Raw genomic sequence first — 72089 nt, 5'->3', positions numbered from 1 at the left:
ATGCTTGCAACTAGCTAATTCAATCATTGAGGTTTAATTAATTGTGCATTAGAGCCAACACACACACTAATAGCATATTAAAGGAGAATATTTTTTCTGATTTTGCATTAATAGAACAGACGTGAACTTTTGCCTAACTTGATTCTGGTAGTAAATATTTCTAATGCTTATAAATACAGTATTAACTCTTTTTTGTTTATTAACCACTCAATTCACTGACTTAAGTTCCCATCAATCCAGATTCTGATCTTGGAGTAGAATCTTGCAATTTCAGGGTTTATTCTGTGAGTTTCTGTAAGAGTGCTCACAAAAAAATCAGAGAAGAACATTTACTCTCATTTAATGCAAACCAATTTGCTAAGAACAAGTAAAACCCCTTTGAGAACTGGTCCGACAAAGATGACTTCCTTCATCATAACTTCCATTTGCAGAGTCCATTACCATGGTAATGAAGATGAATGTTATAGCTTGTCATTGTTGAGCTGCCAAACATCATACAGTAACAAAAATGAACCTTTAATTGGCTTCTTACATGGACAAAGAGCATTTTGTTAGTCTGTACACTTTTTTATTAGGCAGATAAAGCCAAAGTGGTACTACTTGGCAAGTTCACAATTCATTCAGCAGTTGTCCATAGAGATAAGCTCAGTGAGGTTGTATCTGTAGCCATTGGTTCAGAAAACTGTAAGGGAAAAAGTAGCAATTTATATGAAAATTAAATATAATCCTTAGAACATAGTTTACAAATCAATCACTAGGAATTTCCCTGCAGTTTCTCCTACTTCCCTGTCATAACTTTGGCAGAGGCTTGACAGAAATCTGGCAAATGCATAAATGGGCTTTTGCCAAATTGAGAGGTCCCAAATAAAATTCCAGCTACAATATTTAATGCTCTTTGAATTGATTTTATATTTTTAATAAATAACTGTATGTAGAGATTTTTTTTTGCATATAACAGTTACAAATCGCTAAGTAGCAGTGAAAATCTGAACTCCTCAATTTACCCAATGGAATTTTAGTTAAATCTCGGTACAATCTATAATAGACTGAAAATCTTATGTCTGCACTGTCTTGTCATCAAGTTCCACTATTATAAATTCCTATGTCCACATTCATAATGGAAATTGCTGATATAAACTTGTAATAACAACCTCCCACCAGTGTTGGGGCTGCAGCATCTCAGTTTTGAATTTTTCAGCATGTATTGCAGAGAAACTCTTGGGGGTTATTATTGAGGAAAGGGTGAACACAGGTGTGTATGCTATTAAAATTCACCTCTTTAACAGTCTAGATTTAGCCCACAATGGTGAGGATAATTACCATGATTTGAACATCTCCAACAAATCTCTTTTCAAATTTCTCTAAGGAGAACAACCCTAGCTTCTCCAACCTAGCCACATAACTGAAATCCCTCATCCTTGGAACCATCATTGTAAATCTTTTCTGCACCATCTCGAAAGCCCTCACATCCTTCTTAAAGAGTGGAGCCCAGAATTGGGCACAGTACTCCAGTTGAGGCCAAACCAGTGTTTTATAAAGGTTCACCATAATTTCCTTGTCTTTGTACTCTATGCCTCTATTTATAAAGCCCAGAATCCAGTATGCCTGTTTAACCATTTTCTCAACCTGCCCTGCCACCTTCAATGAATTGTGCACATATACCCCCAGATTTCTGTGCTCCTGCATCCCCTTTAGAATTGTATCATTTATTTTATATTGCCTCTCCTCAATCATCCTACCAAAATCTGTCACTTTCTACTGCTCTGCATTAAATTTCATCTGCCACGTGTCTGCCCATGTCCTCTTGAAGTCTACCACTATTCTTCACAATTCACACTACTTCATTAATATAGATTAAGAAAAGCAGTGGTCCTAATACTGACCCCTTGGGAACCCCACTATATACCCTCCTCAAGTCTGAAAAATAACCGTATGCCATTACTCGCTGTTTCCTCTAACTGAGCCAACTTTGTATCCATACTGCCACTGTCCTTTTTATTCCATGGGCTTCAGTTTTGCTGATACTTCATCAAACACCTTTTGAAGTCCATGTATACTACATCAATCACATTACCCTCATCAATCCTCTTTTACCTCATCAAAAAAAACTCATCGTTAGTTAAACACGATTTGCCTTTAACAAATCCCTCTTAGCTTTCCTTAATGCTTCCACATTTGTCCAAGTGACTGTTAATTTTAGCATTTCTAAAAGATTTTCCGCCACCAAAGTTAGACTGACTGACCGATAGTTGCTAGGCTTATCCTTACATTCTTTTTCAAACAAGGGCGTACCATTTGCAATTCCTCAGTCCTCTGGCACCACCCATCTATCTAAGGAAGATTGGAAGATTATTGACAGTGCGTCTGCAATTTCCATCCTTACTTCCTTCAGTATCCTCAGATGCATTTGATCCGGTCTCGGTGTCTTATCAAAATCTGTCATATGCACCCTTTTTCTGCTCATCCTACTCTTTATCTCTTTTGTCATTCAGAGAGCTCTGGATTTGTTTGTCCTAACTTTTCCCTTGTGGGAATCTACCTTGACTGTACTCAAACTATCAACTCTTTAAAGGCAGCCCATTGTTGCATTATGATTTTTCTTTCCAACCTTGGGTCAGATCCGTTCTTACTGCATTGAAGTTGGCTCTCCCCTAATTAATTATCTTCACACTGGATTGCTTCTTGTCTGTTTCCATAGCTAACCTAAACCTTATCATACCAGTATCACTGCCCTCTCAACGGTCCCCTACTGACACTTGACTCACCTCATTCCCCAAACCAGATCCAGTAATGCCTACTTCCTCATTGGACCGGAACACACAGCTCTTGAAAATTCTTCTGAACACACTTTAGAAACTCTTCCCCATCTCTGCCTTTTACACCATTACTATCACAGACTTTATTAGGATAATTAAAGTTCCCCATTATAATTCTTGCACATTCCTAATTTCCTTGAAAATTTGTTCCTCTACATCTTTCCCACTAGTTGGCAGCTTATAGGATACTTCTGCTTCTTAGCTCTAATCAAATAGATTCTGTCCTTGACACTACTAGGACAACCACTCTCTCTTGCACTGTAATATTCTCCTTAATATCCTTAATATACAGTCGGGAGGGAGTTGTCCTGGGAGTCCTCAGCATTGACTCTGGACCCCATGAAGGCTCATGTCATCTGGTCAAACATGGGCAAGGAAACCTCCTGTTGATTATTACTTACTGCCCTCCGTCAGCTGATGAATCAGTACTCCTCCATGTTGAACACCATTCAGAAAAGCACTGAGGGTAGCAAGGGCACATAATGTACTTTGGGTAGGGGGCTTCAATGCCCATCACCAAGAGTGGCTTGGTGGCACCACTATTGACCAAGCTGGCTGAGTCCTGAAGGACATATCTGCCAGACTAGGCCTGTGGCAGGTGGTGAGGGAATCAACATGAGGGAGAAATCTGCTTCACCTCACCCTCAATCTATCTGTCACAGATGCATCTGTCCATGGTAGTTGTGGTAGGAGTGACCACCGTACCATTCTGGAAACGAAGTCCCATCTTCACACTGAGGATACCATCCATCATGTTGTGTGGCACTTCCACAGTGCTAAACGGGATAGATTCGGAACAGATCTAGCAGCTCAAAATTTAGCATCCATGAGGTACTGTGGGCATCAGCAGCAGCAGAATTGTATTCAATAATAATCTGTACCCTCATAGCCCAGCATACGCCTCACTCTACCATTAACATCAAGCCATGGGCTCAACCCTGGTTCAATGAGGAGTGCAGGAGGGCATGCCAGGAGCAGCACCAGGCAAACCTAAAATTGAGGTGCAAGCCTGGTGATGCTACAACACAGGACTACATACATGCTAAACAGCAGAAGCAGCATGCAATAGACAGAACTAAGTGATCCCACAACCAAGGGATGAGATCAAAGCTCTTCAGATCTGCTACATCAAGTTATGAATGGTGGTGGACAATAATCAACTGACTGGAAAAGGAGGCTCCACAAACATCCTCATCCTCAACAATGGGGGGAGCCCAGCATGTCAGTGCAAAAGACAAGGCTGATGCATTTACAACAATCTTCAGCCAGAAGTGCCAATTGGATGATTCATTTTGGCCTCCTTCTGAGGTCCCCACCATCACAAATGCCAGTTTTCAGCCAATTTGATTCACTCTATGTGATATCAAGAAACAACTGAAGGCACTGGATACTGCAAAAGCTATGGACCCTGACAAAATCCTGGCAGTAGTATCATGCTCTAGAACTAGCCGTGCGCCTAACCACACTGCTCCAGTCCAGCTAGAACACTGGCATTTACCTGACAATGTGGAAAATTGCCCAGGTGTGTCCAAGCAGGACAAATTCAATCCAGCTAATTACTGCCCCATCAGTCCACCCTTGATCATCAGTGAAGTGATGGAAGGTGCTGTCAACAGTGCTATCAAGTGGCACTTGCACAGTAATAACCTGCTCATCGATGCTCAGTTTCAGTTCTGCCAGGGTCACATGGCTCCTGACCTCATTACAGCCTTGGTCCAAACATGGACAAAAGAGCTGAACTCAAGAGGTGAGGTGAGAGTGACTGCCCTTGACATCAAGGCAGCATTTGACCAAGTATGGCATCAAGGAGCCCTAGCAAAACTGGAGTCACTGGGAATCAGGGGGAAAAATTTCCACTGGTTGGAGTCAGACCGAGCACAACGGAAGATGTTTGTGGTTGTTGGAGGCCAAACAGCTACATTCCAGGGTATCACTGCAGGAGTTCCTCAGGGTAGTGTCCTCGGACCAACCATCTTCTGTGGCTTCGATCATCTTCTGTTGCTTCGATGATCTTCCCATAAGTTCAGAGGTGGGGACGTTCGCTAATTGTGCAATGTTCATTACCATTTGTGACTCCTCAGATACTTAAGCAGTCTGTGTTCACATCAAACAAGACCTGGACAACATTCAAGCTTGGGCTGGTAAGTGGCAAGTAACATTCGCGCCACACAAGTGCCAGGTAATGACCATCTCCAACAAGGGAAAATCTAACCGTTTCCTCTTGATGTTCAATGGCATGACCATCGCTGAATCCCCCAACATCAACATCCTGGGCATTATCATTGACCAGAAATGTAACTGGACCAGCCATATGAATACTGTGGCTACGAGAGAAGACATGAAAAAATATAGGCAGGTAAAATCAAGAAAAATTAAAAATGTTTTATCAGTACATTAAGAGTAAGAAGATAACTAAGGAAAGTGTAGGGTCTATCAGAGAAGTAGAAGGGTAACTTATGTGTGGATGCAGATAAGGATAAGAGTAGTCCTCGGGTGAAGGTGCTAAATTGGGGGAAGGCTAATTATAATAATATTAGGCAGGGACTGAAGAACTTAGATTGGGGGCGGTTGTTTGAGGGTAAATCAACATCTGACATGTGAGAGTCTTTCAAATGTCAGTTGATTAGAATCCAGGACCAGCATGTTCCTGTGAGGAAGAAGGATAAGTTTGGCAAGTTTCAGGAACCTTGGATAATGCGGGATATTGTGAGCCGAGTCAAAAAGAAAAAGGAAGCATTCATAAGGGCTGGAAGGCTAGGAACAGATGAAGCACTTGAGGAATATAAATACAGTAGGAAGGAATTTAAGCAAGGAGTTAGGAAGCTAAAAGGGGTCATGAAAAGTCATTGGCAAACAGGATTAAGGAAAATCCCAAGGCTTTTTATACGTATATAAAAAGCAAGAGGGTAACTAGGGAAAGGGTTGGCCCACTCAAGGACAGAGAAAGGAATCTATGTGTGGAGCCAAAGCAAATGGGCGAGGTACTAAATGAGTACTTTGCATCAGTATTCACCAAAGAGAAGGACTTGGTGGATGATGAGCCTAGGGAAGGGAGTGTAGTTAGTCTCAGTCATCTCATTATCAAAAAGGATGTGGTGTTGGGTGTCTTGCAAAGCATTAAGGTAGATAAGTCCCCAGGGCCTGATTGGATCTACCCCAGAATACTGAGGGAGGCAAGGGAAGAAATTGCTGGGGCCTTGACAGAAATCTTTGCATCCTCATTGGTGACAGGTGAGGTCCCAGAGGACTGGAGAATAGCCAATGTTGTTCCTTTGTTTAAGAAGGGTAGCAAGGATAATCCAGGAAATTATAGGCCGGTGAGCCTTACGTCAGTGGGAGGGAAATTATTAGAGAGGATTCTTCGGGACAGGATTTACTCCCATTTGGAAACAAACGAACTTATTAGCGAGAGGCAGCATGGTTTTGTGAAGGGGAGGTCGTGTCTCACTAACTTGATTGAGTCTTTTGAGGAAGTGACGAAGATGATTGATAAAGGAAGGGCAGTGGATGTTATCTATATGGACTTCAGTAAAGCCTTTGACAAGGTCCCTCATGGCAGACTGGTACAAAAGGTGAAGTCACACGGGATCAGAGGTGAGCTGGCAAGATGGATACAGAACTGGCTCAGTCATAGAAGACAGAGGGTAGCAGTGGAAGGGTGCTTTTCTGAATGGAAGGATGTGACTAGTGGTGTTCCGCAGGGATCAGTGCTGGGACCTTTACTCTTTGTAGTATATATAAATGATTTGGAGGAAAATGTAGCTGGTCTGATTAGTAAGTTTGCAGACGACACAAAGGTTGGTGGAGTTGCAGATAGTGATGAGGATTGTCAGAGGATACAGCAGGATATAGATCGGTTGGAGACTTGGGCGGAGAAATGGCAGATGGAGTTTAATCCGGACAAATGTGAGGTAATGCATTTTGGAAGGTCTAATGCAGGTGGGAAGTATACAGTAAATGGCAGAACCCTTAGGAGTATTGACAGGCAGACAGATCTGGGCGTACAGGTCCACAGGTCACTGAAAGTGGCAATGCAGGTGGATAACGTAGTCAAGAAGGCATACGGCATGCTTGCCTTCATCGGTCGGGGCATAGAGTATAAAAATTGGCAAGTCATGCTGCAGCTGTACAGAACTTTAGTTAGGCCACACTTAGAATATTGCGTGCAATTCTGGTTGCCACACAACAGAAGGACGTGGAGGCTTTGGAGAGGGTACAGAAAAGGTTTACCAGGATGTTGCCTGGTCTGGAGGGCATTAGCTATGAGGAGAGGTTGGATAAACTCGGATTGTTTTCACTGGAATGACGGAGGTGGAGGGGCGACATGATAGAGGTTTACAAAGTTATGAGCGGCATGGACAGAGTGGATAGTCAGAAGCTTTTTCCCAGGGTGGAAGAGTCAGTTACTAGGGGGCATAGGTTTAAGGTGCGAGGGGCAAAGTTTAGAGGGGATGTGCGAGGCAAGTTCTTTACACAGAGGGTGGTGAGTGCCTGGAACCTGCTGCCGGGGGAGGTGGTGGAAGCAGGTACGATAGCGACGTTTAAGAGGTATCTTGACAAATACATGAATAGGATGGGAATAGAGGGATACGGAACCCGGAAGTGCAGAAGGTTTTAGTTTAGGCAGGCATCAAGATTGGCGCAGGCTTGGAGGGCCGAATGGCCTGTTCCTGTGCTGTCCTGTTCTTTGTTCTTTGATGTGGGCAGGGTCCGTAATGAGTACTTTGTTTCTGTCTTCACAAAGGAGAGGGATGATGCAGACATTATAGTTAAAGAGGAAGAGTGTGAAATATTAGATACGATAAGCATAATGAGAGAGGAAGTACTAGAGGGTCTGATATCCTTGAAAGTGGAAAAATCACCAGAGCCGGATGGATTGTATCCCAGGTTGTTAAAGGAAGCCAGGGAGGAAATAATGGATGCTCTGAGGATCATTTCAAATCCTCACTAGATACAGGTGAGGTACCAGAGGATTGTAGGTCAGCAAACATTGCACCGTTGTTTAAAAAGGGTGCAAGGGATAGGCCAAATAAATATATGCTGGTCAGTCTCACACTGCTGGTGGACAAATTATTAGAATCAATTCTGAGAGAAAGGATAAACTGTCACTTAGAAAGACATGGATTATCAGGGATAGTCAGTATAAATTTGTTTAGGGAAGGTCGTGTCTTACTAACTTAATTGAATGTTTTGAGGAAGTAACAAGAAGGATTGATGAGGGTAGTGCAGTGGATGTTGTCTACATGGATTTTAGTAAGGCATTTAACAAGGTTCCACATGGCAGACTGGTCAGAAAAGCAAAAGCCCATTGGATTCAGGGGAATGTGACGAGTTGGATCCAAAATTGGCTCAGTGACAGGAAACAAAGGGTAATAGTTGACGGATATTTTTGCGAATGGAAGGCGGTTTCTAGTGGCATTCCACAGGGCTCAGTGTTGGGTCCCTTGCTGTTTGTGGTATATATTAATAATTTGGACTTAAATGTGGGAGGCATGATTGGTAAATTTGCAGATAACACAAAAATTGACTGTGTAGTTGATATTGAAGAGGATAGTCTTAGACTCCAGGATGATATCAATGGTTTGGTTGAGTGGGAGGAAAAGTGGCAAATGGAATTCCATCCGGAGAAGTGTGAGGTAATGCATTTGGGGAGGGTAAACAAAGCGAGGGACTACACAATAACCAGGAGGATATTGAGAGGGGTAGAGGAAGTGAGAGACCTTGGAGTGCATGTCCACAGGTCCCTGCAGTTGGCAAGATAGGTAGATAAAGTGGTGAAGAAGAAAGCATATGGAATGCTTCCTTTATTGGGCAAGGTATAGAATACAAAAGCAAGATGTAATGCTGGAACAGTATAAAATGCTGGTTAGGCCACAGCTGGAGTATTGTGTACAGTTCTGGTCATCATATTACAGGAAGGACATAATACTCTGGAGCGATTACAGAGGAGATTTACAAAAATGTTGCCAGGGCTTGAAAATTGCAGCTATGAGCTAGGGCTGTTTTCCTTAGAACAGATGAGACTGAGGTGTGACTTAATTGAGGTGTACAAAATTGAGGGGACCGAGATAGAATAGACAGGACCTGTTTCCCTTAGCAGAGGGGTTGATTACCAAGGGGCCCAGATTTAAGGTAATTGGTAGAAGGATTAGAGGGGACATGAGGAAAACCTTTTTCACCCAGAGGGTGGTGAGTGTCTGGAATTCACTGCCCCGATTGGTGGTGGAGGCAGAAACCCTCAATTCATTTAAAAGGTACCTGGACCAGCACCTGAACTGTTGTAACCTGCACAGCTACAGATCAGGTGCTGGAAGGTGGAATTAGAATGGGCAGCTAGTTTTTTCAACCAACCCAGACATGATGGACTGAATGGCCTTTTTCTGTGCCATAACTTTTCTATGGTTCTAAGAGCAGGTCAGAGGCTGGGACTTCTGTGACGAGTAACTGATAGCCTGAGTCCATCATCTACAAGGCATAAGTCAGGAGTATGATGAAATACTCTCCACTTGGCCTGGATGTGTATAGCTCCAACTACATTCACCATCCAGGACAGATGCAGCCCACTTGATCGGCACACCAACCACAACCTTAAACATTCACTCGCTCCACCACTGGTGTACAGTGTGTACCATATACAAGATGCAATGCAGCAACTCACCAAGCCTCCTTCGACAGCACCTTCCAAACCCACGACCTCTGTCACCTAGAAGGACAAGGGCGGCAGAGACATGGGAACACCACCAGCTGCAAAATCCCCTACAACCCACATATCATCCTGACTTGGAACTATATCGCCATTCCTTCACTGTGGCAGGGTCAAAATCCTGGAACTCCCTAACAGCACTGTGGGTGTACCTACACCAGGTGGACTGCAGCGGTTCAAGAAGGCAGCTCACCACCACCTTCTCTAGGACAATTAGGGACGCTCGCATCCCATGAAAGAATAAAACACACTTTCTTTCCTTCCCTATCTTTTCTGAAATCTTGGGATGATATTTCCCCATGATGACAGACATCCCACTGCCAGTACTAATAGTGAGAGGTGACCCCACTTCGGTGGGCAGCGGGACCCAGGGCTGCATTTTTCCAGCAGTGGCCAATTTAGTGGCCGCTGCTGGGGCTGCCATCCAATTAGGGATGGCGAACCACCCCCAAGACCTGTCAGCAGTGCCAACACTAGCGGTGGCCATTGCTGAAGCTGCAGCTGCAGGAAGAGTGTGCCTCAATAGCCGGGTGCTCTTGGAGATTGGCAAGTTGGGTTGGGAGTTGCTGGGGGCAAACAGGTGGGGTGGGGTTATTGCTAAGTGCCGGTGGCACTGTTGCCTTGGGGGCACAGGGAGGCACCTCTGTGGACCATGGTATGCCCCTAAAATGAGGGCTTTCCCCCCAACCCCTGGAATCTGCCAGGTTTCATCTAGTGGTTTCCCTATGCGGTGGCAGGCCCTTCTGAAGTAGGCAAAATGCCCACAAAGACAGAAAGTAGCCCTCAATTGGCTACTTAAGTGGCTCAATTGGCCTCCCAGTGGGCAGTCGATCTGCCAACTTTCGCACCATGGCAAAATGACATGACGGCAGGAAGACCTCCTGACCCCTTCACCACCACATTATACTCCCACGTGGCTATCTCTGCCTGCAGCTCATTAACCTTATTTTCCATACTCCATACGTTCACATGTATACACAGTAAACCTAATTTAGACCTTATTACATTCCCTCTTACTCTGACCTCACTTAATACCTTACTCTTTCTTACTCCAGTGCCATCTGTCTCTCCCAATTCTTTGTGCACCTTGTTTTTCCTCTCTAATGTTACCTGCTGGTTCCCATCCCTCTGCCAAATTAGCTAAAGCAGGTTTAGCACTCAGCATTGATTAGGAGCAAATTTCCTGGAATGGTATATGTAGCCTCCATGCATCCACTTTCAGTGTAAGTGTGGAAAGCTCTGGCTGATAGACAACAGCACAATGGAAAAGGTTCAAAAGTTCTTGGACATAGCACTGGAGGTCCTGATGAAGGAGGTACAGTGAAAAATTGATGTCCTCTACCCGAAGAGGTAAAGATTACTCAAAAACAACTAATATGGCAGATGTGGCAGGAGATTGCTGAGGAGTTCACAGCTAGAAGTACTGTTCCCAGGACATGGCTCCAGTGCTGCAAAAAATGTAATTGTTTGTCAGGAGTGGTCAAAGTAAGCCTGCACGACTACCAGCATCACAACCAGGACACACTTCATCCACCATCTAACTAGACATTGACATTCACACACCTGACACTATTGCATTCTTCACAGACACTACTCATACCTCAGGCACACACGCTGCAGCACCCTAACCCTTCTAGCTTCATCATTCGCAAAATCCAACTTGTCCTTCAGAGAAACAGGAAGTGGAAAAGGAAGTGGAAGAGGAAATGGACACTGCATCAATCACAACCACTGTGGTTGGCATCCTGCATTGTTTAGGGGCTAGGCTGGAACAGGTATTCTAAGTGGCACACACCAAGTACCAATGGGCAACAACCACGCCAGTTAATTAGGGACACCACAGTTGCTACCTTGCCAGAGGACAAGATCACATACTAGTTCTGCTGTAGAGGAATCAGATGAGGACCTCACAGGGTCAAGCTTCCTAAAAAGGCTGATTTGGTTAGAAAAACAAATGCTTGGCACAATGGATAGCCTGCCTAAAAGCTTCTGGGTCATTACTGGAGGGATGGAAGAGTCAGCCTCCAGCTTGGTTTGACGTAGAACCTAGAACTCAACTTCTCCAGTGTAGAGAGGCTGGCTAATTCCATCGAGCAACCTGTGGAGCCCAACATCTTGCAGCATCTGATGACTGAGATGGCAGCTTCTACTACAGTCCAAGCAGCTTCTGTGGAAAGGCACCCACAGCAATGTGGTTGACTCTTAACTGCTCTCTGAAATGACCTAGCAAGCCACTCAGGTCAAGGGCAATTAGGGATAGGCAACAAATGCTGGCCTTGACAGCGATGCCCACATCCAAAGAAAGAATTTAAAAAAACATATACCAGTAGAGGGAGTCTGGAAGAGAATAAAGGAATCCATGTTTAAACAGGACATGCAGCAGTTCTGTTTCCTACTGAAATAAAAGCAAAACACTACAGATGCTGGAAATCTGAAATAAAAACAGCAAGTGCTATAAATACACAGCAAGTCTAGTAGCATCTGTGGAGGGAGAAATAGAGTTGTTGTTTCAGGTCTCTGACCTTTCCTCAGATGAAACGTCACAGACCTGAAACATTGGCCGGAATTTTACAGTGGATAGATGGGAGCCAGACTCCGACATGAAAGTCGGTGGCGAACCCACTTCCGCCTAGCCCGGGGAGCCGATCCGTATTTTACGGGTCCCTGGGCTTTAATTGTCCCAAGGCGGGACTTCCAACAGCTTGAGGAAGGAGGTCCCGCCTCAGTGAGCTGCCGGCCCAATCAGCAGGCCGGCAGCTCTTAGTCCCAGCAGCGCCACCGGGAGCGGTGGCCACTTCTGGTACTACAGCCCAGCTGACGCCATGGATCCAGGAGTGAAGGTAAGTAGGGGCATGCATCACCAGGGGGATCGGTCCTTTCTTGGTGAGGCTGGAGTGGACGTTTGGGGGGAGGGGTGTGTCTTGGGTCCCGGGGGTGGGTTGGGAGGCAGGGGCGGCCCTCAATCGGGCACCCTGTGCCCGACTGCCATGCACACGCCCCACCCCAGGGCGTGGCAAGGCCGTCAGCTACTGCTGGACGGCCTTTAACATCCCCAGCACACCTGCTTGCCATGGGTAAAATACCCGTGGAGGTGGGTGAGGGCCCTTAAGTGGCCGTTAAGTGGCCACTTAAGGGTCTTGATTGGCCTTGGGCGGGTGGGCCGTTTCCCACCCCCTACCTGACTGGCGTAAACTTGTCCAGAGGTGGAAGCGGGGTGGGTAGGCCTCACGGAGCCTGCCGCTCAATTTTACGTCGCCCCCACGCCGCCATCTGACCCACTGGGGCGGGGTAAAATTCCGGCCATTAACTCTGTTTCTCTCTCCGCAGATGCTGCCTGACCTGCTGAGTATTTCCAGTACTTTCTGTTTCTTACTGACTCTGGCTGAATCTTACTGTTTCTTCCCAAGCACTTCAAATAGAGTTTTATAAAATACCAGGGCTTTTACATTGCTGGAGCCATGGCATTACCATGTTGTAGAATTCAACTGGCAAAGTTGCATGTCGTGTAGGTTGTGAGGTTAAATAATCCGGAAATTAACTTGATCGAAATTTCTTCCTGCTGTTCAAAGACAGAGAAATTTACCTCAGGTTAATAAATAAATTAGGCAGAAGCCTTGAGAAGGTAAATTTACATTATCTGAATGGACTGAATAACCTTTTGTTATGCGTTGCTTCCTTATGGCCTGATGTAGGAACCATGATGGATATGATGAATCACAGAAGGGTTGCAAACACTTGAATAAAGTGAACCAAATATTTGGGTGAAATTAATTTGGGAAGACTAGCTGGTTTGGTCAGGACACTTGGACCTGGTCCCCTGGACTCAAAACTGGTCACTAGGAGCACCCCACTTTGTAGGAAGGAGCTACAGCCAAAAGGCTGAGATGTATCTTGGGTGCTGTAGCCAAAAAAAAACTTGGCTGCATTCTGTCATACTGCCAATAATGAGAAATGATGCATACTTTTTGGTAAGGCATCATTAGAACTGCTGAATTGTTACAAACAATAGAGACCTTCCCCAAAATGCACCAGAGGGCAATATTTTATGCAGAAAAAGGAAATGCAACTGAGAATTGCCTGTCCTTTTGTTCTGATCTTTTGGAGTAGATAGACTCAAAAGAAACTGGCAGTCACCAGGAAAGCAAAGCATGTGTGTGTGTGCGCGTGCGTGCGTGCGTGCGTGCGCGTGCGTGCGTAAAGCTAAATGCTGATTCCAGGGTATATTTATGGATAGTTATAGTGAGTAAATACAATTGTAGTGCAGGCAGTTAATTGTGGATGTTACAGGAACCACAGATAGTTGGTGATTGTGGTGTTGGAAACAGATAAACTGTCTGTGTTCTTATTGCTGCTTCCAATAATGTCACTTAAAATGCTCCATAACATGATACTGCTCTGGAAACTACACTATCTGGAAGGCCACCAAGCCGCATATACAGGGCTGGATTTTACGGGCCACCCCAAAGCAGGATTGGAGGCGGTGGGGTACGGAGTATCTTAACGGGTGACGGGGTGGGGGGTTCAGTGTGGCAGAGGGCCTGTCGCCTCCTGTCGCCTCGTGATCTTTCCAGGGACAGGATAGGCCAACGACGGTCTTCTCACCCAGAGGCCAATTGAGGCCTGTAAGAGGCCTATTAATGGCTAATTAGGGGCCTCTGCCCACCAGTGTTGGGATCTTATCAGCGATTGGGGGAGGGGGGGCCCTCGCCGCCGCATGTGGAGGGCACCTTGTAAAACAAGGCTTGCGGGCTTGGAGGGTCCCTCTCCCGTGGGCAATTTTTGGCCCACAGAGAACCCCGACTGGGAACCAATTCACCCACCGGGAACCCCTCTCCCTGCACTGTATGACCGCGGCCCCCCACCCCTCACTGGGGTATTCTGGACTGGCCCCAGTGACCCTACCTCACCCACCTCTTATCTAGGGTTCCAGCGCTGGGCCTGGGTCTGAGGTATGAGGTCAATGGAAATCAGGGGCAAAACCCTCCGCTGGTTGGAGTCATACCTAGCACAAAAGAAGATGGTTGTGGTTGTTGGAGGTCAATCATCTCAGCTCCAGGACATCACTGCAGGAGTTCCTCAGGGTAGTGTCCTAGGCCCAACCATCTCCAGTTGCTTCATCAATGACATTCCTTCAATCATAAGGTCAGAAGTGGGGATGTTCGCTGATGATTGCACAATGTTCAGCACCATTCGTGACTCCTCGGATACTGAAGCAGTCCATGTAGAAATGCAGCAGGACCTGGATAATATCCAGGCTTGGGCTGATAAGTGACAAGTAACATTTGCGCCACACAAGTGCCAGGCAATGACCATCTCCAATAAGAGAGAATCTAACTATCTCCCCTTGACATTCAATGGCATTATCATCGCTGAATCCCCCACTATCAACATCCTAGGAGCTACCATTGACCAGAAACTGAACTGCAATAGCCATATAAATACCATGGCTACAAGAGCAGGTCAGAGGCTAGGAATCCTGCAGTGAGTAACTCACCTCCTGACTCCCCAAAGCCTGTCCACCATCTGCAAGGCACAAGACAAGAGTGTGATGGAATACTCTCCACTTGCCTGGATGGGTGCAGCTCCAACAACACTCAAGAAGCTCGACAGCATCCAGGACAAAGCAGCCCACTTGATTGGCACCCCATCTACAAACATTCACTCCCTCCACCACTGATGCACAGTGGCAGCAGTGTGTACCATCTACAAGATGCATTGCAGCAACGTACCAAGGCTCCTTAGACAGCACCTTCCAAACCCGCGACCTCTACCAACTAGAAGGACAAGGGCACCACCTGCAAGTTCCCCTCCAAGCCACACACCACCCTGACTTGGAACTATATTGCCGTTCCTTCACTATCGCTGGGTCAAAATCCTGGAACTCCCTTCCTAACAGCACTGTGGGTGTACCTAACCCACATGGACTGCAGCGGTTCAAGAAGGCAGCTCACCACCACCTTCCCAAGGGCAATTAGGGATGGGCAATCAATGCTGGCCTGGCTAGCGACGCCCACATCCCATGAATGAATAAAAAAAAGGCCGCTGCAGTTCTGGCAGTGGCCCCCACTCCCTCTGATTGGCCGGCAGCTCATGGGTGTGGGATTTCCGTCTTTAAAAGGACGAGGATCCTGCCTCCTGAAACTTACATTTAAAAACACTGGAAAATTGCTTCAGGCGGCCTGTGAAAATGTAGAGGCGGGGTTCCCCCAGCATTTTTTGCCCGGCGTCAAGCGCCCCATCTGCTACACAAAATCCAGCCCATACTTTCAGTCTAATGCTCATCTTCTATTCTTTAACTTTTCTACATATCCTAGAGGTTTCAGAGTTAAAATCAACACATTCGGCTTAAGCTCCTATTAACTAAGCTTTTACAAATTTATAAACATGCAGTTTTCCCACACATATTCAGCAATTTACTAAGTTTTGATAAATGCAAATTAAATGGCAAACTCCATAACTAAACAAATAAAAGCAAAATACTGCGGATGCTGGAAATCTGAAACAAAAACAAGAAATGCTGGATTCACTCAGCAGGTCTGGCAGCATCTGTGGAAACTAAACAATTCTCCAGGATAAGGAAGTGCAATGGTCCAAACCTTGAGTTTTTAAATTGTAAAATTGAGTCAGTGGCAAGCGAGTGGCGTTTGTGGCAATAGCCAAAAATGGTTTTGGTTCTTTTGTTTTTGACCTGGATGAAGTAAAAAGGCTTGCATTTATATAGCCCCTTTCATGACCACCGGAGTCTCAAAGTGCTTTACAGACAATGAAGCACTTATTTGAAATGTAGACACTGTTGTCACATAAGAAATGAAGCAGCCAATTCGCACAGCATGCTCCCACAAATAAAGTGATAATGACCGGGTAATCTGGTTTTTTCTGTGTGATGTTGATTGGCGGATAAAAGTTGGCCAAGACACCAGGGATAACTCCCTTGCTGTTCTTCAAAAATAGTGCCATGGGATCTTTTACATCCACCTGAGGAGGAAGATGGGGCCTTAAGTTTAATATCAAATCTTAAAAGACGACACCTCAGACAGTGCAGCACCCCCTTCGTACTGCACTGGAGTGTCAGCGTTGATTTTTGGTGTAGGACTTGAGTCCACAACCTTCTAACTCAGAGTGAGAGTGCTATCAAAAGAATCACGGCTGACACTCATGACGTCCTCACACCTGCATTGAGTTGTACCTCTGTTTTTCCAGCAGCAGATTATCACTTCTTAAAGTTCCTAGACACCCATGTTAAATTACACTGATGATCATGCTTCTATTACTGTAGTTAACCAAGCAGAGCAGGTAACAGATCAAGATGACTTGCGGAAATAGCATAATTTCTATATGTCCATGCATTATACTTATGCCTGAAATTTCCTCACAAAAGTAGCTCCTATATTGGGGAATAGCATGCCATAAATATACAGCTGAATCAAGTCACTCTTCTAAACTTCAGTCGATGAAATGGAGTGCAGGACCTGTTGTTCTCTTTGATCTCTCACAGCTGGTAATCTAACAGCTTTTCAAGCTGAAATAAAAACAAGAAATGCTGGAAATACTCAGTAGGTCTGGCAGCATCTGTGGAGAGAGAAGCAGAGTTAACGTTTCAGGTCAGTGACCCTTCTTCAGAACTGGCAAATATTAGAAATGTAAAAGGTTATAAGCAAAGTAAAGCAGGGGTGGGGCAAAAGAGAACAAAGGAGAAGGTGTAAATTGGACAAGGTCACAGAATAGCTGACCAGAAGGTTGTGGAGCAAAGGCAAACGATATGTTAATGGTGTGTTGAAAGACAAAGCATTAGTACAGATAGGGTGTTAACGGACTGAAAAATTGAACAGCTGCAAGTACAAACATGAATAAAAACAGTGGGTAAGCAAACTGAACAAACTAAGATAAAATAAAATAAAATAAACACAAAAAAATATATAAAAAAAAGGAAAAAGAAAAAAATAACTAAAAATAAAAGTAAAATGGGGGGCACCGTCAGGCTCTGAAATTATTGAACTCAATGTTCAGTCCGGCAGGCTGCAGTGTGCCTAATCGGTAAATGAGATGCTGACCCGCTTCTTCCTTGAACAGAGGCCCAACCAGTCCCCATCCACCACCACCCTCCTCCGCCTGGCTGAACTTGTTCTCACATTGAACAACTTCTTCTTCAACTCCACTCACTTCCTTCAAGTAAAAGGTGTTGCTATGGGTACCCGCATGGGTCCTAGTTATGCCTGTCTTTTTGTGGGATATGTTGAACATTCCTTGTTCCAGTCCTACTCAGGCCCCCTGCCCCAACTCTTTTTCCGGTAGATTGATGACTGTATCGGTGCCATTTTCTGCACCCGCCCAGAACTGGAAAACTTTATCAACTTTGCTTCCAATTTCCACCCTTCTCTCACCTTTACATGGAACATCTCCAACACTTCCCTTCCCTTCGTTGTCTTCTCTATCTCCATCTCTGGTGATAGGCTGTCTGCTAATATCCATTATAAGCCCACTGACTCCCACAGCTACCTCGACTACACTTCTTCACACCGTACCTCCTGTAAGGTCTCCATTCCATTCTCCCAGTTTCTCCTTCTCAGCTCTGATGATGCTACCTTCCATGACAGCGCTTCTGATAGGTCTTCCTTTTTCCACAACCGAGGATTCCCCCCCACTGTGGTTGACAGGGTCGTCAACCGTGTCCGGCCCATTTCCCGCACCTCTACCCTCACCCCTTCCCCTCCCTCCCAGAACCGTGACAGGGTCCCCCTTGTCCTCACTTTCCACCCCATCAGCCTCCATATCCAAAGGATCATCCTCCGCCATTTCCACCACCTCCAGCGTGATGCCACTACCAAACGCATCTACCCCTCCCTTCCCCTGTCAGCATTCCGAAGGGATCGTTCCCTCTGTGACACCCTGGTCCACTCCTCCATTACTTCCACCACCTCGTCCCCTTCCCACGGCACCTTCCCCTGCAATCACAGGAGGTGTAATACCTGCCCATTTACCTCCTCTCTCCTCACTATCCCAGGCCCCAAATATTCCTTTCAGGTGAAGCAGCGATTTACTTGTACTTCTTTCAGTGTAGTATACTGTATTCGCTGCTCACAATGTGGTCTCCTCTACATTGGAGAGACCAAACGCAGACTGGGTGACCGCTTTGCGGAACACCTCCGCTCAGTCCGCAAGCAGGACTCCGAGCCTCCGGTTGCTTGCCATTTCAACACTCCCCCCTGCTCTCATGCTCACATCTCTGTCCTGGGCTTGCTGCAGTGTTCCAGTGAACATCAACGCAAGCTCGAGGAACAGCATCTCATTTACCGATTAGGCACACTACAGCCTGCTGGACTGAACATTGAGTTCAATAATTTCAGAGCCTGATGGGCCCCCCATTTTACTTTTATTTTTAGTTATTTTTTTCTTTTTCCTTTTTTTATATATTTTTTGTGTTTATGTTATTTTATTTCATCTTAGTTTGTTCAGTTTGCTTACCCACTGTTTTTATTCATGTTTGTACTTGTGGCTGTTCAATTTTTCAGTCCGTTAACACCCTATCTGTACTAATGCTTTGTCTTTCAACACACCATTAAAATATTGTTTGCCTTTGCTCCACGACCTTCTGGTCAGCTATTCTGTGACCGTGTCCTATTTACGCCTTCTCCTTTGTTATCTCTTGCCCCACCCCCGCTTTACTTGCTTATAACCTTTTGCATTTCTAATATTTGCCAGTTCTGAAAAAGGGTCACTGACCTGAAATGTTAACTCTGCTCTCTCCACATAAGCTGCCAGACCTGCTGAGTATTTCCAGCATTTCTTCTTTTTATGTCAGATTTCCAGCATCCGCAGTATTTTGCTTTTAGTCTTTCAAGCTGATATGCCCAGGTGAAGTATCTTTTCCTCTTTGCACCTCTTCAGATCATTCTTCCATTTCGTGTACCTTTTAATGGACCTCTGTGCTTGGGAGACATTGATGATTTTGGTAGCTCTCCTACTAAGCTTTTTTTTAAAACACTCTGCAAAAGTGTTAAGTGAGCATACTCACAAGGCTGCTTCTAGCAACCTGCTAAGTTAGAACTGAAGACCTCCGTCTGCTGATTGAAAGATAAGTTATTCTTTCTGATGCACTCAACAACAGCAGGAGTCATTTACAGGTTTCAGTGATGGAAGTGTACCATATGGTTCAATCTCCCAAGAGAATCAGCTTGTAACTGTGCCCTTTAATATTCACTTTCTATGTGGTTACAGTAAAAGCAAGGTGAAACAAGACAATGTAAATTATTTAACAGTCTTACTTGTGCTGAACAAATACTGTTACTTTTTACTTCTAGAATACACTTTTGCACTTTGCTCAAAGTTTTTTTAAGAGTAAACATTCGACAATTTAAAACATTTATCATAGGCAGCCACAAAAAACAATTTTTATCTCTTATTTTCAAGCCTTTTGTCTCTTACAGAACCTGCTAATCTAACTTACCTGGAGACAAAACAGTTTCCCCAAGGCTACCAGTTATGCTCATTATGGAAAAAAATATACTTAATAATTTCTGATATTTAGACAAATGCCATTAAAACTTGATTAATATAAACTGTAATTAACTTGTAAGGACCTGTAAAATCCAAAGATAAATTATATTAATGAGCAGTGCTTCTAAACAGGGTATATACGAATATATAATCAAGTTCCTACCTGTCCGCTACCCTACTCAATTAAGTCCTTAATCTAAATCATGTTCATCCATATTTATTGTTTATTAAGTGATGTTGGACAATGGTTGAGCAATATTAGTGTATTAAAATGAAGACATAAGTAATTAAGGTTATTTTATGTCTGCATCAAAATGATATATCTCCATGTTCTGTTTCGTCTGGGATATCCTAAACAATGAGAAATGACACGGCACACTAGAAGGTCTGGCATGTTTTACCTGCTGTCATGATATCTTTCGGACATGAGTGAATCACATGCTGTAACCTATGCAAAATTTCAAATCTGTCTTTTTCTGGGACAGGTAACTACAATGTTCTAAGGTATGTTTAGATCTTCAAAAGCTCACAGCTCCAGAAGATGAAATAATTTATGGCAAAAACCTTACATTCTGACATTTCATTCTATATAGATCCTTATTATTTCTGTGAAAGTAGATTTTGATAAATTAGCCTTCAGTCAGCTTAAACTTTAACAACATATTTACCTGACCATAAAAAGAAAAAAATGGTTTTAATGATTAATTGTTGCAGAGGGTTAAATAATATTGTAGATATGGAAAAACAAATTAAACAAGATTGCCAATGGCTCAGCTAGTTTATCCAGTGAGTAGCTCAGTCTTGCAGGCCAAGACAACTTCTGATTAGATCGCTAGTCTATGCTGAGTTAAGGGATCTCTGTCAGATCAGTAGAATGGATGTTACAAATAGCATCAGTTAGAATCAGGAAAACTAGATTGGGTTCCTGCTCCTCATTGTTACCTTGTTGAAACTGTGCTTGTGTGAATGCTAGGTCAGGACATGAAATAGGCTCAGGTCTGAGACCCCGAGAGAATGAATAGTTTGCCAACAGTTGCTGTCACAATACAGAATGGTGATTGGTTTTCACGGACCTGTATCCCAACAAGAGGTGGGTGGGAAAAGGAGAAAATAGCCTGCAAAACAAAACATCTATATAATAAAGAAACAAAATACTAAAGATGCTGAAAATATGAAGCAAACAGAAAATGCTGGATACACTCAGTATATGATACACTCAATATTGAATACGGCCAGGATTTTGTGTGGTGACCTCAGGCAGCGTCGGAGGCTGGAGGGCACAGGGTATCATGACGGCGGGTGGTGGGGCGGAGGGCACATCGCCAATTGATCTTCCAGCAGGCAGGATAGGCTGACAATGCCCTTCCCGCCCAGAGGCCAATTGAGGTCCTTGAGTGGCCAATTAATGGTCAATTAAGGGCCTCTTCCCGCCACTGCTGGGATCTTACCAGTGGCAGGTGGTGCCTCTGCTGCGAGGTGAGGTCACCTTGCAACACGGGCTGCCCTCCATGTGGGCTTTGGGGGGGGTGGGGTGGGGGGGGGGGGCACTCCTCCATGGGCAATTTGTGGCCCACGGAGGACCCCTACCGGGAACAAATCTACCTCCCCGGGATCTCATTCCCCATGGACTGAACGAGCACCCCTCCACCCAACTTGTTGGGGCCTTCCAAACTGGCCCCGGTGACCCTGCCTCACCTACCTCTGGTCCTGGGTTCCAACACTGGACCTGGGTCCAAGGCCTCTGCAGTACCGGCAGTGGCCACCACTCCCAGTGGGCAACCAATACTGCTGAGCTGCCAGGCCTCTGATTGACCAGCAGCTCTTGGAGGTGGGACCTCCCTTCTTTAAAGGGATCGGGCTCCTTGTTCCTGAAATTTAGACTTAAAAAGACTGGAGGATCGCTCCGAACGGCACGAAAAGGCAGAGGTCCATCCTCCTTTTCGGCCTGACGCCGAGAACCCAGCCTCCAGCACAAAATCAAGCCCCTTATGTCAACACTTAACATATTATTCTCTTCAAAGATGCTGACTGACCTGCTATGTGTTTCCAGCATTTCCGGTTTTAGTTATTTATATAAGTAATATTTTTAAGGAATGTGTCATGGTGTTGATTCCATGGTGCTGTACATGGAGAATGACTCTAGTCAGAAACACCTTTGGCCCACGGAATCAGGTGGCTACACCTCAGCACACTCACTGTGCTCCCAGTTCCCTGGTAGCAAAAGATTGAAAAAAAAATTGAGATAGCACAGTATGACTTTACTGAAATGTCTGCATCAATTAACATAGAATCTCTTTATAGCCTTGGTTCAATCAGGGACAAAAGAGCTGAAGTCAAGAGTTGAGGTGAGAATGACTGCCCTTGACATCAAGGCAGCATTTGACATGGCATCAAGGAGCCCTAGCAAAACTGGAGTCAATGGGAATCCGGGGGAAAACTCTCTGCTGGTTGGAGTCATACCTAGTGCAAAGGAAGATGATTGTGGTTGTTGGAGGTCAATCATCTCAGCTCCAGAACATCACTGCAGGAGTTCCTCAGGATCGTGTCCTAGGCCCAACCATCTTCAGCTGCTTCATCAATGACTTTCCTTCTATCATAAGGTCAGAAGTGGGGATGTTTGTTGATGATTGCACAATGCTCAGCACCATTCGCGACTCTTCACATAGTCAAGCAGTCTGTGTAGAAATGCAGCAAGACCTGGACAATATCCAGGCTTAGGCTGATAAGTGACAAGTAACATTTGCGCCACACAAGTGCCAGGCAATGACCATCTCCAACAAGAGAGAATCTAACCATCTCCCCTTGACGTTGTATGGCATTACGATCACTGAATCCCCCACTATCAACATCCTGTTACCATTGACCAGAAACTGAACTGCAGTAGCCATATAAATACCATGGCTACAAAAGCAGGTCAGAGGCTAGGAATCCTGCGTCGAGTAACTCACCTCCTGACTCCCCAAAGCCTGTCCACCATCTACAAGGCACAAGTCAGGAGTGTGATGCAATACTCTCCACTTGCCTGGATGGGTACAGTCCCAACAATACTCAAGAAGCTTGACACCATCCAGGACAAAGCAGCCCTCTTGATTGGCACCCTATCCACAAACATTCACTCCCTCCACCACTGATGCACAGTGGCTGCAGTGTGTACCATCTACAAGATACACTGCAGCAATGCACCAAGACTCCTTCAACAGCACCTTCCAAACTTGTGACCTCTACCACCTAGAAGGATAAGGACAGCTGATGCATGGGAACACCACCACCTGCAAGTTCCCCTCCAAGCTACACATCATCTTGACTTGGAACTAAATCGCTGTTCCTTCACTATCGCTGGGTCAAAATCCTGGAACTCCCTTCCTAACAACACTGTTGGCGTATCTATCCCACATGGACTGCAGTGGTTCAAGAAGGCAGCTCACCACCACCTTCTCTAGGGCAATTAGGGATGGGCAATAAATGCTGGTCTAGCCTGTGACGTCCTCATCCCATGAACGAAAAAAATAATAATTAGAGGACCAAAGTTGCCCTGCTTGCGAATTCACCTGCTACTTTGCAACATAGCCTTTAATTTGTTAAGCACCTGAATAATACAGATGCTGAGATGTTTACAAACTGTTCCTTGAAAACCTTCACCACTTCAAGCTTGGTGGGCATCCATTTGAGACTTGAATTCTGACTGATGTTTTTGACTTGAATAAATCGACGATGCATTATTGCGAGATATTCTTTTGCAATTGCTTGCTACTGTTTTCTTTCAATTTAAGAAAAAGCAAGCCTTCAATGTAAAAACAAACCCAAAAGACACACCTGGATTGATTTGGATTGCCCGAGGGGGGCCTGGGAGGAATTTTGAGGAGTTGCTTTTCCTCAATTGACCCTAGTTTATTTTATGAACATACGTACATACGAAAAGGAACAGGGATTGGGGTTAGGATTCTCCAGGCATCACAAGTATAGGGCAGGCTTGACGGATCAGTTTTTTTTTAAAGAGATACAGCACTGAAACAGGCCCTTCGGCCCACTGAGTCTGTGCCGACCATCAACCACCCATTTATACTAATCCTACACTAATCCCACATTCCTACCACATCCCCACCTGTCCCTATATTTCCCTACCAGCTACCTATACTAGGGGCAATTTATAATGGCCAATTTACCTACCAACCTGCAAGTCTTTTGGCTGCGGGAGGAAACCAGAGCACCCGGAGAAAACCCACACAGACACAGGGAGAACTTGCAAACTCCACACAGGCAGTACCCAGAATTGAACCCAGGTCGCTGGAGCTGTGAGGCTGCGGTGCTAACCACTGCGCCGCTGTTCTTTTCCTACCTATGAATGTTGTTTGTTTGTAAGCTGCTTGGAAAGGGCACCACAAGCCAGGAAGAGTGATCAAATAATTATATCTGAGAAGGCTTTTGAAGGAGGAGAGAGGGAGGTGGAGAAATGGAAGGGTTTGGGGATATAACTCTAGATAGTAGGACTCAGGTCGCTGAGGCTTGGCTACCAATGGTTGGCCAAAGAGAGAGCTGGAGTCAGAGGAATGGAGAGTTCATTGGGAATAGAGAATTGGAGATGAATGTAAAGATATAGCAAGGCAAGGAGATGGTAGAAGTTAAAGATAAAGACAAAGATTTAAATGTGAAGATAAGAATTCAGCTCCCCTTTTGGTGCAAAACTCCCTTATCAGCATTCATGCTGCCCCCGGTTTATCCCTTGTTGGTCATTGACAGTTCATTGTGCTTTTCTATGGATTTGGAGGAGGAGAAGGAAGAAGAATTGATGGATGATGAAAAGACAAGGCTTGTGTCTGGCACCCACCCATAGGTGATTCAGGAATTATGACATATGATCCAAGCATTATTACTTGAACATAGCAGAAGAGATCTAGAACAGTTCAGTAAGGATACAATTATCAAGTTGTGCTGGATGTGACCTTTAGATGATATCTAGCATGGGAACAGCCCTGACTGTTGCAATAAAAGTTTCAATACGATCATGATGTAATGTTGACTGCTCATTTCAAGCTACTACTGGTGAGATTGACAGATTTATCGTCCCATGTGTCAATACATCAAAAGTCACTGTTACCTTACTTCCCAGGGGCAATACAAATGCTACTTTCCTAATGGAAAAGAAGCAACTGGAGGTGGTCTTACATTTCTGTCAGGTACCTGTATTCCCAGGATTGCAAGGCCTCGTTGATGGCTATTGGGTCCATTCACCTTCTCGTAGATGGGCTATTATCTCTTGGTAGATGGTACTTTTCTTTGGCGGGAGGTGGGATGGGGGTTGGTGGTTGGAGTCCATACCAAGGCTCAAGCCTCGACCCAACTGATCCCCACTTACACTGCTGGCAGAGACAAATATGCCCTATTCCTCCCAGAACTCGGAATTTTTGAGCCTGGGAATTCCTCCACTGACCGCACCCCATCTGAAGTCAGGTTATGTTTGAATGGATAAGCCATCCCTCCCCGCGTATTGAAATTTCCAGTGGAGACCAGCCAGGACTCAATGTATCGAGCTCCCAGTCTAATAACCAAACTTTTTATTGCATTTCAGGTGGTCTTCTGCTGTGTAAGTAATGGAGTGGTGGGTTAGGCATGCCACTGTACTGATAGAAAAATGTTAACAGGAAGGTAGCAAATGGGGTAAGAGAAGTGGGAATATTAGGCTTACACACATTACATTGTACATGCCATTCTGACAAAGAAAGCATGCTGCAGGTAATAGTTATCATGGGCCAAATCACTTTGTCGATCCAGATGACTAGCATCTTGTTTAAAAGCAAAGTTCAACCATTTTCATGCAACATATGATTATGGGAAACCTCATCTAAAAAAAAAAGAGACAACACAAATGCTTTTCAGTGGTTGGATGGAAGATAGGGTACATCCCATTGATCACTTACACTCTACCTTGTGTTAAGGATGACTACATATTAGGTAAGTAGTTCGAGGAAATAAGTGGACTTAGTACCAAGACATGCAATAGTTACTTGAGGCAATGGAAGCCTTGCACTTTGTCAAGTTGTTAAATCTTTTACACACCCCAAATTGCTGTGTTCCCGCTCTATTGGTGGAAGTGCAGCAGGTTGGGATTTCTGGCTGTCTCTTGGAAAGGCTTTTACCCCTGCCCTAAAGCCTTAGGATGGGATCATTGTGATATTTGGAGCACACAAGCTATGCTTGTCGAGACATGGCAATGGTGCTCACTGTGACAGGGTGCTGGAAGATCCCCTTTCATTAATTTTGCATTTGGTAATGTCTGCTCCCCATTCCACCATTGCAGGAAGAGTACTGATGCACGCTGTCATCCTGTGATCATTTTGCCCAAGATAGTTTTACAGTTCATTGTCAAGTGCTGAAATAATTAATAATCATACATTCGATTCTGAGCTCACAGACATGAGCAGAAGAAAATGGGTCAGCTTTGAGATGGATGGACCTGATGTGAATAATTCCAGCACTGTCAGCCTTCCATGCCGAAAAAAGTAGTTTTCCTGAGGGTTGCCCAAGTCTTACCTGAGCTGCATTATGATCCAGTATTTTGTAACTGCTTTAGCAGAGCATTTACTAAAATTATATCTTGATCCTCATCTCAGTTAGTTACATTTAATGACTTCTGACACAATAGATTTTATGGATTACTGCTCAGCCAAATAAATTGATATATTAATTTATGGATCATATTCCTATTCCTGTTGACAGCAGGTCATGATTAACATCAAATTTACAGCAACAGAAAATAACACAACCAAGGAATAATATCTTTGTATTTATTAACTATATTAGTTCTGGTTAGCTGGTTTATAGCCAACAGAATACTGAAGGAAAACCGACTGTTCATGAATATACAAAGATCACTATTATAAATGTGAAGATTTCAAGTAGAATGTATATAAATAATGTTTCTACTTCCAAAAATAAGCTAGACTGTATCACAGTATCGTTCATTGCCATTGTTCAGAAAAGGTTCACTAGGCTGATTCCTGGGACGAAGGGGCTGTCTTATCAAGAACGGCTGAACAGGTTAGGCCTTTATTCATTGAGTTTAGAAGAATGAGAGGTGATCTTATAGAAACATATATGATTTTAAGGGGGCTTGACAGGGTAGATGTTGAGAAGATGTTTCCACTAGTGCGGGAATCTCGAACTAGGAGACATAGTTACAGAATAAGGGGTCACACATTTAAAACTGAGGTGCGAAGGAATTTCTTCTCTCAGAGGGTGGTGAATCTCTGGAATTCTCTGCCTCAGAGAGTTCTGGAGGCTAGGTCACTAAATGTATTTAAGGAGGAGGTAGATAGATTTTTGAAATCTCAGAGTCGAGGGTTAGGCGGAGCAGGCCTGAAAGAAGAGTTGAGGCCTGGGACAGATCATATTGAATGGCGGGGCAGGCTTGAGGGGCTGCATGGCCTACTCCTGCTCCTATTTCTTATGTTCTTATTGCCATGTTCCTTAATTTAGCACTCTCACTCAAAGGCTTCAGGATGGGTGATGAGGAAAATGGGAAAATGTCACACGAGTACAATAGGAGTGCCAAGGTTACGCCTAAAATTTGCTTAATCTCCATTCAATTACACTGTATCTGACCAGAGACCCTGCCGCTGACATTCAAAGTCAGAAATGGAAATTATACATTCTCCAGCATCGATAGTCCTCACTTTAGCCACAAATTTCACAAAACACTACAAAGCATTTTTCTATTTTTGAACAGTTATGAAAAAGTAGGCATACATAGAGAATCACAGCATAAACATATTCAATGCGGTTAGCAGAAAATTAAACATTTTTCATTTTAAAGCCTTGGCATGCAACTCATACAAATCCATTGGGGCAGAGAGGGACAATAAATAAAACTGAACCCTAAACATCAGCTCAAAACACATGTTAGCTGAACAAAGGGCAAGATTTGAAAGGATCACTAAAGGTTAACTTGCAATATGGCAGGAGGAGGAGCAGGGGAGAATAAAGATCAAAGAAGCAATAGGAGGAGCATAACTCAGGGTAAACTTCTGCAGGTAGCAGGAGTATGGCACCAGAGTTAGATACCTGTACACAATGGAGCTTCTGTGCATCATGAGGCTCAGATGCAGCAGAGAGACAGTGCCTGGTTCAGGGATCTTCAAGGGCAGTCAACCATTTGAACTGTATTACCAATGGTCATGTCAGTCACAACCACACTTACTTTTTATGCCAAGAGTGTTTCCAGGTTCTCACAAAGACATCACAAGAGTGATTCAGAAGAGCAATGACTGTATTGGTGCCATTTTCTGCTCTCACCTGGAACTGGAAAATTTCATTGACTTTGCTTTGAATTTCTGCCCTTCTCTTGCCTTCACGTGGTCTATCGCCAACACTTCCCTTTCCTTTCTTGACTTCGCTGTCTCCATTTCTATGGATAGGCAATCAGCTAACATGACCACACTTCCTCACAATCCACGTCCTGTAAGGATTCAATTCCATTCCCTTAGTTTCGCCAACTTCATTGCATCTGTTCTGAGTGAGGAGGTAATTAAGGTTTTGTTTTGCAATGCACGAACATAAATACTAAATACTAACCTCAATGCAGCCCAGTCTCTGCCTGTCATGGGTGAGCTGGGCAAACAGACAACAAAATCAGAACTCAGTGATGCCATTGATTCTCTAGTCAGTGGAAAAGCGCCTGGAAAGGACGGCATTACCCCTGAAATAATCAAGAGTGCCAAGCCTGCTATACTCTCAGGACTCCATGAACTGCTTTACCTGTGCTGGGATGAGGGAGCAGTACCATAGGACATGCGTGATGCCAATATCATCACCCACTATAAGAACAAGGGTGACCACGGTGACTGCAACAACGACTGTGGAATCTCCCTGCTCAGCATAGTGGGGAAAGTCTTCGCTCGAGTTGTTTTAAAGTGACTCCAGAAGCTGTCTGAGCGTGTCTACCCTGAGGCACAGTGCAGCTTTTGAGCAGAGAGATCCACCAGAGACATGCTGTTCTCCCTTCTCCAGCTACAGGAGAAATACCCCTCTACGTTGCTTTCATAGATTTCACCAAAGCCTTTGACCTCATCAGCAAACGTGGTCTCTTCAGACTACTAGAAAAGATCAGATGTCCACCAAAGCTACTAAGTATCATCACCTCATTCCATGACAATATGAAAGGCACAATTCAGCATTGCGGTGCCTCATCAGACCCCTTTCCTATCCTGAGTGGCGTGAAACAGGGCTGTGTTCCCGCACCTACGCTGTTTGGGATCTTCGCACTGCTGCTCTCACATGCGTTTAAGTCTTCAGAAGAAGGAATTTTCCTCCACACAAGATCAGATGGCAGGTTGTTCAACCTTGCCCATCTTAGAGCAAAGACCAAAGTATGAAAGGTCCTCATCAGGGAACTCCTCTTTGCTGATGATGCTGCATTAACATCCCACATAGAAGAGTGTCTGCAGGGACTCATCGACAGAATTGCGGCTGCCTGCAATGAATTTGGCCTAACCATCAGCCTCAAGAAAACGAACATCATGGGACAGGACGTCAGAAATGCTCCATCCATCAATATCGGTGACCATGCTCTGGAAGTGGTTCAAGAGTTCACCTACCTAGGCTCAACAATCACCAGTAACCTGTCTCTAGATGCAGAAATCAACAAGCGCATGGGAAAGGCGTCCGCTGCTATGTCCAGACTGGCCAAGAGGGTGCGGGAAAATGGCGCACTGACACGGAACACAAAAGTCCGAGTATTTCAAGCCTGTGTTCTCAGTACCTTGCTCTATGGCAGCGAGGCCTAGACAACGTATGTCAGCCAAGAGCGACGCCTCAATTCATTCCATCTTCACTGCCTCCGGAGATTCCTTGGCATCAGGTGACAGGACCATATCGCCAACGTAGAAGTCTTCGAGTCAGCCAACATGTCCAGCATATACACCCTACTGAGCCAGCTGCGCTTGAGATGGCTTGGCCATGTGAGCCGCATGGAAGATAGCAGGATCCCCAAGGACGCATTGTACAGTGAGCTCGTCACTGGTATCAGACCCACCGGCTATCCATGTCTCTGCTTTAAAGACATCTGTAAACGTGACATGAAGTCCTGTGACATTGACCACAAGTCGTGGGAGTCAGTTGCCAGTGATTGCCAGAGCTGGTGGACAGCCATAAAGGCGGGGCTAAAGAGTGGCGAGTCGAAGAGACTGAGCAGTTGGCAGGAAAAAAGACAGAAGTGCAAGGAGAGAACCAACTGTGTAACAGCCCCAACAACCAATTTTATCTGCAGCATCTGTGGGAGAGTCTGTCACTCTAGAATTGGCCTTTATAGCCACTCCAGGCGCTGCTCCACAAACCACTGGCCTCCTCTAGGCATTTACCCATTGTCTCTTGAGACAAGGAGGCCAAGAATATCAGAGGCAGCTAAAACTCTCTAAAATGGTGGTACCTCCAAAGTACAGGACATCATTGGCATTACATATGTAACCATTTTCACACCTTTCAACAACCTTATGCCATGACTATATTGGAAAGGATATTACTTCAGCATGCAAATCCACCAGAAAATAATGGATGCATTGTTCCTGGGAAGTACACATGAGAATTTCATTTGAGGTTGTTAAGTGAGTGTTTCTGTTGTTCTTTGTAAAAAGTGCTTGAAGAGCAATATTTGAATTGTGGACTAAGTGAAGTGTGCACAGACTGCAAGGCACCTGTTTTCAAGCAGCTCAACCAGGAAATGACAGGAGGATTTATGACTGTCACATGACTTGATTGTGGGTTTTAGTTTCACTTTGCATTGTGAAAGAAGTGTGGGCTGGACCAGCAGCACACAGCAAGCTGGCTGGGACTGTTTGCAGACCAGAGGAAATGACCTACTCTCTGTAAAGGAAGACTTGCCTCTCTTGGGAAAAGAAATTCTACATTTGAGGTGATGGCTGTTGTTTGCCTGGTGAGAGGAAAAGACCCCTAGAGAGTGAAAAGAACCAGGAAAAGAGGAATTGCTACTCTTTGGAGGAAAATTGCTTTGCAGAGAGAAGGCCCCTGCATTTTGAAAGGTAACAAATTCCTATTACCTCCAGTCTCTGGAACATCTCTGCCTCAAGACTGATTCCTAATGCCATTGTTGTTTTGGGAAATCCTGAAATCTCAAAAAGCTTCTATTGCTAGACTGCTACTTCAAAACCCAAGTAGACCTGTTGCTACACCCTTTTGCTGAAATATCTGTGAGACGTCTACTGCAGCGGAATTGGCTTGAATGCTTACCCACAACAGACTGTTCTACAACCTCACCTGAAGAGACTTTGAGTGGCATATGACTGTTCGACTCTGGGCCACCTCACTGACCTGGAAGTATCCTACCAGACTATTTCAACCCAATTATTCCTCAGAAACAGTTGTAAACCGAAAAAACCTTTTTTCCCGGTTAACCTTTTTTTTATATGTGTGTGTGTGCATGACAGTTAGGAATAATAAGAAGTTTTAAAAGAATCTTTTTCACATATAGAGTTATCTCATTATTGTTTAAGACATAGTTTATGAATAAATAGCTACTCTTGTTGTTGCTTAAAGATACCTGGTTTGGTGTGCTTTATTTTGGGCGACAAATTCACCTTCCAAACCCACGACCTCCACCAACTAGAAGGACAAGGGCAGCAAATACATGGGAACACCATCACCTGCAAGTTCCCCTCCAAGTCACACACCATCCTGACTTGGAACTATATCGCCATTCCTTCACTGTCGCTGGGTCAAAATCCTGGAACTCCCTTCCAAACGGCACTGTGGGTGGACCTACCCCACATGGACTGCAGCGGTTCAAGAAGGCAGCTCACCACCACTTGCTCAAGGGCAATTAGGGATGGGCAATAAATGCTGGCCAAGCCAGTGACGCCCACATCCCATGAATGAATAAAAATAATAAAGTGTTTAATTTGGCTACTTTCCGTTAGGTGGGGAACTTTACTAATATGCCATGACCTGCAGAGTAGGGAGACTGAATTAACAGTGCATTACTCCTGTCTTTGTCATAACAAGGTACAAAAATTAACACAGCTCTTTGAAGGAAACGAAGATAATAGAATTGGCTGTATTGACATATGGGCTTCGTAATGCAACCATGGAAAATGTCACCACTATGCAATCCACATAACTGAGCAGAGAACAGATAAAGGAAACCTGGGCAAACCAGAAACCTTATAAATTGATACTGGAGAATATCAAACCAATGTCTTGGATGCCTGAAGTATGTTGGCTTACAATGTATCACATTGGTGGCCTTCAAAATTGTAGATGTAAGGCAAGGTATTAACACAACAGAACCCATAGCACAAGCTTTTCGAATTTTTAGAATTAGAACATTACAGCGCAGTACAGGCCCTTCGGCCCTCGATGTTGCGCCGACCTGTGAAACCATCTGACCTACACTATTCCATTTTCATCCATATGACTATCCAATGACCACTTAAATGCCCTTAAAGTTGGTGAGTCTACTACTGTTGCAGGCAGGGCGTTCCACGCCCCTACTACTCTCTGAGTAAAGAAACTACCTCTGACATCTGTCCTATATCTATCACCCCTCAACTTAAAGCTATGTCCCCTCGTGTTTGCCATCACCATCCGAGGAAAAAGACTCTCACTATCCACCCTATCTAACCCTCTGATTATCTTATATGTCTCTATTAAGTCACCTCTCCTCCTCCTTCTCTCCAACGAAAACAACCTCAAGTCCCTCAACCTTTCCTCGTAAGACCTTCCCTCCATACCAGGCAACATCCTAGTAAATCTCCTCTGCACCCTTTCCATAGCTTCCACATCCTTCCTATAATGCGGTGACCAGAACTGCACGCAATACTCCAGGTGCGGTCTCACCAGAGTTTTGTACAGCTGCCGCATGACCTCGTGGCTCCGAAACTCGATCCCCCTACTAATAAAAGCTAACACACCATATGCCTTCTTAACAGCCCTATTAACCTGGGTAGCAACCTTCAGGGATTTATGCACCTGGACACCAAGATCTCTCTGTTCATCTACACTACCAAGAATCTTCCCATTAGCCCAGTACTCTGCATTCCTGTTACTCCTTCCAAAGTGAATCACCTCGCACTTTTCCGCATTAAACTCCATTTGCCATCTCTCAGCCCAGCTCTGCAGCCTATCTATGTCCCTCTGTACCCTACAACATCCTTCGGCACTATCCACAACTCCACCGACCTTAGTGTCATCCGCAAATTTACTAACCCACCCTTCTACACCCTCTTCCAGGTCATTTATAAAAATGACAAACAGCAGTGGCCCCAAACCAGATCCTTGCGGTACACCACTAGTAACTAAACTCCAGGATGAACATTTGCCATCAACCACCACCCTCTGTCTTCTTTCACCTAGCCAATTTCTGATCCAAAGCTCTAAATCACCTTCAACCCCATACTTCCGTATTTTCTGCAATAGCCTACCGTGGGGAACCTTATCAAACGCCTTACTGAAATCCATATACACCATATCCACTGCTTTACCCTCATCCACCTGTTTGGTCACCTTCTCGAAAAACTCAATAAGGTTTGTGAGGCACGACCTACCCGTCACAAAACCGTGCTGACTATCACTAATGAACTTATTCTTTTCAAGATGATTATAAATCCTGTCTCTTATAACCTTTTCCAACATGTTACCCACAACCGAAGTAAGGCTCACAGGTCTATAATTACCAGGGCTGTCTCTACTCCCCTTCTTGAACAAGGGGACAACATTTGCTATCGTCCAGTCTTCCGGCACTATTCCTGTCGACAATGACGACATAAAGATCAAGGACAAAGGCTCTGCAATCTCCTCCCTGGCTTCCCAGAGAATTCTGGGATAAATCCCATCTGGCCCAGGGGACTTATCTATTTTCACACTTTCCAAAATTGCTAACACCTCCTCCTTGTGAACCTCAATCCCATCTAGCCTAATCGTCTGTATCTCAGTATTCTCCTCGACAACATTTTCTTTCTCTACTGTAAATACTGACGCAAAATATTCATTTAACACTTCCTCTATCTCCTCTGATTCCACACACAACTTCCCACTACTATCTTTGATTGGCCCTAATCTAACTCTAGTCATTCTTTTATTCCTGATATACCTATAGAAAGCCTTAGGGTTTTCCCTGATCCTATCCGCCAATGACTTCTCGTGTCCTCTCCTTGCTCTTCTTAGCTCTCCCTTTAGATCCTTCCTGGCTAGCTTGTAGCTCTCAAGCGCCCTAACTGAGCCTTTACGTCTCATCCTAACATAAGCCTTCTTCTTCCTCTTGACAAGCGCTTCAACTTCTTTAGTAAACCACGGCTCCCTCGCTCGACAACTTCCTCCCTGCCTCACAGGTACATACTAATTGGCTAATGAACAATAGCTGTGAACGAGCAGAAGAACAATTTTGCACTGCAGGTTCCAGCAGCAGGCCAGATGTTGCCAGCAGGGCATCACGAATTATAAAATTTGTGCCATTTAATTTTAAGAATAAAACATACCTGCAGTGGCTACTTACAGATTCATTAAGAAAATTGATTTTGTTCTGGATTTCAAAAACTATAGTGGTCAATTTGAACCCGTTCACACAACAAAGGGAATTGATGGTCTCACCCTTAGTTAACATATTGATTTACTTTGTTAGTAATGAATTGCCTTCAGTAATGTGAAATGATGCATCCTGATCCAGCTAACAGATGCATCTGAGCAAAGGTCCCAATGTTCCTCCAATGGTTACAGTGGGAACATGTACAATGATATTTTTCAGCATTGAAACAAAAGCAAAATACTGTGGATGCTGGAAATCTGAAACAAAAACAAAAAGTGCTGGAAATACTCAGAAGGTCAAGCAGCATCTGTGGAGAGAAAAGCAGAGTTAATGTTTCAGGTTTGTGTTCTGATGAAAGGTTGTTTTTTTCCAGTATTGATCCTGCCAGAGTTTGTGCGGCGGTGGGAACGTACGTCATTAGCATAGAGCAGGCAGGTATAAGCACTGCCCTGGATGCACCCTTGGTGCCTGCCTGCCCCATACTAACAAACTTAAGCTTTCCCTCACTCCTCAATGGAGGTTTGTGGTGGGGAGAGGTGCTCAATCCTCCAGTCATTGATACAATTATGATTCTTTTTTGTTTTAAAATCTTGATACATCTTCAGGGGTACAGGCCACTTTTCTGGCCTGGATCCCACTGGTAGGACCTACATGAACCCATGTGATGGCCTGTATTCAAGATACTAGCTATCACATCATGTCCATACCGTTGAGCAAACCTTCCAGCTTTGGGTGCCCTCACCCCTGGCCCCACCCTTCATCAGAACATGAAATATTTTATAGTTTTCAGTCTGGTGAATGCTCTTATGTTTCTGCTGGTTTGCTGGATATTTTATATATGTATATATATATGATTTATCTCAGAGCAATGTAGAGATGACAGTAGTTCTAAGTCAACAACAGGTTTATTTACAATAATTTAAAATATCTCAGCACTTACAAGATTTCAGCACATTGTCTCTACTAGAACTCAGGTTGTTTATCCAAAACATTCTTAATGGTTTCAGTTCCTTATCTCTTAAGCTCCACCCACATGCTTAAGCAATTCAGCACAGTGAACATCGATCTGTGAACAGGCGACTATCATTGAATTTTTCGAGGAGGTGACTAGATGTGTAGATGAGGGTAAAGCAGTTGATGTAGTCTACATGGACTTCATTAAGGCTTTTGATAAGGTCCCGCATGGGAAATTGGTTAAGAAGGTAAGAGCCCAGGGCAATTTGGCAAATTGTTTCCAAAATTGTCTTAGCGGCAGGAAACAGAGGGTAATGGTCAAGAGTTGTTTCTGCGAGTGGAAGCCTGTGACCAGTGGTGTACCACAGGGATCAGTGCTGGGACGCTTGCTGTTTGTCGTGTACATTAATGATTTAGACGTGAATATAGGAGGTATGATAAGTAAGTTTGCAGATGACACGACAATTGGTGGTGTCGTAAATAGTGAGGAGGAAAACCTTAGATTACAGGATGATATAGATGGGCTGGTAAGATGCGCAAAGCAGTGGAAAATGGAATTTAATCCTGAGAAGTGTGAGGTGATGCATTTTGGGAGGACTAACAAGGCAAGGGAATATACAATGGATGGTAGGACCCTGGGAAGTACAGAAGGTCAGAGGAACCTTGGTGTACTTGTCCATAGATCACTGAAGGCAGCAGCACAAGTAGATAAGGTGGTTAGGAAGACATATGGGATACTTGCCTTTATTAGCCAAGGAATAGAATATCGGAGTAGGGAGGTTATGATGAAGCTGTATAAAATGCTAGTCAGGCCACAGATGGAATACTGTGTACAGTTCTGGTCGTCACACTACAGGAAGAATGTGATTGCATTGGAAAGGATGCAGAGGAGATTCACCAGGATGTTGCCTGGGCTGGAGCATTTCAGCTATGAAGAGAGACTGGATAGGCTAGGGTTGTTTTCCTTAGAGCAGAGAAGGCTGAGGGGGGACATGATTGCAGTATACAAAATTATGAGGGGCTTTGATAGGTTAGATAGGAAGAAACTTTTTCCCTTAGCGGAGGGGTCAATAACCAGGGGGCATAGATTTAAGGTAAGGGGAAGGAGGTTTAGAGGGGATTTGAGGAAAAAAAATTTCACCCAGGCGGAATCTGGAACACACTGCCTGAAGGGTTGGTAGAGGCAGGAACCCTCACAACATTTAAGAAGTATTTAGATGAGCACTTGAAACGTCATAGCATACATGGCTACAGGCCAACTGCTGGAAAATGGGATTAGAATAGTTAGGTGCTTGATGGCCAGCACAGACACGATGGGCCGAAGGGTCTGTTTCTGTGCTGTTTAACTCTATGACTCAATGACTCTATCAAACACAGATCAATCAAGCCATTGAACACTACATCTTTTCCCCCTTTTGACTAAAGACATTATTTTGGATTAAAGCATTCTAAACAGCAAACATATATACATCAAGTCATTTCTGAGAGTTCAAATTGTCTGTTTTCTCTAAGTACAGAAATAGTCTTTGAGATGCGAAGGTCTTTCAGCTCTGCGATTAGATTTATGAATTTGAGGTTATGATCCTGTGTGATCAGCTTGATGAGGCGGATGATCAATATCACTCGTAGGAAAAGGAAATGTATTCTCAAAACCACTATCCTCAAAATATCCTGGCCTGCTCCCCATCAAACGTCTCGCATTCCACTTGGAGTTGTCATCCAACAGATAAGCATTGGTACCGAGCAACCACTTGATCTGCTTTGGACCTGATACTGATGAAGCAAGTTTGCGGCCGTAATTTGGCTGTTTGATTCGAACCCCATCTCCAACTTTAAATCGTGGTTCCCTTGTGCCTGTACGTTTGTCAAAGCGTGCTTCGCTATCATTAACACTGTCTACGTAGATTACGGCAAAGCACATCAGCTACTCAGTGAATCTGCAAGATACTCAACCCCAAAGTCATACTGATGAAGATGATTGACCCCTATGCATCTACAGATGGTTCAATGTCCTGATCCTGACATAGCTAACAATGTCATCAATGCATGGTGATCAGTGCGGAGAGTAAACTTTCTACCAAAAAGGTATATGTACCAATATTCATTGGATAGATGCAAGCTAGTGTTTCCTGCTCTCCAGTAGAGTATTTATGTTCAGTTTCCAATAATAGGCGTGACGCAATTGATCGTTCGCTTCCTTCAATGGACTGTGAGAGTACAGCTCCAATTGCGGTTCCTGATGCATCTGTTGTGACATACGTTTCCACATATAGGTTGGAAGCACGAGGACTGGCAGAGATGCTATCTTTGCCTGAAATGTATCAAACACTGTTTGCTATGCGATGTCCATTTCCATTGAGCATCGTTACGTAGATCCTCCACGATGTCTGCGTACTTAGGAATGAAGTTATGGTAAACGTTGGTAGTACCGAGGAACAATGCCAACTCTTTCATGTTAGACAGCGTTGGAAGCGCATGAAGGGCTTTGATGTTGTTGTGTGTAGCCTTTACTCCAGCGGCTGTCACTATGTAACCTAGAAAGTCAATCTCAGATGCTGCAAATGTACATTTGTCCTTGTCTGGCATCAAATTGTGTTATGAGTCGAGTGAGCACTGCTGATAATCGTTGATCATGTTCAGCTTTGTTCCTTCCATGGATAACGATGTCATCAAGTAGGTTGAGCGTCACCCCGACATCTGACAAGACTGAAGAAACGATCTACTGGAATGCACTAGGTGTGGAACTTAGTACATAGGGCATTCTGCGATACTAAAACACACCTTCATGAGTAACAAAAGCTGTAAGATATCGGCTTTGTTCTGCTAGAGGTATCTGACGATAACTCCGTCACATATCAAGCTTTGTGAACACTGTGGAGTCATGAAATAATGCTGACAGTTGTTGGATTGTAGGAAGTGGATACTTCTCTGGTACGATAGCTTTGTTGATTACCTTTAGGTCAACGCATAGTCTAAGTTTGCCATTTTTTTGTTGTGCAATGACTAGATTTGATATCCACAGTGATGAGTCAATTCGCTCAATGATACTGTCTGCTTCTAGTTGTTTGAGTTCCTGTGAAACTTTGGCACAGATTGCAAATGGCAACTGTCTCAAATTTTGTGAAACTGGTTAAATTGGCGTATCAATGTGAGGAGCATGACAGTACTCTTTGATTTCCCCAAATTCAGCATTTATAATCAGCATCATCAATCAAGTACTCCGATGGGGTCTTCAAGTTTGAATCCAAGCCTATCGAAAAGGTTTACCTCCACAAGGCTTCGACCTTTAGCTACATAGAAAGTGAACCTGACTAGGGTGACGTTTTTGTAGTATACTGGAACTGTGATCATTCCTGAAACTGGAATAATAGAGTTGTCATAAACTTGAAGAGTGTCTGTCGCAGGAGTGAGAGGGAATTGTGAAAAATAAAGTTGGTAGAGTTCGTCACTCAAAATACATACTTTCACACCAACATCAATTAACTGCCTGGCACCAGGGACCCCGTCCCTTTAAAGATGGCGATCCCACCTCATAGAGCTGTCGGCTGGAGCCCTGGACCCAAGGTAAGTAAGGTGGGGTTGCCTCGGCCTGTCCAGCAGGCCCTACAAGTTTGGGGTGGGGAGTGGGGGAGAATTTGGTCTTGGGGGGCTGGGGGGTGCGGTGGTGATGCAGTGTTGTAGTGTTTTGAAATTGCAATTGTATTGTGCATTCTGTACCCTTGGGGCAGCTGTAGAACACACATGTGAGCAAAGGGAAAGTGAAAGTAAAAACAGAATAAAGAAGAAGCTTTTATATTCAGCAGCTTGCAGTCTTTGTTTCTCTGTCTTTGCCTTATATCCTACACTAAACTCAGCTAAACCTCACTCCAGTCCGGAGGACATCACAATGGCGAACAGGTAAAAAGAAACCAGGTGGTAAAGAAACAGGAAACATTGCTTTCAGGTATGAAACTCTTGAAAGGTTTTGTCTACTTTTACGGACAGCATTTTAAGTTGGAGACTGTTAGGCAGACACAGGAAGCTTTTACAGTGTATACTCACACACTGATCTCTCTAAAATGACCAATCAAAAAAAATCTCAGATCATTGCACAGAAGTTTCCTCTGAAAGGAATGTGAAACTGGATCCTTTATCACTGTGTTGCTGATCAATATGGCGTTGTCTATGCCCAATCTACCACCTTTTGATGTGCATTCAGAACCATGATCCGTAACCCCATGTTGAGAAAAGTGGCTGTGACATTTCATAGAAACATAGAAATTAGGTGCAGGAGTAGGCCATTCGGCCCTTCGAGCCTGCTCCACCATTCTTATGATCATGGCTGATCATCCAGCTCAGTAGCCTGTTCCCGCTTTCGCCCCATACCCTTTGATCCCTAGGTTACACAGGTGCAATGGCAGGTTTTTCAATCACGGATCACACAAGGAAAAAGGCCTTACTTCTACAGTATGGAGGTGAAGAACTAGAAGATATTTTTGAGACACTTACGCCTGAGAAAAATGACTGACTCAGCAGAAAATGCACTGATAACCTACTTTACGCCTCCAAAAAATACTATATACGAAACCAGTTTTCCGACATACTAAGCAAGAAGCAAATGAGACAATTGACCAATATTGAATGCAATTGAGGCAACTCTGCCCTTGCCTCATATTCTATAATAAACTCAGCTAAACATCACTCCAGGACCGAGGACATCACGGTGGCTGGTGGGGTGGGGTGGGGGGGCAGGTTAGCGAAGTGGCAGACTTTGCCACTGCGGCCCTCCATGGGCTACAGATTTCTCATGGAGGTTGCCTTGCTTTACTGGGCAACATCCACACGTGACAGAGGCCACCCGCCGCTGGTTTAATTCCAGTGGTGGTGTGAAGAGCTCCTTAGGTTACTAAAAAGTTACTAACGAGAATGCTAATTGTCATTTGGTAGTACAGAACTTGAGTATGGCTGACAATAGAGACATGTTGTCAAAGCTTTTCGTCTTGCACTCATCAGGACAATTTGCAAGAATACCGATGTAAGGGAAAGCAACAGATTTATACTGTCTGAGAAGAGAGTGCTGATTGGTTGGCAAGTGGACTCTGATTGGTAGACACATTGCCATGGATAATGCACCAGTTTATGGTGACTGACAGTTAACTGCTAAACTTGTTTGAAATTTAAACCAGGCAGCTTGATTCTGATTGGTCAGGTATTGCCCTGAGCAATGAACCAGTGAATGGCTGTCACTTATTTTGTTCAGCTGAAACAGGTGCAATGCGTGTACATGTTCTTTCTGTCTGCAAAGAACAGGGCCCTGTGTATTAATATATGTAGCTTCCAGTACGTGCAAATGTGCCACACCGCAAGCCGGACTGACAATCTTAAATTGGTTGTCAGCCTATTTCTTAGCACTGTCGCACATTTGCCCCCCACCTTCCGTCGTGATTCTATGGGTCCCCTTGCCTCCTAGCCAGTCTCCCGAGCGCCCATTAGATTCCGCTCATCATGAATTTTTACAACTCATCCAATTACTGAAAGCCCCACACTTTCCAAGCTTTGCCTTTCAAAAGTATTCAACAATTGCTTCCTTATGTGAAGTAAGATTTCCATGTAAAAGGCTTCAGCATCTCTTCCTTGCAATGAGCATGAATAACTATGAATGTTCAGCTGTTAACACAAGATCTATGAGGATTGAAGCAGGGTGTCTTGGCCCATCCAAATTTCTTCCTTCAGTATATTCTTTTCTGTCCTTGTAACTCATGAAATGTAATTTGCATAAACCTGATAATACAGTTTCTATTACTTTCTTTGTTACAATTTGTCAGTATAGTTTTGTTGCACCTATCTTTAACAACTGCATCTTGACCATATAGATTTTGACCACATAGCCACTTCATTATTGAGAAGGCCTACTTCCACTTCTATAACATTGCCCAACTCCACCCCTTCCTCAACTCATCTGCTGAAACCCTCATCCACACCTTTTCTTTAAAATTCATTCATGGGGATGTGGGCGTCACTGGCCAGGCCAGCATTTATTGCCCATCTCTAATTGCCCTTGAGAAGGTGGTGGTGAGCTGCCTTCTTGAACCGATGCAGTCCATTTGGGTGTAGGTATACCCACAGTGCTGTTAGGAAGGGAGTTCCAGGATTTTGACCCAGCGACAGTGAAGGAACGGCAATATAGTTCCAAGTCAGGATGGTGTGAGACTTGGAGGGGAACTTGCAGATGGTGGTGTTCCCATGTATTTGCTGCCCTTGTCCTTCTTGTTGGTAGAGATCGCAGGTTTGGAAGGTGCTGTCGAAGAAGCCTTGATGACTTGAAGTGCATCTTGTAGATGGTACATGCTGCCACCACTGTGCGTTGGTGGTGAAGGGAGTGAAAGTTGAAGGTGGTGGACAAGGTGCCAATTAAGCGGGCTGCTTTGTCCTGGATGGGTCGAGTTTCTTGAGTGTTGTTGGAGCTGCACCCATCCAGGCAACTGAAAAGTATTCCAGCACATTCCTGACTTGTGCCTTGTAGATGGTGGACAGGTATTGGGGAGACAGGAGGTGAGTTTCTTGCTGCAGAATTCCTTGCCTCTGACCTGCTCTTGTAGCCACAGTATTTATGTGGCTTGTCCAGTTCAGTTCTAGTCAAATGGTAACCACCTACATGTTAATAATGGGAGATTCAGCAATGGTAATACCATTGAACATGAAGGGGAGATGGTGAGATAAACAATGCACCAACACACACTAGCGGTTTACACAAACACAAATAGGTTACAGAGTGGGGAACGGTAGATCGGTTGAGTTAGAGTCCATAAGCAAAAGATATACGGTTGGTGGAGTTTGTTGATTCAGCTTGCTTCAAGCTAAATTCATTGGTCCTGAGGCATTTAGTTTGAAGAGGTAGATGACTGGTTTGGTGAGTGTCTTGGAGATAGCGATACAGATGATTTCCTCCAATGGGATTTCTGATGATAGCCAGAGTATGCCAAGGTGGTCAGCCATTAATTTCGATGGCATCAGACAGGAACTCTCAAAAGTTGAATGGGAGAGGCTGTTTACAGGTAAAAGGACAATCTGGCAAGTGGGAAGCTTTTAAAAGTGAGATAGGAAGAGTTCAGGCCGGCAAGTTCCTGTTAGATGGAAGAGCAAGGATGGCAAGTTTAGGGAACTTAGGTTGACGAGGGATATTGAGGGTCTGGTCAGGACAAAGAAGGAGGCATATGTCAAGTATAGGCAGCTGAGATCAAGCCTCGAGTCCCTCGAGGAGTATAGGGGATGTAGGACTACACTTAAGAAGGAAATTAGGAGGGCGAAAAGGGGCCATGAGATTTCCCTGGCAGATAAGATAAAGGAGAATCCTAAAACATTCTATAAGTATATTAAGAGTAAAAGGGTAGCTCGGGAGAGAGTAGGTCCCCTTAAGGATCAGTGTGGTAATCTATGTGTGGAGCCACGGGAAATGGACGAGGTCTTAAATGAATACTTCTCGTCTTGTATTTTCTGTGGAGAAGGTCATGGAAGCTAGTGAGTTCAAAGGAGGGAACAGCGATATCCTGGAGCATATCAACATTACAAAGGAGGAGGTGTTGGAGGTTTTGAAGTGCATTAAGGTAGATAAATCCCCAGGGCCTGACCAGGTGTATCCTAGGATGCTATGGGAAGCAAGGGAGGAGATTGCTGGGGCCCTGGCAGAGATTTTTGTATCATCGTTAGCCACGGGTGAGGTACCAGAAGACTGGAGGATAGCTAATGCTGTGCCTTTATTTAAGAAAGGCAGCAGGGATAAGCCAGCGAACTACATGCAGGTGAACCTTACATCAGTGGTAGGAAAGTTATTGGAAGGGATTCTGAGAGACAGGATTTATATGCATTTGGAAAGGCATGGTCTGATTAGGGATAGTTAGCATGGCTTTGTGCGTGGGAAATCATGTCTCACAAATTTGAGTTTTTCGAGGAGGTGACCAAGAGGATTGACGAGGGCATGGCAATGGACGTTGTCTACATGGACATTAGCAAGGCCTTCGACAAGGTCCCGCATGGTAGGCTGGTCCAGAATGTTCGAACACATGGGATCCAGGGTGAGCCAGCCAATTGGATACAAAATTGGCTTGGTGATAGGAGGCAGAGGGTGGTAGTGGAGGGTTGTTTTTCAGATTGGAGGCCAGTGACAAGTGGTGTGCCGCAGGGATCGGTGCTGGGCCCTCTGTTGTTTGTCATATCTATCAATGACTTGGATGTGAATGTAGGGGGCATGATTAGTAAGCTTGCAGATGACACCAAAATTGGTGGTATAGTGGACAGTGAAGAAGGTTGTCTAAGGTTACAACTGGATATAGATAAACTGGGAAAGTGGGCAAGGGATTGGCAAATGGAATTTAACGCAGACAAGTGCGAAGTGATGCATTTTAGGAAGTTAAACCAGGGCAGGACATATACAGTGAATGGCAGGGCCCTGGGGAGTGTTCTTGAGCAGAGAGACCTTGGGGTGCAAGTACATAGCTCCCTGAAAGTAGCAACACAGGTAGACAGGGTGGTGAAGGCGGCATACGGCATGCTTGCCTTCATCGGCCAAGGCACTGAGTACAAGAGTTGGGACGTCATGTTACAGTTGTACATAACGTTGGTTAGGCCGCATTTGGAGTACTGTGTGCAGTTCTGGTCGCCGCACTCCAGGAAAGATGTGATTATGCTAGAGAGGGTGCAGAAAAGATTCACAAGGATGTTGCCTGGTTTGGAGGGCTTGAGTTATAAAGAGAGATTGGATAGGCTGAGTCTGTTTTCCCTGGAGCGAAGGAGCCTGAGAGGGGACATGATAGAGGCATATAAAATTATGAGAGGCATAGCTAGGGTAGATAGCCAGAGTCTGTTTCCTATGGTAGGGGTGACGAAAGATAGAGGGCATAGATTTATGGTAATAGGGAGGAGGTTTAAAGGGGATCCAAGGGGTAAATTTTTCACACAAAGAATAGTGGGTATCTGGAATGAGCTGCCTGAGGAGGTGGTAGAGGCAGGAACAGTAGCAACATTTAAGAGACATCTGGACAGGTACTTGAATGAGCAAGGCACAGAGGGATATGGAATTAATGCAGACAGGTGGGATTAGTATAGATAGGCATTATGGTTGGCATGGACGCAGTGGGCCAAAGGGCCTGTTTCTATGCTGTACTACTCCATGACTCTAACAAGCAACATTTGAAAGCTTTCAAGCTGTTATAGAGAGAGGGAGGGGTGGTGGTATTGTCACTGGACTAGTAACCCAGAGACCCAGGTTATTGCTCTGGGACATGGGTTCGAATCCCACCATGGCAGAAGGTGGAATTTGAATTCAATTAATAAATCTGAAATTATTAGCTAGTCTAATGGTGGCCATGAAAACATTGTTGATTGTTGCAAAAACCCATCTGGTTCACTAATGTCCTTTAGGGAAGGAAATCTACTGTCCTTATCTGGTCTGGCCTACATGAGACTCCAGGCTCATAGCAATGTAGTTGACTCTTAAATGTCTTCTGAAATGGCCTAGCAAGCCACTCAGTCGTATTTAACCACTACATAGTTGATAGGGAATAATACCGGTTGGACCACCCGGCATCGACCTAGGCACTGGAAATGCTAACGGCAAACCCAATCCTGTCGATCCTGCAAAATCCTCCTTACTAACATTTGGGGACTTATGTCAAAGTTGGGAGAGCTGTCCCACAGATTAGTCAAACAACAGCCTGACATAGTCATACTCACAGAATCATACCTTACAGCCATCACCATGTCCTGTCCCACCGGCAGGACAGACCCAGCAGTGGTGGCAGCACAGCGGTATACTGTCGGCAGGGAGTTGCCCTGGCAGTCCTCAACATTGACTCCAGACCTCATGAAGTCTCATGGCATCAGGTTAAACATGGTCAGGCAAAAAGCAGGATTTGAAATCTTTCAAGCTGGAATGGAGCAAAAAGAGCGAGAGATGGACCCCCACTTAGGGTGTGCTCATGTCAGAGTCCAAAAGCTTCTCCTCTGCTGCAGAGAAAACACCAGCTTAAAACCATGGTTGGGGAGGGACTTGTCACATGACAGTCATTCAGTGATTCAAAACATAGTAGTTAGCAATATTTCTCTCTTGTTAAAAAGGGATAAGTACAAATAGTTCCCTTAAACTCCTGGGTCTTGGTTCTTGCTGCAAAATGCAGCCATTTCATCTCCCTCCTCACAGTCCTTGCAGTGCAGGATCCAGTGTTGCAAATTAAGTGATCATCTTAAGCTGCCAGCAAAATCATTCTTTTAGCTGGTCTTTTAAACATGTATTTTAAAGATATATACATTCAAATCTACAGTCAGTGGATTAAAGAAAATTACCATTCAACAAAGCACAGTGTCAATAACACCTGGCACTTGTGTGGCATGAATGTTACTTGCCACTTATCAGCCCAAGCCTGGATGTTGTCCAGTTCTTGTTGCATCTGGGCACGGGCTGCTTCAGTATCTGAGGAATGGCGAATGGTGCTGAACATTGTGCAATCATCAGCGAACATCCCCACTTCTGACCTTGTGATGGAGGGAAGGTTATTAATGAAGCAGCTGAAGATGGTTGAGCCTAGAACACTACCCTGAGGAACTCCTGCAGTGATGTCCAGGGACTGAGATGATTGACCTCCAACAACCACAACCATCGTCCTGTGTTCTAGGTATGATGACTCCAACCAGCAGACAGTTTTACCCCGATTCCCATTGACACCAGTTTTGCTTGGGCTCCTTGATGCCCTACTCGGTCAAGTGCTGCCTTGATGTCAAGGCCAATCACTCTCATCTCATCTCTTCAGTTCAGCTCTTTTGTTCAAGTTTGGACCAAGGCTGTGATGAGGTCAGGAGCTGAGTGACCTTGGTGGAACCCAAACTGAGTGTCAGTGATCAAGTTATTTCTGAGCAAGTGCCACTGGATAGCACTGTTGATGACCCCTTCCATCACTTTGCTGATGATGGAGCCTAGACTGTTAGGGCAGTAATTGGCTGGGTTGGATTTGTCCCGCTTTGTGTGGTCAGGACATACCTAGGAAACTTTCCACATTGCCAGGTAGATGCCAGTGTTGTAGCTGTACTGGAACAGCTTGGCTAGGGGCTCTGCTAGTTCTGGAGCACACATCTTCAGCACTATTGATGGAGTGTTGTCAGGGCCCATAGCCTTTGCAGTATCCAGTGCCTTCAGCCATTTCCTGATATGACATAGAGCGAATCGGATTGCCTGAAGAATGGCATCTGTTATTCTGGGGACCTCAAGAGGAGGCCGAGATGATCATCCACTTCTGGCTGAAGATGGATGCAAATTTTTCAGCCTTGTTTTTTGCACTGATATGCTTGGCTCCCTCATCATTGAGGATGGGGATATTTGTGGAACCTCTCCTCATGTTGTTGTTTAATTGTTCACCTCCATTCACAACTGGATGTGGCAGGACTGCAGAGATTAGATCTGATCCATTGGTTGTGGGATTGCTTAGCCCTGTCTAGAAATCCAATTATCAGCACAGCAGTCGAACCAGGCTAAGAAGCAGCTGAATTATTCCAGCATATTAACTGAAATGAAATAAATTGATCATTACACTTATTTTGACCATATAATACATTATTCTTTGATTGTTACCATCAGGCATGCATTTGCACTCAATCACTATGTCTAAAGAAGTCATACAGTGAAATCATCATCATCTTTATTTGTCAACCTATGAATGCATGAAGTAAATGGTTAGAAGTAAATTCACCAAACAGTATGTAACCTTTTTTTTGCCAGGCCATGCATGCAGTGTAATGAAACTGTATTGATTTTTAAAATGTGCAGCAAAGTCAGAGAAGACAATCTATAACCTCAATTAATAAGACAAACAAAAATAGCTTTCAACAACTTCATAAACAAGCAACTTTATTTTCAGTGAAGCTTCATTAAAGGACTCATTGTGATGGTTAATGTATATGGCTATAGGGGTAATTTCTCTCCTTGATAGGGGTGGGGGGGCAAGTCAGTTGATGTCACCCAGGATATTACTAGGTGTTCTACAATTTGTCTTGATACATGAATTAAGCCAGGTACAAAAGATTAGCCAGGGTTGCCGCTCCTGATCAGTAATCTGTACAGAAACTGTGGACATTGAATTTGGACATATTGGAGTGATGTGATTCTTCCTGTAGTAGAATATTCTGGGAATACTCACTGTTGAGCGCAGACATCAGTGATAGCTCCTTAACACGATAGCATAGGATGCCCGATGCCCATAGCTTCGTACTCCAGCAACAAATTCCTTCAGGAGCGGAGACAATTATGAAAATTGATGTGGGAAAACAGCTAAGTTAACATTTAAAAAGAGAAGTTGCCTCTTTTCATCAGTCAATGGAGTTATAATCACAAGAGCCCTTGCATCAGAGACATCAATGACAGTCAGTTGATAGAGATTAAAATGCATGTTAAAACCTTGTTACGACCAGGTGAGGAGGAGTCTAGGTGTTCCCTCTCAGCCTTTGCATGGTTTAACTGTAACAGGGTTTAATTTTAGAAACACTGTGTTTTTAGCTCCACCTTCAATGAATCCTTGTTCACTGCTCCAATTGTAAGGCAAAGAAATCAAACAGGTTTCATTAGATTTAAACAAGAAAGGTAGAAGTTTATTCATCTTAACCGCTAATCCAGTTAATGACTATGAATATGCAACATGACCATGCTAGCATGTGTACGCAATAACACACCCGCAGATAGAGACAGAAAAAGTAGAAAGAATAAAGGGGAAAAGTTTAAGGCAATATCTGTTAGTTATTTACTGTTCTTTGAGTTCAATGTGGAGTCTTTGGTTGCCAGTAAGTCCTGCTATTCGTTGGGGCCCAGTTCATGCTTCAACTCGTTTCGATGTTGGAGTCTTTTTTCTCTTGAGGTTTACGTGTCTTCCGTGGGTCCGGTGGGTTGGGAGAAAGAGAGAGAGAGACAGAGACAACCAGTGGAGAGGATTGCTTGTTCCAGCTTCAGTTGCAAAACTGCCTTCTGTTCCTTTCTGTGTGGCACAATTCAAAACCCCACGTTGCCCAGCAGGTTAGTCATGTGACTAGCTCCTTATCTGGAACAGTCTCTCCTGCAAGGTTTGTGGATTATATTATCTTAGCAGGTCCTGGAATTACACCTTCAATGTCTGGTGATCAAAATCCATTTGGGTTAATTGGATCAGGGAATAGTCCTTTATCTCCACAAGCAGCATCTCTTTGTATGCAAAAATCCTTCCAGTCCAGTGTCTGGTGATCTTCAAACTGTTCATTTCTTCACTCCAGCAACAGTTTAAAATCAATGTTCATATGACAAAATTAATATGCCTCATTCTTGGCAGGTGGGGGTCTGCATGACAACGTGCTCCCATTATACGAAGCTCTTCACTAGGACACTAAACTGGAAAAAATATCTGTTTCTCAGCATTCATTTCAAACGCTTCAAATATATTCAAAATGATTAATTGCTAGGCTGGGGATTTGAAGATTCAAAATAGAAATTGAAATGGAGACAGAACTATTAAAGGTAAAAACGTACTTGCCTGGAAAAAAGGCAATTTTTTTAAAAAAGAGACACAAACAGGGTGCAAGCCAAGATAAATTACAAAGAAAAAATGGAAAACTGGCAGACAAAACTATGTGCAGGCAAGAGGAAATACTTAAAGAGGAGATAATTATAGTTCAGAGTTGACATATTCTCACAAAATAAATGGTGGCACAGCAAAAATGGGAATTTAAGAGTAATAAACAAATTAAAAGATGATTTAAAAACACATGACCAATTTTGGGCTAATAATACAAAAGATAACAAAACTGAATATAAAAAATATAGAGGAGAAGCAAGAATGTTTAGAAAGGCTTAGGGACTAATCTTAAAAAATGTCTGCCAGTGATGTCAGCTGAGAGATTAGTGACCTCCATCTCCTCCTCTGGAAGGTACCCAAGATATGCCCATCGTGCCACAGGCACCCACCATTGATATTAAAATTATGTGACCCTTCCCCCGACTCCAGATACTCCAGCAATGCCCGCTCTGCTACACTTCTACCGCCAGAGCAGGACTGATATTGACCTAGGGTTCTAAAGATAACTAAGGATTGTATACTTTTCTAGCTGTGTTAAATAAGAGTTCAACAAAGCAGGAGAATCAGATTACATGATTTATGCCAAGCATGGCATTTATTGCCAGAAATTAGTAACATTCTGGTGGTCTGAAAGGGTTTTAGATATTCTCTACCAATGCAAAATGCAACATAACCACCTTTACCAACTAAACTTTCTCATTCTCTTCTTAATTGAAACATTAGAATTCAATTTTATTCCAACCTTCACACTGAGTTAAGCATAAATTATATAACTTGTATACATATTGATAGCAAGATATGTGAGCCTAGAAATTGTTATTGGTGCACAATTTGGGCATTCACTGTGGGCCATTAATTCTGGTTGAATTAAAACCTTGCTTTTAACTCCCTATATTGTTACCTACAGCAGACTAACCCCACAGTGGTCTGACCAACATTGCAGAAGTAATAATGTGATATAAGAAACCTTAAATGGCACATTTGAAATAGCATAAAGGAGCTACTTGGCTCACCAAAATAGATGTCCAGTCCTTTTAGGATGTCAGGGAGTGGACAGAAATAGAAGTGCTGTCTGCTGGAGAAGATTACATACCTAGAAGAACAGGCTTGTGACTATTTCCTACTGGGCTGTAATTCGGTAGTCAGCTACATTTCAGATTATTCTTCAGCCTCTGTGAAGTTCCAGTTCTGACACATGCTCAGTGACTGATGCTGTGCTGGGAATGTAGAAGTAGAAGATTTAGCCCATCAAGTGCACCACAGGTAAGCATGTCACAAAGTATAACTGCATAACATTTTGTGCTCAGCTACAGCAGTCATTAATAGAAGGTGTACCTGTGCAGTACTGTCATAAGAGACGCACTGGATGCTTACTATTCATGGCAATACTGCAGTGAAGGATAAGTAAATTGAACAATTGTCTATATCAAACTACAGGCATCAAAATGTCTTTCAAAATTTTATTCACGCAGAAACTCTTTATCACCCAACCTAGCTGCATAATACATGCTAATTTAGCGATGGATTTTCTAGTCACAGTACTTGGGCGGCAGCCTGTGATCCACAGGGCCAGTGCAGTCAATGCCTCAGGATTAGCCTAATTTGATACATTGTTTAATCTTCCAGCCTGAAATGTGTTGATCACTGGGAACATGCACAGTAGAGGGTGGGCATAACATCCTGTGCTACTGGAGATACCTAAACGGGAGGTCGTCAATTAAATGTAAATGATCAAATGTGGAGAATACAAAATTTGTGGCTGGCAAAACAAAAGGAATGAAAGTAAGAGAAGGAGTCTCTGGGCAAGTACTAGAGCAGTACAAATCCAATATTCTCATCTGTTTTGTGGTTAAATTGAATTTTTGCTACATGAGGTGAGTAGATGCACTATTCTCCATTGTGGGCTGCCTCCTGAGTGGAAAGCTATGCAGTGTGCTTGGCATGAAGTGATGGCCAAAATCAACATTGTGTAAGTTATTTGTCACACTTGAGAACTGCAGCTTACAGTGGCAAGGGATAGGTACTGACTCCCCTGATTATGTTATTAAAATTCTAGAAGCTTGGATTAGTAATCCAGAGAACATAAATTCAAATCCCACCTCTGCAGTTTTAGATTTGAATTCAGTTTAAGAAAAAAAAAGTCTGGTGCTATTAACAGCTCCCTTCTGCATAAAACTTACCTTTGTAAATTACTGGAACTAACATTGAAGTTTAAAGCACAGAAGGAAGCCATCAAATCTGTCTCAACTCTTTGCTAGAGAAGTTCAAAGGTAATTCCATTTCGTTGCTCTCTCTTTAGTCCCCTATCATCCTTTGCTTCAAAAAAAAGGATCTACTTTTCCCATTGATGCAATGGTCTCTACTCCAACAACTCCCCTGGCAATGCATTCGATTCCACAACAACACTCTAAACAAAGACATTTCTACTAACCACTTGATAAAAACAATAAAATTGATGACTCTTTAACCAGAGGAAATAACCTTTCCCTACTCAATCTATCAATTTTTTTCACAATTTAAACATATGTATTAAATAGATAGAATGCAAAACAGATTCTACAGAATGCTGCCTGATATAAAGAAATACAAATATGAAAAAATACTTGAAAAATTGAGGGTGCTTTCATTAGAACAGGAGACTCCAATGCAATTTGATCAAGGAGTATAAAATTATGAAGGGATGCAACAGTACATCTAAACTGACGGTTTCCAGTGATTGAAGGATTTACATCAAGGGGACATAGATATAAAATTAAGCGTGAGAAATTTAGAACAACGAGGAGAATTTTCTTTTTGTAAAAAAAAACAGGGTTGTGAGGCCGTAGAATGAGCTATCAGAGTTAATGAGACCATGTGAACACTTAAGAGTAAGTTAGATAGGTGGTTGAAGGAAAGGGGAATAAAGGCTTATAGGAACAGAGCATGCACATGGGATTAGATTTTTCTTCTGTCCAGGATAAAATCAAACATGGACTGGTTGACCAAATGCCCGATTTCGGTGTTGTATTTTCTTTGTAATTCTTTGGAAATTTCCTTTCTGTCTCTACTCCCATGGAAATACTCCTAATATCTTGGGGCAAATGTTAACACAATCCACCCAGCAGTGTTCAGCCTGACCACCCCATTCCCACTGGAATCCTGCTGGCCACCAATTTGACTGCAGTTCAATGATTGACACGGACCCCACTTGAAATATAACTCAGGTCTGAACTGGTGGCACAGTGACGCAGTGGTTAGCACCGCAGCCTCACAGCTCCAGCGACCTGGGTTCGCTGTGCGGAGTTTGCAAGTTCTCCCTGTGATCGCGTGGGTTTTCGCCGGGTGCTCCGGTTTCCTCCCACAGCCAAAGACTTGCAGGTTGATAGGTAAATTGGCCATTATAAATTGCCCCTAGTATAGATCGGTGGTGTGGGGATGTGGTAGGAATATGGGATTAATGTAGAATTAGTATAAATGGGTGGTTGATGGTCGGCACAGACTCGGTGGGCCGAAGGGCCTGTTTCAGTGCTGTATCTCTAAATAAAAAATTTTTTAAAACTGGGAAGCCACATCAGCATTCCTGCCAGGCTGGCGCTCCTTTGTGGAGCACAAGGAAAGTCACGGCCTCCCTGTCACAGACTCCTCCTACCCAAGTAATCTTACCAAAACCCTTTATCTGTGATTTACCGGTTTGCCAAAAAATCTTCCTCCAATGCTAGCCACCACTTGAACTACTGCTCCCGTCCACCAGTCAATTATTGCTTCCCGCTGGCTTTGGGCAGACAGTTAACCTGACATATGCAGAGGATGTCCAGTAGTTAAAATCAACCTTCTATTCCCTCCTTATTTATTTTCTGTTATCAACCTCAATATTTCAGGAGACTTATGAAATGAAACTATTTTGCTTTGAGTAACAGTATACGAAATGAAAAATATCTGTTATGTCAAAAGCACGTATTCTGCACTTTTACTTAAACAATTTGCTTCATACAGTAACTTTTCACAAACTTGCTGAACATACAACAAATATTGTTTGCACAGCGATCAGTGATATCGAAGGTTTCTCTAATTCATCACAAAGCCTAAAAGTCAAATACTGCAGAAAGTCTTTGATTAATATTTGGTGCTCATGTACCACTGCACAACTGATAGGTTAAAATTATCCTTTTTGCATCTCCTTCAATAGAAAGTAAAATTGGGCTGGGTATAAAACAGATGACTGATCTGATTGCCATTGGGTAGATTAGTTTGAACTTACGCCTGTAGAATAGAATTAGAAATAGAAAAGAAAACTGCAAATTATAGAAACCTTAAAATCAGAAAATGTGAAAATATTGTCAATAAAATAGGCTATGCTGAATGAGGACTTTTTAATTCATCAGTTGGAAACTTGCATTAAAATGAATGTCTGTCAGATTGGCATATAAAACAATCTTTGGGGGAGAGGGGGGGATTGGGAAAGGGCCTCCTGCTTTTGATTTTTAGCTAAAACATTTAAAAGGTGTGGCAAGTTGAGTTAACAGAAACAGGTCATTTGGCCCAACTGGTCTAAATTAACATTTATGCTGTATAGGCGCCTCCTTCCATCCCTCTTCATCTAACTCTGTCTGCATAAACTTCTGTTACTTTCCCCCTCATGTGCTTATCTGGCCTCCCCTTAAATGCATCTACTTCTTGTGATAGTAGGTTATATATTCCATCCACTCTATAGACTGAATTTTATTCAGCTCCTGGCGTGGGCTCCGTGGTGAGGGTGGGGGCGCGGAAGACTGGAGCAGCAGTGGCCCAACGCAGAGCCTGACGCTAGGATTGCCAGGCCCGATCTTCCCGGCGGTGGCGAGACTCCGTGGCGGTCCCCCAGCTGCTTGGTGACGGGACCTGACTTTAAATATTTAAATAAAGGTCATGAATATATTTAAATACAATTCCCCATGATCTGACCTGCAGTTCAGGATCTTCCATCCAATGCATGGCACTCAAGCGTCTTCACTTTCCGGTCCAGGAAAAGCTGGTGCCACCGAGATGGGGAAGGGGGAAACTTAAGATTTTTAGCGTAGTTTGAGGAGGTGGGGCAGTCAACTCTGCATTTGTAATGTGGCGGAGGGGGACGGGGTGACCTCTGCACTTTATGCAGTTGTTTGAGGGAGAGGGCAGTTCTGCAATTTAAGTGTTTTGGTGGGGTTGGGGGGTGGGGGGGGGTGGGGGGCGAGAATTTACTTGTGGTGTAGTGGAGTCGGGGGGTTATAGGGCTCAACTGTGCAGGTCTGGCAGCCTTATAAAAATGGTGCCAGCACCTGCACAGAGGCAGCTGACGCTGTTCACAGCATCGCTGAAGCCGCCCCCACCACATGATTGGGGGGGTGGGGGGGGTGCGTGGTCTGCCCTGCAAATTTAAATGAGCCACCGCACGCAAGATCGCAGTGGCATGTGACCCATGCATGCAGGCCACCATTTTTTCATCTGCTGCCACTCCTGCAGCGGGAAAATAAAATTCCACCCTATGGATAAAAAGTTTCTCTAACTTCCCTATTGGATTTATTAATGATTATCTTACATTTAAAACTTCTTGTTTTGGCCTCCCTCACAAGTGGAAACATTTTTTTTCCTATTTTTTTACCCCATCATTATCTTTCATTATCTTAAAGACTTGTACCAGGCCAGGCTTCTCTTTTATATAAAAAAGTGCCCTAGCCCGTTCAGCCTTCTGAAAAAGAAAACCCCCTCAGTTCTGCTATCATCTTTGTGAATCTGTTTTTTGCATCCTGTCCAGTGCTCCTATATCATTTTGTAACATGGAGGCCAGAATTATTAGCAGTACTCCAAGAAATAAATCCCAGTGCTTAGTTACCTGTTTTTAAAATAGTCTTATTAACCTGTGTCATAACTTTGAATGATTTGTGAATATATACCCCTAGATCACTTTGCTCCTCCAGCCCATTTAGACACATTCGGCTGAATTTAATAAGTCAGAAGACAAAAACAATGGCAGCCTCTCCCGCACCCCAGGAAAATCGTTTGGTGACGAGGCGGCAATTGGCCCTCCAACCCCTGCCTCCCATCGTGATTCTATGGGCCCCACCTGCCTCTGATCTCGTTTCAGGGGGTTGGGGCATAAGATCCATCCCTATGTTTGTGCGGTGGCATGCCCATTGGAGTTTTTTGCTATGGTTGACCAATTCCATCAGCTCATCCACTCCTCCACTCCTCCTCTCACGGAAACGATCTCTGCAGCGAGGGTTACCACAAACCAAAGCTCATGTTGGCTACAAAATCTCAAACGTTTATCACTGGGATTTCAACATAGCCTGACAATACATATGTTAAAGTTTATTCACTTGAATTGTGAAAGCCAGTAGTACATTATGGATTTTGTCCTTCCAAACTTGAGTTAAATCTGGATAAACTGTGCCGAAGGATGGGGTGGTTATAGGCCCCACACTGTTTAAATTATTTCCACCACTTATATAAAGTGTTGAAATACTCAAACACAGTATTGAAGCATTTTGGGTTCCATGCACTATAGACAAGATTGCATTGATCCCAGTATGTTAAATTGATGGGGTGATAATACACCCCTGATATCAATTATATCGCTGTCTGCATAATGGAATACTATTTAGTATCTCATGCCACACCCTTTCTTCCGCTGTTTTTATTGCTGCCACCACCAACTGTTGGCAGCCCTACGTGTGTCATGCGCTCCAGTCCTCCACGCACCCCATATGCATCCACGTGCACCACTCTCCGCCCACCAAATCAACCCACTGACCAATTAAAACAGTCCGGACAGACAAAAAATGAGTATTATTGCTTGTGCTTACCTTGTGACCCTATCCCTATCCTGACTTTTGTCTTATCTATATTCCTTGATAATTTAATTTCATAGCTTCTTTTTGCATTGAGGGGCTGGTAAAATCCAGCCCAGTGTTTCATTATTGGCTAGTTTGTTTGTTTAAAAGGAATATATTTCTTCTGAACTCTTATCACCGTTTCAAATATTTCCCACTGCTATTCCATCTGTCATTTTATTTCCAGTTTACCTTCTCTCGTTCCATTCTCATCCTCTCCAAATCAGCTCTTTCCAATCTACTACTTTGATCTTTGTCTTGCTAATGTCTTTTTCAATCATTATTTTAAATACTATTATATTGTGATTGTTATTGCATAGATGTTCCTCTTTTTTCCTTACTTCTCTTATCTAGTAAAGGGAAATGAACCAGAGCAAATCCAATACTGTGGTTGGACTTTTTACATGCAGGGTAAGAAAGAAGTCCAGAACAACCTCTAAAATCTCCAGTTCCTTTTCTCACCTTTCCTTGCTGTTTATTTGGAGGTGGTTGAAATGTCTCAATTCCTCATTTCATAGATTTGCACACATATTTCTTCCTCTACTTCTCTGTATTAGGTGTCTGTAGAATACCCCTGCTAACATGATTGATTCTTTCTTATCCTTTGCTTAAATCCATATGAATTCTGTTTTTATTTTAATATTAGTTATGTTTCTTTTTTCTGCTGATGGTATGTTATCATTAATTAGTAGAGCTACCCACCCTCTCCTTCCTTCACCAGCTTTTCTAAATATGTAATGTCCTGCAATATTTAACTGCCATTCCTGTTCTTTATCTCACCATGCTTTAGTTATCCCTACTACATCTGTCTCCTCACTATGAATCATTGCTTCCAGTTTCCCAGTTTTGTTTTGGATACTCTGCACATTGTTATACAGGCAATTTCATTTCTTTTTATTAATTGTGCTAGAAGCATTATTGATTCCTGAATTATATTGGGCTGAATCTTCACCACGGAGGCAGGAAACAAGAGCCCGGGCTGTTTTGGAGTCAGAAACCTGCCTCTGCTGGGAAACTGATTCAAGTGCAGATTTTCACGGGAGTTAGCCCTTAATTTATATGGAGACGGGTTTTCTATTCACTTAGAGCCAGTGGAGCTGGAAATGGAGTGGACCAGATGAAGTGCGGCACTCAGACACCCCACTGCAGCCATCACTAGGAAACACAATGTCACAGGGGAGCCAGAGGCCTGGCAATCAAGGGCAGGGCAGACATTCGCTTCATTGATGCTAACCTGAACCTAATGCTGGAGGCTGTGAGGGAGAGGAGAGAGGTCTTCTTCCTGGAGGATGGCAGGAGGAGGTCAGCACGTCATGCAACACGGGCACCTCTCTGCTCAGATTCATCTCCCTCCACCTCCAATTCCTCCTCCTCTATTACCTTCTGTTCCTCCCCTGATGATCTGTCTCCTTCCAGACACTCACTGTCCTCAAGGTTCACACATCTCTGGAAGGCCACATCATGGAGAGCGCAGCAGACTACCTTAATGACCGAGACCCTTGCAGGAGGGTATTGGAGGGCGCCACCCGATCGGACAAGGCACCAGAATCACATCTTCAGAAGCCCGATGTTCTGCTTAATGGTTGTCCTGCTGGGCAGGTGGTATTGGTTATATCACCTCTGTATAGAGCTCCCATAGATTAGATTAGATTTTAGATTAGAGATACAGCACTGAAACAGGCCCTTCGGCCCACCGAGTCTGTGCCGAACATCAACCACCCATTTATACTAATCCTACACTAATCCCATATTCCTACCAAACATCCCCACCTGTCCCTATATTTCCCGACCACCTACCTATACTAGTGACAATTTATAATGGCCAATTTACCTACCAACCTGCAAGTCTTTTGGCTTGTGGGAGGAAACCGGAGCACCCGGAGAAAACCCACGCAGACACAGGGAGAACTTGCAAACTCCACACAGGCAGTACCCGGAATCGAACCCGGGTCCCTGGAGCTGTGAGGCTGCGGTGCTAACCACTGCGCCACTGTGCCGCCCTATAGAGGGATCAGTAGCCATCTCTTCAAGGGATTTCCCTTGTCCCCTAGGATCCATCCCCTAGGAGGTTGGAGTGAAGATCTGAGGGAGCCTAGACTGGAAGAGGCAGCTGCCAGGAATACGATTGGACATATGGAGGAAGCTCTCGTTGTGGTCACAGACCAGTTAGGCGTTGAGGGAGTGGAAGCCCCTTCTGTTGATGGATTTCACTGGCCAGTCACTGAGTGCCTTGATGGCTACATGGGTGCAATCAATAATGCCCTGCATCGGGGAAATCCAGCGACAGAGGAAAAACCTAATGCCCTCTGTGCCTGCAAGGCCATGTCTGTCGATAAGTGAACGTGCGGTCCAGCTCTGGCAAAGAGGGCAAGTTGCAGTGGTCTGCAGCCATTTGAGATGCCACTAAGATCTGCAGCTGATGCTTGGAATGAACCAGAAGCAAAGAAGTTCAAGGCCAAGGTGACTTTGACGGCACCGACAGGGTATGGTGACCAGAGCTGTGAGGTCTTCAGCAATGAGAGCAGCGATGTCTGTCCTTCTCTCCTGCAGAAGCTGATGCTGCTCTGCCTGGCCTCATGTCCTCCTCCCATTCCTCCTGCACACCAAGGGGCATCCCTAGAGAGATGCCCATGATCCAGCACTCCCTTTCTCCTGGTGACTCCTATAATGTCTCGATTAAGGTAAAGTAGCACAGGATGCTTTTTAAGTGAAGACCTCAGAGAATTTCCTGAATAAATATTGATAGAGTGTTGGTGAAGTCTTAGTAAACCATTCCAGAAAGTCTCCTATTTCAAAAGCTCTCTTCAAACCTCCAACGGCAAGTGAATAGTTAAAGGTGATATACATTTAAGTAGCACTCAAAATCCTCAGCAATGACGGACTGAAGCGCCCTTTGAACTCGGCGGGGTATCCGTGTTCAGCGGCCGCCGAGCCCCCATGATAGTTTGCTCATTTAAATAGTGGGGGTGGAGCGCCTGCCCCCGATGATGTGTAGGGCGGACTCTGCATCACCGGCAACGGCATCCGGTACCACCACGCAGGCGCCGGCACCATATTTAAAGGGCTTTAAGCCCTTAGAATTAATTTAAAATTTTAAACGAAAAACATTACTAATTTTTGTTAAATATAAAATTAAGTGAAGGAGTCTCTTCCCCAACCCCCCCAATGGTCATTTCATGCCCGAAATGACCATCAATTTCAAATACCTGAAGTTTCCCCCTCAACCTTCAATCTTTTGCCCTTCAACCCCTACCAACCATCCCTACATCCAATAAAAATTGATTTCTTCGCTCCTCCACCCCTCTCGCCCTGAAATTTCTGTTAGACCCCTGCCCCACCAGGTTTTTGCCTTGAAACTCCGTGTGGAGTTCTGAAGGTGCGTGAAGGCTGAACAGACCCGTAAAACCGGCGTGGGATAGCAGGTAAGTCAATTTGAATAGATGTAATATCAATCTACATATGGAGATGAAGGGCCCGCCACCAGGCAGCGCGGGGGCCGCACCCAGGTCCCCCAGCTATTGGTAATACGCAGCGGGCCCTCTCGATGTCGCAGGGTGAGGTGGGCCTCTCCACGTAGAATTTTACCGACCCCCGCGCTGCAACCTGTGGCGTCGAGGGGCTGGCAAAATTCAGCCTGACGTGTTTACTCCCAATCAGTTGGTTGCAGTAGAAGAGGGTGCTAGGTCAAGCGATGTAACCCAAAATGTCACACAAACTTCCTCAATGAGGCAATTTAACAGGTAATCAACTTCCTAACAGTCCTCTAGGTGGCTGTGCTTCAACTCCTTTACCAAGCTAGCATCTTGCGTTAAATACGGGCTAAAACGGCTTTTGAGCTCAGGACCCCTTCTTGGCCACCTTGGAGGCTCATTACTGCCTAAAGGAGCCTCAAAAATCGCCCCTATTATTTTCCCAATGTAAAACACCCAGAAAAGTCCACAATGTTATTGCACTATTGCTGAACGAGCTTTTTATCTGTTTCCTTGGCTTTTTCTCTAACAGAGGCATTAAGTGAATCACTTTGAAGATTTTTTTTTATTTAACCAAGCATTAAAGTATTTGAATGACAACCATAAGAGTAATTTTAGTGTCTCTTAACAATCAAAATGCTACAATGCAGTGTGGAATAGTTTTTAAAAAAGGAACCTGACAATATTCAGACAGACAACCATAAACAGATTACTGGTCACAATTTATTTCCATTGGTCTCTCACTCCAAACTTTAACATTCAAATGCATCTGCTGAGTCATGACTTATTTTACTGTCTCCAAAAAAACACCATTATTGAGGAAAGATTCTGTACTTTGCAAACCTGCCTTAGGAAAAAGGCTTCATCAATTCCAGTGTTCTTATTTGGTTATTCTAATTGCAAATTAAGTAAATAAATTAGGCAGCAACATTAAACCAACTGCTATTTCACTAAGTTTAAACTAATAGAAACCAACATTAAAATATCCACAAATTATCAACATCAATGGCAGTTCTCAAACCATGATATTCCTCGAATTTAATTGGCTATGGTAATGCAGTAGCTATGTTACTGGATTAGTGATCCAGAGGACTAGACCAACAATCTGGTAGAAGGAGAGTTCAAATCCCATCATGGCAGTTTAGGAATGTTAACCCAGTTTCAAAAATCTGCAAATAAAATGCTGGTGCCAGTGAAAGTGACAATGAAGTTGTCAGATTATTGTAAAAATGCAACTGGTCCACTCAAAGAACAAAGAACAGTACAGCACAGGAACAGGCCATTCGGCCCTCCAAGCCTGCGCCGATCTTGATGCCTGCCTAAACTAAAACCTTCTGCACTTCCGGGGACTGTATCCCTCTATTCCCATCCTATTCACGTATTTGTCAAGATGCCTCTTAAATGTCATTATCGTACCTGCTTCCACCACCTCCCCCGGCAGCAAGTTCCAGGCACTCACCACCCTCTGTGTAAAGAACTTGCATCGCACATCCCCTCTAAACTTTGCTCCTCTCACCTTAAACCTATGCCCCCTAGTAACTGACTCTTCCACCCTGGGGAAAAGCTTCTGACTATCCACTCTGTCCATGCCACTCATAACTTTGTAAACCTCTATCATGTCGCCCCTCCACCTCCGTCATTCCAGTGAAAACAATCCGAGTTTATCCAACCTCTCCTCATAGCCAATGCCCTCCAGACCAGGCAACATCCTGATAAACCTCTTCTGTACCCTCTCCAAAGCCTCCACGTCCTTCTGGTAGTGTGGTGACCAGAATTGCACGCAATATTCTAAGTGTGGCCTAATTAAAGTTCTGTACAGCTGCAGCATGACTTGCCAATTTTTATACTCCATGCCCCGACCGATGAAGGCAAGCATGTCGTTTGCCTTCTTGACTACCTTATCCACCTGCGTTGCCATTCTCCACTCATGTCCTTTGGGGAAGGAAACCTGTTGTCCAAGCCTGATCTGGCTTATATGTGACTGCAGTCCCACACCAACCTGCTTGACTGTTAAAATCCTTCTAAAAGGTGACTTAACAAGCCACTTAGTTACATCAAACGTACACTACTTTCTCAGGGCAACTAGTGATGGACAATCGCAGTTTTAGACTTAGTTTTAGGAAATAAATAAGGGCAGGTTGAAGGAGTGGCAGTAGGAGAGCATTTTGGTGGTAGTGATCATAATTCAGTCAGTTTTAACATAATTATGGAAAAGGAAAGAGATAGAACAGGAATTAGAGTTCGCAATTGGAGCAAGGCTAATTTTACTAAACTGAGGAGTGATATAGCGAAAGTGGACTGGTAACAGCTACTTGAAGGTAAATCAGTGTCAGAACAGTGGGAGACATTCAAAGGGAAGATTCAAGGGGTTCAGGGTAAACATGTTCCCACAAAGAAAAAGGGTGAGGCGGCCAAATCTAGAGCCCCATGCATGTCAAGGAGCCTATAGGGTAAGATAAGGCAGAAAAGGAAAGCTTACGTCCGACACCGAGAACTCAATACTACAGAAAACTAACAAGAGTATAGAAACAGGAGGGGTGAAATCAAAAAGGAAATTAGGAAAGCAAAGAGAGGGCATGAAAGAATATTGGCAAGCAAAATCAAGGTGAACCCAAAGAAGTTTTATCAATACATTAAGGGTAAGAGGATAACTAAGGAGAGAGTAGGGCCCATAAAAGCCCAAAAAGGTAACTTATGTGTAGGGGCGGAAGATGTTGGTATGGTTCTTAATGAATAATTTGCATCTGTCTTCACAAAAGAGGGTGACGATGCAGATATTGTAGTTATGGAGGAGGTGTGTGAAGTATTGGATGTGATAAACATAGGGAGAGAGGAAGTATTAATGGGATTAGCATGCTTGAAAGTTGATAAATCACCAGTACCGGATAAAATGTATCCTAGGCTGTTAAAAGAAGCAAGAGAGGAAATAGCAAAGGGTCTGACCATTGTTTTCCAGTCCTCACTGGATACAGTTGTGGTGACGGAGGATTGGAGAATTGCTAACATTGTACATCAAGGTGGTTTAATTTGTTCTGAGTGTTTGAGCTAATTATGTGCTTAGGTGCAGAAATATTGCTAGTATTAATAGAATGGGAAAAACGTTTGGCCCATTCTCCTAAACCTGTTCTGGAAATAAAATGAGTCTAACACACATCAGGGCACGGATCTACTGTTATTGGCTTTTTTCTTGATACAAACCATTTAATAGGAAATTTGCAAATTTACGCAGGATCAGTACTGGGGTCAGTATTAGAATCATTGCTCTTTTGATGTATATTCATGACCTGGACTAGGGTACAAAGTGCATCATTTCAAAGGGCTGGATTTTAAGAAGCCCTCAATGTTGTGATCCATGGTGGGATGGCCTGAAGATGGCTCTGGATGAGGACTTCAACACCGGCAGGACCTGGCCTGATCCTCCCGGCAGCTGCAAGGCTCCGTGGTGCCCTCACCCACAACCCACCCCACCACCCCCACCCCAGCCACTGGGCGACGGGGCCACAATTAACATATTCAAATCAATAAAAGTAATACATTTACCTGAGATCTTAAGGGCCCACTGCGATCTTCGGCATGGCAACCAGTGTTCCTACACATTCAGATCCCCGTCCGGGGAAATGAGGCGTGACTCTGGGGGGAAAAGGGGCAAATATTTGTTGTAATTGTTATGGGGGGATGGGAAAGGGGCATAAGAAATTTATTTATTTAATTTTTGGGGGGCTATTTCTTTAAAATTTTAAATATGCCGGTAGGGTTTTAAAAATGGCGCCAACACCTGTGCACAGGCAGCTGTGCCATTGAGGGGACAGACATCTTGCTCCCTCCACCAGATTGTGGGGGGGATCCGGGGCTGGCTGCCCCAGCTATTTAAATGAGCCGCCGTGCTTGAGGTTGCAGCGGTTCTTTGTTATGTGCACTGCCATTTTTTGAGTTTTCCACTGAGATCAGCGGTGGGCTCTTAAAATCCAGTCGAAAGTGTGCAGATAACACAAAATTTGGAAGTGCAACAAACAATGAGGACAGTAACAGACTTCAGGAGGACATAGACTGATGAAATGGGCAGACACATGGCAGATTACACAAATTAGGCCTGTTTTCGCTAGAATTTAGAAGGTTAAGGGGTGATCTGATTGAAGTCTTCAGGATATTAACAGGAAAAGACAGGCTAGATAACGATAAACTATTTCCACTGGTTGGAGATTCTAAAACTAGGGGGCATAGTCTAAAAATTAGGACCAGACCATTCAGGAGAGATGTTAGGAAGGACTTCTTCACGCAAAGGGTGGTAGAGGTTTGGAACTCTCTCCCGCAAACAGCAGTTGAAGCTGGAACAGTTGTTAATTTTAAATCTGAAATAGATTTTTGCTAAGCAAAGATATTAAAGGATATGGGCCAGAGGCAGGTATATGGAGTTAGGCCACGGATCAGCCATGATCTCATTGAATGGCAGGACAGGCTCGAGGGGCTGAATGGCCTACTCCTGTTCCTATCTTCCTATGTTCCTAGATGAAATTTAATGCAGAAGTGTGAAGGGATGCATTTTGGTAGGAAGAATGGGGAAGGCAATATAAACTAAATGGTACAATTTTAAAGGGAGTGCAGGAACAGAGAGATCTAGGGTGTACGTACACAAATCTTTGAAGGTGGCAGGACAAGTTGAGAAAGCTGTTAAAAAGGCACAAGGGATCCTTGTTTTATTAATAGAGGCACAAAGTACAAAAGCAAGGAAATTATGCTAAAATGTTATAAAACACTGGTTATTCCCCAGCTGGGGTATTGCTTTCAACTCTGGACACCGTACTTTAGGAAGGAAGTCAATGCCTTCGAGAGGGTGCGGAAGAGATTTACTCGAATGGTACCAGGGATACGGGGCTTCAGTTATGTGAAAAGACTGGAGAAGCAGAGATTGTTCTCCTTAGAGCAGAGAAGGCTCAGAGGAAATTTGAAGGGGGCATTCAAAAATCATAAAACTGGAATTTTATCTCCAGTAATTAAGGAGAAACTGTTTCCAGTGGCAAAACGATCAGTAACCACTGGACACAGATTTAAGGTGATTGGCAAGAAAACAGAGATGAAAGAAAGAAAAAAATTATGCAGAAAGTTTGTGATATGGAATGCAATGCTTGAAAGGGTGGTGGAAGCGGACTCAGTAGTAACTTTCAAAAGAGAATTGGATAACTACTTGGAGGAGGAAAATGCAATGGAGTGGAACTAATTGGAAATCTCTACCAAAGAGCCAGCACAGGCATGATGGGCCAAATTGCTTCTTTCTGTGTTATATCATTCTATGATTTACATACTGGACCTGATTTTAACCCAGCCACTTGCATAAGCAAGTGACGTTGGTGTTAAAAAGAAGACAAAATAAGCGAAGTCTGAGAAATGAATGCAGCAGGAGATAGTTCATGGAAGTGGTCAGAGTATTTTTAGTGAACTCTGTAGCATAGTTATTGCATTTAACAACTCAATCCAAGATGCATAAAAAGATGCAGGATGTGCAACTTGTAAATACATTTTAACTAAATTTCCTGGCTGTTTTTTGGCACATGAAAAAGCCTTGTTATTATGCATTTAAGTGTATGTATAAATTTTCTTTTGCTATATTAAGAGGCACAGATGTCTCCACAAATTTCAGCATTCTTCAAGGCCCTGTACAGGGCTCCTAACCTATGAAGTCCAGATGTTCTTCTCATAGTGGGTATCACATTTCAGGATTTGCAATCATTTTTCACATAAAGTATTGAGAATGAACTATGTTTAAGTATTGTTTTGAACCAAAATAAATCTGCACAGGTTTGAAAGAAATTATGCATTAAAGCTAAATGAGTAAAGCTGTGGAGTTATCAAGTTTATGATTTATACCTGGTCTCATCTTACTAGAGTATTTCAATTTACCTTTAGAGAGATTGGAGAAATGCACATGAGAACAATATACAGTTTAGAGTACAGGGAAGCCCTTTTGTATGTTCCCAGGTTACATTATTATATAATTAGATATTGGGAAGTATGGGCACACTCCTTAATTTAAGACTCGGGCAACACCAAAGACAGAATTTGTATCCCCTCCCCTCCCGATTTTGCTGACTTTAAAGCTAAATTGATGCACTGACAATTATTTATAGTGCTTCTGAGACTGTGATGGTGTTAACAGGTGATTCAACACCCTTAAGAACACTTAGGGCTGGTGACTTTCTGATTAGCTACTCAATTGTGCATCAGTTATAAAATATCCTACCTTCAAAAATGCACTACGAATGCACTGAATGTTCCTGCAAATCTACCATAAAAAGCATAAGAAAAACATGAATTCGTATTTAACATACCATCAGTCCATTAGGAGCAAATTAAACCTCCATATGCTCTCTCAATATCCAGTATGTCAAACCTGTGTATGAGCTGATGATGTGGTGCAGTGGATTAGAAAGCTGCCCTTTCACCTCTGCAACCTAATTTTGAATCAAGTCCAGAGAAGGATAGGTGTCTCTTGCTGAAAAATGTTCTCTAAAGGATAATGGCTTGAACTGTTCTGCCACTGTGAATATATGTTTCAGTGTCAGCTCCTGCAAACACAGTAATTCAGTTTTATAACTGCGACGTCAAAAGAGCCTAAGAGCAAAGTACACCGTGTTGTTTATGGAGACACTGGTAATTGTGAAAAGGAACACACTATTTTGATCATGTTCAAGGCTCTATTAGTTTAGTTTGTTTCTTATATACTGCACAGCCCTGACATAACTGTTGTAGATCGGCAATGCAAGTGGTGCATATTTCCTCGATCAACATCTTTATATGCATCAAAGTTAAATTTGAACATGTAGTGCATTCTGCAAGTAAATGATTCTGGTAATGGCATAAAATGGAATACAGCTGTCAGAAATTAAACCACTAATAATCTGATAACGGTTACATCTCAAACATTATCCTGTACTTCTCTTTCAAATGCTCTGCATTTTCTGTTACTTCAGATGTCCAGCAATCATCATTTATCTTTTTTTATCTCTGCCATTGGATTTCACCCTACCTACCTGCCTGTCCAGGTATGTCAGCATGGAAAGAGTTCCCTTTGCCATTTTGTTGTGATATTGATTTCCCTCTTTTGTCATGTTCACTGGTGAGTCACTTTCACTTCTTGTTTGTGATTGTATTTTTGGAAAACTCTTTATCACAACCAGTTCTGATGAGAGGTCAGAACATGCCAGCATTTTCTGTTTTTATTTATTTTTCTCTTTTAAAATGTGATTTACCTTCTACTGTAAATGGTGATTAACATAAAGAGTATGCAAAGAAGAGATCCGACAATATGAACCTCATTTAGTAACTTGTTTGCACAGTATTAGTCAAATAAATTCTTGCAAGATTGATGCCATGAGGCAACATTTATGAATGGGAAAATGTGTTGAATTACTAATGATGGTGAAAATTTCTTTTTTTTTCCCTGCTTCACTGAAGCATTCTTACTACAATCTTAGCAGGGGACGTAAAGGTCAAAAAAGAAAGATACCCATAAATTTTTAACTTCAGTTATTGAAGTCAAATGTGAAGAAGAACTAAAAAGTTAGTCTTATTTATAGACATTATAAGTCATGGGGTGGAATTTTATGCTGTCTCCTGCAGTGGGTTTTGAGGCAGGGAGAGCATAAAATCAGTTGGGATGGTGGGGAGGTGTGGGGCGGGGACACCGCCACCTTCCTGCCTCTGCTGAAATTTAGTCCAGGGTGGGAAGGCCTGTGAATGGCAGCCTGTACGGTTTGTTGTGACTTGCTACCCATGCGGTGACAGGGCTGCACGCCGGACTGGTAATTGAGGCTGTGGCAGGAAGAGGCCCTTAATTGGGGGTTAATTACACAGTTAAGGGCCTTAATTGGTGGCGGGGCAGGAAGGTCTATGTGGCCTTAGGGGCAGAGGGGGTTCGGAGGCCATTGTCAGACGGTTGCTGTGTGCTCTGCCAGGGGATTCAGTGTCACAGAGGCTCTGTGAGGGGATTCAGTGTCTCGGGGGCTCTGCGAGGGGATTCAGTGTCTCAGGGGCTCTGTGAGGGGATTCAGTGTCACAGAGACTCTGTGAGGGGATTCAGTGTCACAGAGGCTCTGGGAGGGGATTCAGTGTCTCGGGGGCTCTGCAAGGGGATTCAGTGTCTCGGGGGCTCTGCAATGGGATTCAGTGTCTCGGGGGCTCTGCAATGGGATTCAGTGTCTCAGAGGCTCTGTGAGGGGATTCAGTGTCTCGGGGGCTCTGCGAGGGGATTCAGTGTCTCGGGGGCTCTGCGAGGGGATTCAGTGTCTCGGGGGCTCTGCGAGGGGATTCAGTGTCTCGGGGGCTCTGCGAGGGGATTCAGTGTCTCGGGGGCTCTGCGAGGGGATTCAGTGTCTCGGGGGCTCTGCGAGGGGATTCAGTGTCTCGGGGGCTCTGTGAGGGGGATTCAATGTCTCAGAGGCTCTGTGAGGGGGATTCAATGTCGCGGGCTCTGCAAGGGGATGCAGTGTCTCGGGGGCTCTGTGAGGGGATTCAGTGTCTCAGAGGCTCTGTGAGGGGATTCAGTGTCTCGGGGGCTCTGCGAGGGGATTCAGTGTCTCGGGGGCTCTGCGAGGGGATTCAGTGTCTCGGGGGCTCTGCGAGGGGATTCAGTGTCTCGGGGGCTCTGCGAGGGGATTCAGTGTCTCGGGGGCTCTGCGAGGGGATTCAGTGTCTCGGGGGCTCAGCAAGGAGATTCAGTGTCTCGGGGGCTCAGCAAGGGGTTTCCAAGTCTCGGGGCTCTGCAAGTAGCTTCAGAGTCTTGGGAGCTCTGCAAGGAGTTTGTGTAGGTTTGCGGCGGGGTGGGGGGGGGTGGTGTGGGGGGGTCTGTATTGAACAACTGCTGTGTGATATGTTTGGTCACTCACACTGATGGATGACAGGGCTGGTTATTAACAAGGGTGGGACCATCAGGGACTCTGGCAGGATAATTGTCAGAAGTTCAGTTGCCAAGGCAGGGTCGTCTCTGCATCTGCAGGTCCACAGGTCACCCTGGCATGGGTCTCATACACCCTGTCTTTTTGGACTTCGGTAGCATGATGCAGAGCCTCCGAGGAAGGGAGGGCCACGAGGCAGCTGCATCTGCCATGAAGCTCCACAACGAGAGCATCAGCAGCCCAGCCATGCTAAGAAGGGCCCACTGATGCTAGAGTGTGTACCGGACTCGGATCAGCTTCCTCCAAATGTCCGAGCGCTACTGTCAATAAAGATGACCCTCTCCAGGGAGGCCGTGACCAACTTATGCGCCTTGCTGCAGGATGAGTTGCAACCTATGGGATTTGGGAATCACCCAATGTCAGTGGCCCTGAAGATCACCATAACACTAAACTTCTATTCATCTGGATCTTTCCGGGGATTCACTGGGAACATGTCTCGGTGGTCTCCTAGGCAGCAGCCCACTGCTGCATCAGGCACAACACAGGATGACTGAGGCAAGATACAGGGTGGCCCCACAGTTCAGTGATGCTTCCCTGCAGATTTTACTCCAGGCTGCAAGGGAAAGGCGGGAGGTTCTCTTCCCCAGCGATGGCGAGAAGCGGTCCTCCTGCCTGACCAAGCAAGCCTGGGTGAAGATCGCTGATGAGGTCGGCAGCCATGGGGTCACCCTACAGAACTGGGTGCAGTGCCATAAAAGGGTCAACGACCTCCTGCATTCAGCCAAGTTGAGTGCTCCATACTAATCTTTTTGGGGATTGCTTGAGATTGTGCGGGAAGGCGCGTGACATGGGGAGAGTGGCATAGGTGCTAAGGCATCATCTCATCCTGACAGATGCACGGCTGTATCTCGACCACAGGCTAGCTTCCTTCTTAGTTCACCCCCATTAACTCCCCTGACAGCATGTGTCAGCATGAGATATATCAGATCGCCCAGTAGGGGCCAAGAGGCTATCATTACCAGAACTGTCCTGTCTCTGCGAATTCTGACTATCCCCATCCTTCCTCTGCAGGACAAGAGGGCCCACAGGAGGGAGACAGCCCAGACTGCCGGAGGAGTTCTGGATCTGCATCGTCTCATCCCAGCCAAGGAAGAGGCCTTGGAATTGGCGAGGAGCCAGGGTGGCTGTGCAATATCAGATGGAGAGACAAGTCTCTGTGCAAGAGAGTGAGGATTGCCTACACATCACGTCTGGAGACCCACATCACAAATGGTGGCCATGACAAGATCTGCACAGCATGTTTGTGTTCTGTCATGAGGGTCGGCATGCAGAGGAGATCACAGCTGCAGGAGGACAGCCGTCAACCTCTGAGGAGCAGGACCACTCAGTGGATGCACCATCCCATGACTCTCCTGGACCTTCTATTCTTCCTGCCAAAGTAGACAACCTCACATTTTCCCACATTATACTCCATCTATCATACACGACAGAGCCATTGCCACTCCCACAAGCTAGCACCTCAGCAATCCTAGCAATATGTTAGAGGACAGATTTCTGGGTTGCTGTAACACCCCGCAAACCCCTTTGAACACTGGTATCTGCAGCTATGATGGGAGACGTCTGAGCTGACATGGCAGCAAGCTCAGATTGCATGACTTCAGTCTGAGCTTCCACTGCAACACCCAGATTTTGGGTGGCTTCTGCTTGTGCTGCAATGGAAGCTGAGACATCGACCATCAGACACTTCATCCAAGTTGTGTGCGCAAGTGTATTAATAGAGTTGGACTTCCACGCTGGAAAGGATGGGCTCCAAGCTCTGTACAAGGTCCTGTGCCTGGTTGCTGCCAGACTCCTCCATATTCCTTGTCATTGACTGCAGGCTTTCCAGATATCTGAGCTGGTGGCTGCCTGGTCAGGCTGCAGTCCTCAGGTATCTGAAAGGAGAAAGGCACAAGGGGAGAGTTGTGGTGAGGGGAGGGAGGGAAAGCCAGAGGTGCATGTTTTCATCATCTGAACTTGGAGATCAGAAGAGAATGTTGGTTAAGGGGGAAGTAGGCTGTGAGAAGAAGGATTAGTTATGAGCATATTGTCATCTTCAATGGTTTCAGCCCCGCTGCTGGCCATGGCTTCAGTCATGGCCACTCCATTGATGGTCAGCGCCATCTCCTGTAGGGGAGTAAGTACCTGCAACCATGTGTGTGCCTCGCTGGTTAGGTGCTGCTGCCTTCAGTATGTGGCATCTTGACGTGCTAGGGAGGGAAGTGTGTGATTAAATTTGGTGCAATGTATTTGGGTGATGTGGCTGTCATGGTTGAATAGCTGGCAATCTGTGCAAGCTGTGAAATGTGAGTGTGAGGTTTGCCAGAATGCTGTTGCTTGAAGGTGAGGTAAAGCTATGAATGTTGGGTCTGAGTCGTGATTGATAGAGATTGTTGATAGGTGAGTGATGGGGGTATGGTGCATTGAGCAGTGTCTAAGGCTAGTTTGAGGAATATGGCATTTGAGGGTACATTCGCAGACTTTGACCACTCATATGAGGTCATTGAATTTCTTTGCGGCACTGCATCCAAATGCTTGGGGCCAGACTCCTGGTAATGACCAGGAGTTCCCACTGCCTTCTCAAAGTTTGGCTGGAGAGCCTCCTAACCCCTATGCATAAATGATATCCTTCTTCCGCTCCTTCTCCTCAGCAAGGCCGTCAATGCAGCAATAAAAAATCTTAGAGCCATGTTGTACCAATCTTATGCCTTTCCCATGTCAAAAACCACTTTTAGAATGACTTCCAGCATCTGCTCCAGCCAAAAGCCATCTCTTCCCTTTAAGAGGAGCAGGCTGGCTTTGACTAGCGCAAGCTAGCTTGAACTCGGCTAGCTACTCATGATTTTGAATCCCTGCTCAAGCATTTGACAAATTTATTGAAGATTTTTGAAGATGTAACCGGTAGGGTAGATAAAGGGGAACAAGTAGATGTAGTATATCTGGATTTCCAAAAGGTATTCAATAAGGTGCCACACAAAAGGTTAATAGGCAAGTTCTGAAGAAGGATCACTGACCTGAAACGTAACTCTGCTTCTCTCTCCACAGATGCTGCCAGACCTGCTGAGTATTTCTTGCATTTCTTGTTTTTATTTCAGATTTCCAGCATCTGCAGTATTTTGCTTTTATATTAACAGGCAAGATAATGGCTCATGGGGTTTGGGTAATATATTAGCATGGATAGGAGATTGGTGAATGAACAGAAAGCAAAGAGTGGGCATAAATGTGTCATTTTCAAGTTCTTGTGGAATGTTAGCGTTTATTGCAAGGGGGATGGAGTATAAAAGTAGGGAAGTCTTACTACAACTATACAGGACATTGTTGAGACTGCACCTGGAGTACTGCGGACAGTTTTGGTCTCCATACTTAAGGACGGATATACTTGCATTGGAAGCAGATCAGAGAAGGTTCAGTAGGCTGATCCCTGGGATGAAGGATGAGGAAAGGTTGAGCAGGTTGGGCCTATACTCATTGGAGTTTGGAAGAATCAGACGTGATCTTATGGAATCATATAAGATTCTGAGGGGGCTTGACAGGGTAGATGCTGAGAGGATGTTTCTCCTCATGGGGAAATCTAGAAATAGGGGGTATAGTTTCAAATTAAGGGGTTTTCCATTTAAGACGGAGATGAGGAGGAATTTCTTCTTTCAAAGGGTTGTTAATCTTTGGAATTCCCTTCCCCAGAGAGGCTGGGTCATTGACTATATTCAAGGCTGAGTTAGCCATATTTTTGAGCTACAAGGGAGTCAAGGGTTACGGGAGGCAGGCAGGAAAGTGGAGTTAAGGCCATGGTAAGATCAGCCATAATCTTATTG

This window comes from Heterodontus francisci, chromosome 3 (genome assembly GCF_036365525.1).
Source record: "Heterodontus francisci isolate sHetFra1 chromosome 3, sHetFra1.hap1, whole genome shotgun sequence".
Lineage (NCBI taxonomy): Eukaryota > Metazoa > Chordata > Chondrichthyes > Heterodontiformes > Heterodontidae > Heterodontus > Heterodontus francisci.
This window is presented reverse-complemented; position numbering follows the sequence as displayed.